Source organism: Garra rufa, chromosome 1 (assembly GCF_049309525.1).
Source record: "Garra rufa chromosome 1, GarRuf1.0, whole genome shotgun sequence".
NCBI lineage: Eukaryota > Metazoa > Chordata > Actinopteri > Cypriniformes > Cyprinidae > Garra > Garra rufa.
In genome coordinates, this window is record NC_133361.1 from 60,739,403 (window position 1) to 60,811,491 (window position 72,089).

At 38.3% G+C, this 72,089-nt stretch overlaps 1 protein-coding gene across 1 annotated transcript; it reads left to right on the forward strand.

Moving 5' to 3' along the window:
- Positions 1-7,134: 7,134 nt before the first annotated feature.
- LOC141337869 (uncharacterized) lies at positions 7,135-50,801 on the forward strand. Its single transcript, XM_073843451.1, has 8 exons — positions 7,135-7,721; positions 9,111-9,194; positions 9,405-11,339; positions 13,895-14,068; positions 18,435-18,608; positions 37,376-37,525; positions 49,589-49,635; positions 49,719-50,801. Exons 1-8 carry the CDS (start codon positions 7,174-7,176, stop codon positions 50,264-50,266), a joined length of 3,660 nt encoding a protein of 1,219 aa, XP_073699552.1. The 5' UTR covers positions 7,135-7,173; the 3' UTR covers positions 50,267-50,801.
- Positions 50,802-72,089: the final 21,288 nt, after the last annotated feature.

Sequence of the window (72,089 nt, forward strand, 5' to 3'; positions counted from 1 at the left end):
TCAAGAAGTACTCATACAAACACTGAAACAGATTTTAACCCTTAACTGTCACCCCATTTTTTTAAATAGGTATGAAAGTGCACTATCCAAACTTCAATAGTTGTAATTCATGAACACTTTGGAATACAGATCTAAGATTGGTCTCTTTTTAAAGAAGACAATCAGCAGATTATTGCAGAAGTGGAATCTAAAAAATAAATAAATAAAGTATCAACAAATTATTGAAGTTTAAGTTTACTGTAAATAAAATGCACTGTACACTTTTTATTGTATTTTATATAAAATACATATTTTACATAACATGTTTTATCCTAAATTTGATATCAAATTGAAGCCTCACATCTAAATAAGTTATGTTCGAAATTTGAAGTTGATATAAAAAATAAAATACGGTTGTGAAAGTTTGTTTAGGGCGTTATACCACAAACAGCCACCGGGTGCCATCCAAATGCCATTTTTTAAATGTACTTTTCTGTTACAAAAGTCTAAATTTTTCTGAAAATTTTCATTCTATCACAAAATAACCAGCAAATATACAATCCTGAGACTCAGACCTTTCCAATGATATGTTTTTGTCAAGATTGTAAAAAGTTGTGATTCTAAAAGACCATAATGCATTTTGTAATATGACACCGCTAAGGGGGAGGAGACCGCCAAACGATATTAAAGTACCATTTCCATGGTAAGGCAATGTCCGATTTCAAAATGGTTTTCACAGGATGAATCTTGAGCTTCTAAGCTTTCCAATGATATATAATTTATCCCACAGGTGGGATGGTCCCACAGGTGGGACGGTGACAGTTAAGGGGTTAAATGCATACCTTGGGTCTTTAGCGACACGGGACGTCATTTACTACCCTCTCCCTCCTTCAGTTTTGACATCAACTTTCTTAGTATTCCTCAATCGGTTCATTATAAACAATATAACTTTGTTTTGTACAAAGTGTATAGGGTCGCTAGAGACCCGAGGTGTGTAATAGTGTATTTTATTGTGCGCAAAAATATGTAAATATCTGATGACTAAATATGTGAAATTTACCTTTATTCCTCGAGGTGGCACTGGATAATTAAGATGCGATGTTTCACTCACAACTATGGCAGGCTTAAAACGAAAGAATATCATCAGTAAAAATTTAACTGGTTTGAATGGCTTTACTGCAGAGCAATTACTGTACGCAATAAAATATAAATAGCACTGTTATTTGATGGTGGATGTGGTGATTAAGCTGCCAGCAATCAGAATATTGACTTCTGACTTCCTGAAAGCATTGAAAACAATAGTTTTGAGAATATGGCTGAGATCGCAAATATGAGCCAGATGTTCATTGTACTATGGAAGTGCGCTTTGAGGATGATGGCGATTGTAAAATCATCTGCTCAAAAGTTTTAAAAGGTAACCAAATATGCTTTATTTTATTCTTCTGTAATTGTTCTTAAAATATCAAGAGAGCTATTGAAAGTTGAAGATCCATCTGTGCTGGATATATAGGGCATTTAAGGGTTAAACTAATAAAAAATATTGGTTGTGCGACATACAACACAGCATGTTATCTACTAATGTGTACAGGTTCAGAAAGAGTTTTATAAAAAAAAAAACTTTTATAAAATAATAAACCTCACATTTCAGACTGTAAATTATTTTTTAAGAAAAGGATGAGTCCATAAACAATTCTAGATAGGCTATACTTTATTACTGAATTGTTTTTTTTTTATTTTTTAGAATGAACATTTGTTTGTTTTTTGGAACAAAAATCTGGACAGTCTGACAGCAGGTGGTGCTTAGGAAACAGCAGAAATACAGCTGTTTCCACTGTAAAGGCTGCATGTCGACCAAAGCGTTTTTTGTTTTTTTTTCTCAATTGTTTTTAATTGAAACACCACTTTTTTTCAAAACACCAGTAGCGTGATGAGTGTCTTTTTCACACTGAGCACTTGGGTGTTTCTTCCCAGTGCCGAGAGTTGAAGAATGTTCAACTTTTGGTAAAACGCAGCGCTCATTACTGTCACTTTTTAGTCAGCTAACTAATCACAGTGAAGGAGGGACGGGGCAAATACCACTCCGACCCTCTGTTACATCCTCCTTGTACTATGACTAAATAACAATGGAGAAGTTAATATTGCTTGTCTCTGAGTTTTCATGTCTGTACCAGCTTCGATTCCCAGACTACTATGAATAATAAGGCTTGCAATATTTAATTCAAGATGCATCTGTCACATTACTTCTGTAGATACTATGTAGCACTTTGCTCATTACTGCATAGACTCTGGTCCTGAATCAGCACAAGATGTCAGCACCCTATTGTGACACTGAAATTAGTCTCGCGTAGCCAGACCTTCAGACTGACGGCTGAAGGTCTGGAATTCATGGCAGCTTTAATTGGCCAAGGCCCGCCCATAAGGCCTTTGACCGACATGTCAAACAACCAATCACAGTTCATTTGGTTCAGTGTCACGTTTCGGGGCGTGGAAATGCCCCCACAACAACAAACAAGCGTGCAACAAGTCAGTCATTGAAATAACCAGCATTGAAAGTTAAAGAAGAAGAGGGAGAACAAGCAGTAAGTTCGCGAACGTCGCAAGTGTGTATAACAAAAATGGCGTCTGCATGAGCACATTTTAGCAAAACGCCGAGTAAATCAGTCTGCGCTTTGTTTCCCGGCGGACCGAAAATAAACGCGACACTCGCTTCTACCGGACATCCGATCAAATTCAACGAATCAGATGACGACTTCGACATTCCTGAAGTGTTTCCAGTTAAGTGTACCATATGCATCAGACGTTTAGCCAACGTTCCGTGGGCGTGACATCTGAGGCTGAGACTACACTGAAATGCACATGGCTGGGCCAACAGACCCTTAGAAGAGACCAGTGAGTTGAGGAAGGTGACGTTAATTTTCAGCGTCCCTGATCTCAAATTCAGCCAAAAAGGTGCCGCTCCAGCACCACCAGACTGGCCATGGCCTTTCCAAATGCCTGCGCAGTCATCTTGTTGTTTATTATTATTATTATTAATTGATTGATTGATTTAGCCAGATATGCTTTTGAAAGTTTGAAAGAGTTGTAATGTTTTGGATTACAGAGCACAATGTCATCAGTGTCTTAACAGGAGATTTTACATACATCTTGCCTCCTTTCCAACCTGACACCTTGCAGTCGTATGCCAGGATGAACACAGTAGATTTCAGAGCTTACAAAAACAAAAGTAAACAGACAACTGAACGCATAAACAAATTAATGACTCAATCCATTTAGTAATCCAGTCCCAAGAGTGTTGAAATATTAAATGTGTCAGATATTTTATTCTAAACCTGTCAGTCATTTGGACTTGTTAACTGCCTCCTCAATTAAAAAGTATTGATTTGTCTAACCATCTCAGTGCCTAGTAATCGCTCTATTGATTAGCAACACCCCCACAGAAAATGATGTTGTTACTAGTGTTTTTATTTATTTATTTGAAAAGGCCTGCTCAGTGTAATTCATTAGGTGTTATTCAATATGTACATGTCAGACATCTTTACTATTGTGTAGTCTAATTAAGTGAAATCACTCTGCTGATAAATATCAAACTCATTATTTTCTCAAGATTATTGTTTTCCAAATCATGATCTTCCATCTTTTGAAAAGCGATGAGTAAAGTATGACTTTTTTTATATTTAAAAATCTAATTTCAGAGTTCAGATTCACATTTTATTGCATTAATACATCACAAACATGAGGTGTGTGTCCCACATAACATTCAGTTACGCCAATTTATCTGCCAGTAAAAAAGTGATTTATTTAGATTTTTTGCTTTGAACATGAATAAATAGGCTACTGTTTTCCTGATTTCAAGTGTTACAGTCCAGTTATTATTTAATAATCTATTATTACTTACTTATTTACGCCTGCTGTAACAAGTAGTCTGGATTCCAATGTCATCACGTTCAGAACTGTATGTTTATGCGGAACTCATCTGCTTTATAAAGTGAAACCGAAAGCAAACACGTCAGATAACTAGACGCCATTTCGGATGATTCGAAATCAACGATGTCTTCACTTGCTACGGTAAGTTCGTTAAAACGTTTTACAGCAGTGATATCGATAACATTTTGCGTCTATACAGACGGTATGTCGAACTCAAACACGTCAAAGATAAAGAGCAGCGCGGTTAAAACAGTTCCCAACTCTAGTACTGTACTTCCAAGTTCCAACTCAAGCATATTTTCTATGTCGGTTTTCCTAATCCTAATTAAACACACTTTAAATTCAACACTGCATTTAACTTGGTTTCATATTAGACATTCGTTTGACATTAGCGCAAATGATCGTATTTCTATCACATATGCCAAACCAACTTGGAAATCAGTCGTGGACGAAGTACACAAATCATGTAGGGCCTACTTGAGTAAAAGTACAGACATTCGTTTTTAGGGTATAGTCAAATAGTCAGGTAGCCAGCACTAGTCAAAAAGAAAGGTTTTTGGATGCAGATACATAGGCCTATCATATATTATTTAAAAAATGAGTAATGTCAATTTATGTATTCTAATTCCATTAAAATAAAAGACTGTTTGATCTAAAGACATGTAACCAACCGTAATAGGCCTAGTATTCTTTATATAGCTGAAAGCTTGTTTTAGGAGCACACCTTTAGTACCTTATATGTGACCCTGGACCACAAAACCAGTCTTAAGTCGCTGGGGTATATTTGTAGCAATAGCCAAAAATACATTGTATGGGTCAAAATTATTGATTTTTCTTTTATGTCAAAAATCATTAGGAAATTAAGTAAAGATCATGTTCCATGAAGATTTTTTGTAAAATTCCTACTTTAAACCTATCAAAATGTAATTTTTGATTAGTAATATGCATTGTTAAGAACTTAATTTGGACAACTTTAAAGGTGATTTTCTCAGTATTTAGATTTTTTTGCACCCTTATATTCCAGATTTTCAAATAGATGTATCTCGGCCAAATATTGTCCTATCCTAACAAACTATACATCAATAGGAAGCTTATTTATTGAGCTTTCATATGATGTATATATCTCAGTTTTGTAAAATTTAACCTTATGACCTGTTTTGTGGTCCAGGGTCACATATACAGGCTCAGTAGGGCCTAATTCCTTTCAGTTTATTTACCTTTTAAATAAGGTGTTTTTCAATCTGTACAAACAAACAAGTCATTAATTAAATATCATGATGTACTATACACAAAATTTGAAAACATAATCATGTTATTACAAACAATAGTTCTTTGTTCAAATAGTATGAACCAATTAGAACATATATATAAATATATTTTTTTAAATTAAAAGTTTATATATTATATTTATACCTGAGAGCGCTGTTTCCCTTCCTCCCGCACTTCCCTCCTGATCACTTACACCTGTCTCGTCACACACACCCCAGCTGATCCTCATCATCACAGACTTTATAATCCCCACTCTTCCCCCCACTCTGTGAGTCTGCATTTTTTCTTATTTCATGTATCCTGTCTTCGATGTTTATGTTCCTGCCTTGCTCTAGTCGTGTTTGTGCCGTGTTGGCCTTTTGTTGGTTTGTTCGTTTGTTTATTTGTGTTGATTTAATTAAAGTATGTCCTCTCCTGCATTTGGACCCAGACTCCATCTCTCAGCCTATCAAACGTGACAATTAGTGCCTTAATGTCATGTTACAAATAAAACTTAAAGATAGAGTATGGGCATTTATTGTCAAATGTACTGTTCATATCAAATTCAAAATAAAACCAAGTAAAACAGTGAAAACCAGTTAGACATTTAAACACTAAAATAGAACTAAAATAATGTCAATTTATGAACAGCTCATAATAATAATAATAATAATTGTACCAGAAACAAATAATCAATGTCAAATTTACAAGAAGGATTGACTAAATTGTTACGAAGTACACATTGATTACTGAAAAATCAACATTATTTTCTATAATCTAGAAAGTAGGGACATCTTAATGCTTTTAATGAAATCAACACAAAAGGAAAATATTGAAAGATATTTATTTAAAAGTACCAATATAAAAACATGAAATATAAAAAATATGAACATTATACAAAAAAAGCACAGTCTTCCTATAAAAGGTTGAGGTTATTGCAACAACAAAATGAGTTCTTTTGAAAAACAAAGAAACACATTACTGTACATGAAAGTGGCAGGAGTATTAGTTTGCTTATACACTCAAAAACTTATTCCACAGATCTATTTTGACATGCAGTACCAGAAATACAGTACCAGATTTTTTATTCCCATTTTTTAATCCCACATCTAATTGCTGTTGTCAGTCACAATAACGACTTAATCAACTTATTGACAATTTATGAGTGGATAAGAAAAATGCATGAATGAGAAAATAAAGGATGGGACACGCTGCTGTTAAAAATTAGTTATTGAGTGCAATAAACCTTAAAAAAGAACTTGCACACAGAAAGCTGCCTCTCTCACAGACAGGCCGGGATCACAAATTCAGTTCTCTTACATAGTTATTGTGCTTCAGCGGTCAAATACACACACAATCATGGTAAAATGCATTACTTGTCTCATAACTTCAGTGTACATAACCAGGTGAGAAAGAAAACATGTGTATTAATACATTTCGGACTGTTTTTTTTCTTTTTTTTCTTCTCTTTTTTAAAGGAGGTAAAATGATGGTCAAGTGAAAGTTTTCTTTCTTTTTTTTCTTATTAGATAAAATAATTATTCAGTTATTTTTCCTGTTCTATGTTTTTGCTGTAGTATCGATTCAGTATTAGTATAAAGATATTTTAGTCAGGTATTGTATCAAAGTCAAAATTCTGGTATCATGACAACACTAGCATTGAGTGGATGTGCCACTGACTTACATATACACATCTGATTGGCCATTGTGTTTGGTGTTTAACAGTCATGTCTGTGATTGGCTACAATGCTCAATGCTGTTAATTGTGCCATACGTGTGAGACAGGGGTGAAATTGTGGCTGCATCCAAAATCGCATACTTTCTTTGGTAGGTACTTGTTACATTTTAACATTATCAGACATCCACTTCAGTCACTGTGCCTTCTCACTTCTGATCATTGGCAAGAACTGAAAATTAATTGTATTGTATCAAATTTCAGTGTATGTTCTCTGTTTTCACATACAGGCCTGAAATACAGATCTCTCATCTAGGAAGAAGAGAAGCAGAAAAACAGCCTGTAAAATGAGTGTGTATGAGGAGAAAGAGCAGGAGGCTTCTGCTGAAACTCAGAGAGCAGCATCTCCAGGATTCAGCTGTGTGTCTATGAAGAGTAACAGATCCATGGGTCTGCCCCCTGCACTCAGTGATGTTGACCCCGGATTCAGCTGTGTGTCTATGAAGAGTAACAACTTAATGTTTTTGCCCCCTGGTCACAGTGATGTTGACACTCATAGAGCAGCATCTCCAGGATTCAGCTGTGTGACTATGAAGAGTAACAGATCCATGGGTCTGCCCCCTGGTCTCACTGATGTTGACCCCGGATTCAGCTGTGTGACTATGAAGAGTAACAGATCCATGGGTCTGCCCCCTGGACTCACTGATGTTGACCCCGGATTCAGCTGTGTGTCTGTGAAGAGTAACAACTTAATGTTTTTGCCCCCTGGTCACAGTGATGTTGACACTCAGAGAGCAGCATCTCCAGGATTCAGCTGTGTGACTATGAAGAGTAACAGATCCATGGGTCTGCCCCCTGGTCTCAGTGATGTTCCTGCTGTAACCTTTGACCCTGTGTGAGTATCATGGCATTGAATGTGATTTTTTTAAACATGATGCTGCACTGAGGTTCATCTATTTGAATAACTAGTTATTAGTAGATTGTATCATTTAATAATAACCCAATTTGAAGCAAAACCAGAATGTTCTGACTAGCTTTGTGAAATGATGTTAGTCCAGAACAGAGAACGGCTGAAAAAAAAAATTCCTCCCAAAATGTACAAAAAAGGGTGTGAAAACATGTTATAGGCTTTACGACATGTTATAGCCATGTATAGCAGTGCTAATGCAACATGCATCGCCGCAGATGAGTAGCTGAGTATCTCTTCAGTAAGACAATGGCAAACTTTCGCAAATGAAAATGGGAAGCCAGTCGCAGACACTCAACACAATCATTCTCATTAAAATTGTGAGACTAAATTATCTTATTATAGCTGAAACTGTTCTCTTTCCTGTTGCAATCTTTGATCTTGCGATTAGCTGATGATGAATAAAATGTAGCACATATCTGTTGCTTTCTTTGACATAAAAAAGGTACTTGTGTTAGGTGCAATTTGCTGTATCTGCCCTCCATCAAAATGTACCAAAATGAAACTTTTCAACAAAAAAAGTATATATAAACTTTCAAGAAATATATAATAATTATATATTAAAATAAAAAAATAAGCTGTAATATTATGTTAACAACAGAGCCCAAACCTGACTTTCAGATTAGGACTGTTTTGTATACAAACATTTAAATTTAACATTAGATTTAATATTTTTCCACATTGTAAGTCGGTGGCTACCGTCAACTGTTTGGTTACCAACATTCATCAAAATATTTTTTTTGTGCTTTCTCTGGTAAAGTAATGAGTTTATTGACACTGAGTGGCTTTCTTGAGTTGAATAGTGTTATGTGACATGTTGTTTCACAGGCTGTTTTATTATTAACTATTAACTTCATCTGGGTGGTGTTCCCTCAGTTTCTGTAACATTTTAGATGTGTTTGCTGCTTTAGCCATCACTTTTTATCTGCATGTTTTGCATATTGGATACCCATCTTCAATACCCCACTCATGAATCATTTTTAGCCAAAATGCTTTCAAATAGCTTAATTTGCATCTTCAGTGGAAATTTGGGAAACTGAGTTGTTCCACCATGTTTTCATATTAAGAGTTTCACATGTGCTTTTCCTAGACAATCACCAGTGAACTCAGCTAGTAACAGCCTAATCGAGTGTCCGGACTGCGGACACAGCACATGTGTGGAAAATATAGTTTATCCCAGTCTGAAAGACTTATTTACAAGTTTTTTTCTAGTTTTCAACCAAAACTTAAAAAAACCTGTTCACACTCATGTTTATGTTAATTTATTGAAGCAAACTGATAATTTACAGAAAAACAATATTTCTCTTTTTTTCCCAGTACCATCAGCAGGAAGAGAAAGAGAGCAGCTTCTCCACTGCAGCCTCCTGATCTCAATGATGGATCAGTGCTCTTTGATCCTGTGTAAGTATATTCATATAAAGTGAGATTTTAAACAAAAGAGCACAGGTTGTACACAGAAACAACAAGAGAGAAATTTAGATATTTGTTTTATTTCTGCATTAAAATTCTTCAGACAGAAAAAATAAACAGAAATTGTGTTCTCTTTTCTGTTTGTTTGTTTGTTTATTTGTTTGTTTGTTTGTTTTTCTGTTCTACGTAATATCTTTTTAGTAGTGGGAAAGCTAATCAGATCAGATATGTATCCAGTCAGAAATTCACATGCTCTTACAATCAGAACCACATCAGTCATCATGACACAGAAGCAGATCTGCAGCTTGATTCTCACCAACCAGTGCATGATGATCTGCAGAGAGTAAAAGACCAGCACAAAATCAGCATGAAGAACAAGTATGAGAGCTTATTTGAGGGATTTAAACTACAAGAAAATCAAACCCTCCTGAACAGGATTTACACACAGCTGTACATCATAGAGGGAGAGAGTGAAGGGGTGAATGAAGAACATGAGGTGCTACAGATGGAGAAAACTTACAGGACACTCCAAGACACTCCAATCAACTGCAATGACATCTTTAATCCTTTATTTGAGCCAGGATGTAAAGAAATGAACAGAGAGAAGAAAGACAAAATAAAAACTGTTCTTACTAAAGGCATCGCTGGAATTGGAAAAACTGTTTCTGTGCAGAAGTTTATTCTGGACTGGGCTGAAGGAAAAGCCAATCAGGATGTAGACTTCATGTTTGTGTTTCAGTTTCGAGAGCTGAACTTAATTAAAGATCATCAGTACAGTCTTCACAGACTTCTGCTTGACTTTCATCCTGAACTCCAATATTTGGACTCAAAGATTTATGATGAATGTAAAGTTGTGTTTATCTTTGATGGTCTGGATGAAAGCAGAATTACACTGTTTTCAAACAATCAGAAAGTTTCTGATGTGACTGAGATTTCTTCAGTGGGTGTGTTGATGTCAAGCCTCATGAAAGGAGATCTGCTTCCCTTTGCTCTCATCTGGATCACCACCAGACCAGCAGCAGCCAATCAGATCCCCTCTAACTACATCAACCGTGTGACAGAAATTCAGGGATTCAATGCCCCTCAGAAAGAGGAATATTTCAGGAAGAGAATCAGTGATGAGCATCAAGCCAGCAGAATCATCTCACACATCAGAAGAGCAAGAAGTCTCCACATCATGTGTCACATACCCGTCTTCTGCTGGATCTCAGCCACTGTGCTTCAAAACCTCCTGAAACAAGATCTCAGTGCAGAAATCCCTCAAACTTTGACTGAAATGTACATCTACTTCCTTCTTATTCAAACAAAAATGAGAAACCAGAAGTATGAAGAGAGATATCCAGAGAAACCCCTGCAGTCCAACAGAGAAGTGATTGTGAAACTTGCTGAACTGGCCTTCAATCAGCTGATGAAGGGTAATGTGATGTTCTATGAGGAGGACTTGAGAGAAAGCGGCATAGACGTCTCTGATGCCTCAGTGTATTCTGGGATTTGCACTGAGATCTTTAGGGAGGAATCTGTGATTTATCACAGAAAGGTTTACAGTTTTGTACATCTGAGCTTTCAGGAGTTTTTTGCAGCACTGCATGTGTTTTACTGCTATTTACACAAGAACAGTGAGGTTCTGAATATGTTCCTAACAGGAAAGTCCAGAACTCAATGTGAGAATATTACTCTGGATGTGTTTCTGAAGGGAGCAATGAATAAAGCATTGAACAGTGAAAATGGACACCTGGATCTTTTCCTTCGATTTCTTCATGGTGTCTCACTGGAGTGCAATCAGAGACTCTTACAGGATGTACTGATACACACAGAGGACAACCCAGAGAGCATCAAGAACATAATTCACAACCTCAAGCGGGGTCAAAAAAACAATGTTAGTCCTGAAAGATGGATGAATCTGACACACTGCCTAATGGAAATGAAGGACCACTCTATTGTTAAAGAAATGCAGGCATTTTTAAACTCTAATACTAAAAGAAAAATTCTTACTCTTGCACAATGTTCAACTTTGGCAAACATGATCCTGATGTCAGAGGAGGTGCTGGATGAGTTAGACTTCAATAAGTACAACATCAAATCAAAAGAGGGCAGAAGGAGACTGGTACCTGCTGTGAGGAACTGCAGAAAAGCTGTGTGAGTGCAATAATATTGCAATATGAACATATTTTTTAAGTTGTGATAGAGGTTTCATAAGTATTTTCTGGGTTTAGTGTCCACAAGCATAAAAAATAATTGTCTTCAGTTAGGGGTGTGCTAGTCAGAATCACAATTGCCCCACTGCAGTGGTTTGTCAAAGCACAGGTTTGTGCAATTTTGGGCCCTATGACGAAATATGAAGTTGGGCCCCCCCTACCACACTAAAGCAGATCTCTGTGGGCCCCTAAAGTGTGTGGGCCCTTAGAATTGTCCTAACTTACCCCCCTTAGCGGCGCACTCTAAATGTAGATATACAAGTACAAATGTTTGTTTATAAAAGCAATAATTTATTAGCAGCCACACATTACATCACAAACATTGAAAAATTTGAAATCAAGCAGAGTAAGAGAGGTGTGTGGGCCCATACATTGAAATTAAGTCATACACGGCTTTGTGTTCTGTTTTGAGAGCTTGTGACTTAAATTTCTACAAATTTAACAATATTCCATGAGTTATTCCACTGGAACCTCTTATCTCTCACTGTCTCACCCTGTTCTTTCACAGGGGATGATAAATGTTTATTTTAAATTAATTCCTTCATTTTATTTCAATTGTGACCATGCTGTACTAATGCATTTCTTCAGTTTAATTTAATTAAATTTTGACCACATCAAATGTAAATGTTTTGCTCATGTGGTCGATATTTTGCTGCTTGCTATAATTTGCAAACAGTGACAATCGTTTTGAAATACTTGAAGAAAACATGAAGAAATGAGACAAGAGATTGGCTTTGTCTTGCTTGTGACCCACAGCCCTTTTTAAAGTAGAGCATATATGATATAAAACATAATCTTTGTGAGGAAATTTAATTTGTTCAAAACAACTGGTTAATGTAATAAAGAATCTCTTCAATTAAAATTCCCAAAGGATAAAACCAAGTCCCTCCCTCTCCTTTCAGATACTGTTTCACTCGGATTAGGGCAGCACAACTAATCAAATTTCTAAGCGCGATTACGGATGCCACGATTACATAATCGTCCAAAGCCACGAATACAAAAAATAAAAAATAATTATTATTCTGTGTGCTTAAGAGGTGGGTTTAGAGCATGTCATGTTGTGAGAGGCGAATCGATATTGTTGGTGGACACATCAAAATAGAGAGAATAATTAATTATAACAAATTATTCAGAATTTTAAATGCATTTTAAGATAAATTTTCCCATCAACTGATCACAATGCACAACACCTCTGTATGCTGCATCAAAGACGCTTGTGCCCTTTGATTTAAACACACACACCTTCATTCTCTGACAGCAGATGGCACTAACATAATGCAGCCGTTACTCCAAAAACCCAGAAAACAAAACAGCTTTCAGTTTCTGAAGTGTTTAAATGATTTAACACAATTACATTTGTGTATTTGCTATGGTCATCATCACAGTGACAAATACCTAAATATTTAGACTTAATAGGCTATTTGTTTTCAAACTTTTTTACATTTTAATCTGGACTACAACATGCCCCTAGATATTGTTTTAAAAGTGTTTTGATTCTTTATTGTTTGGTCAAACTTTACATTAGGGCTTCATTAGTTAATATTAGTTAATTAATTAGTTAACATAAACTGCCATTGAAAAATTCTTCTAAACATTCAATAATTAATTCCAATATTTTATAACAAATTGTTAAAATCAAAAGTTGTATGTCAGCACCGATAGCCTTGTGGGCCGTGCATCAACACGCAGCACCGTTGTGCTTTGGGCGTCCTGTGTTCGAGTCCCAGCTCGTGGTCCTTTCCCAATCCCGTCCCCCCTCTCTCCCCCACTTTGTTTCCTGTCTCACTACTGTCTTACCAATTAAAAAAAGGCAAAAACGCCCAAAAAATTAATTTAAACTGTAATTTAAATGTAGCAAATGTAGCTATTGCTCATTGTGAATATGAATGCTTTAACTAAGGTTAATAAATATTGCATATTGCATATTTTTACTTTTTTTATTTAAAGAAACCAAACCAATGTATCATTGACATTTTTGACAACAAGAAAAGCAATATATATATATATATATATATATATATATAAATTATGGCATGCAGTTGCTTCAAACAATGGTATAACGCTATTTAAAACATCAATCAATATAAATTTTGATAATTATAATTAATAATCACAATTACAATTTCAAGGGAATAATCGACAATTATGCTTTTTGCTATAATCGTACAGCCCTAACTTGGATAGATGTCACAGTAGATAAATGAAGACAATCACAACCTCTGTTTTGTTCCAACTTTAAAAATATTTGTAGTGGCACGAAACTAATTAAAGTTTCCACAATAAAGTTCTGTAAGAATAAGAAGAAACTAAATTGTTGAAGCATCACCCATAATGCTCATAAAATATGACTCATACATGACTAAACAAGTCATGTCTTTATTTCCTGATATAGAGCCCAGAGAGTGAATGATCAACCAGCATGATCTTTCCTGGTGAAGTTTTTAATCAAGCATGACGTCAGCACTTCAGCATTTTAACCATTTCTCCCTTTTTTAGATTACCATCCTGTAATCTCACTGATCAGCAGTGTGAAATCGTGGGTTCAGCTCTACAATCATCAAACTCCCCGCTGAGAGAGCTGGACCTGAGTGACAATCACCTGCAGGATTCAGGAGTGAAGCTCCTCTGTGCTGGACTGAAGAGTCCAAACTGTCAACTCAACAAACTGAGGTTTGGCTTTCACATTTACTTGTCCAGTATGTTAATCCTCTGAGTTTGGTGAACTCTCCGGAGCATTCCGTTGCAACAGAAAAACTTAAAATGCGTTGTTTTTGGTTGTACAGATAATAGTAAGATATCGTTCAAAAAATTATGCATACTCTCCTGTGTATGGGCTGCATAGCCACAGATCAATCAAAGTGCCTATAATGACTGCTGTACACCATTGAAAGCGCTCTCTTAATTCTGCAATGCAAAGAGTGCAACTAAATTGACATTAGTTAAAAGTCCTATCTAAAGTTTTTAAACAAGAAGCTTAAATGGCAATTTTCCATCAGTCACTGATAATTAATTTACGTAAAATTCTTGTCTGCTTCTGACAGGTTACTTCTGACTAGAGATAATCGTAGTGTAGAATTTTAACCCTCTGGGGTTCGGGGATTTTTTGGGGTCCTGAAGATGTTTTTACATGCCCTGACATTTGTGCTTTTTTCAGTATCCTAAAAACATATTAATGGTTAAAATCTGATTACACTGTAATTAGCACAAATTGGGCTACAATAATATGTAAGCAACATGAATGTACATGTTTTTTGTTTTTGAGAAAACAACGTTTATGCGTGGTTAGTCTAAAGACAAACTAAAACATACCTTGACCACAATTATTGCGGCATTTTTTTTTTTTTCTTGACCATTAAAACATCAACATCTAAACCTCTGTTAATTCTCAATAAGAGATTCTGCAGACATAAAATAAAGTCTGGTTAGTAGTAATGGGTGATGTTGGAGATGTTTAAATCAGATCTTGGGATTTTTTTTTTCAGTTGATTTTATCCAAGGCTGTGGCTGAAGTCAGCTGTTTTACTTGTGTTTTTCTTTTCTTTGGTGATTCTGCTTGTTAGCTGCAGGTTTTCATCACTAATGCATAATCATCTTTTAATTAGTCACTTAATTATCTCATTCATTTTAACTCTTTGAGGACTTGTGACTTAGAATGACTAAGTTCCGTCTATGACATCCTGGCTGAAAAACTGTGTTAATTAGCAAATCCAGGTGATTGAAACAAAATAATGGGGAGGCCTTTTACTTTCTGAACCTGTGCCCAGTTGCATAAAGCCCCTTGAGTGTAATTTTCCCTCAAGTTCTCCCTTAAATTTCCCTTACACTTAAGGGTGTTGCATAAAATATCTCTTAAATGTTATTTAAGGGTTTCTTTAAGTGAAATGTCATAAACCCTTAGAATTTCTCTTAAGTATCCATTAAAACCCATTAAGTGTTGCATAAAGCCCCTTATCTGTCATTTCCCTAAGTATAACATAAGGTATGGAAAATGTCCCCTGAAGTGTTATACAGCAAGCAGATTTATTGCAAAAGTATTGTACCAGACATGATCAGCAACTTTAAATAATAAACAGATAGCGTACAAATCAAAATGTTTAGCGCTTCATAATAAAATGTAATGTCATGCATTAAAGTATCTTGTCTCTTTGCATTTAAATATAGATTTATTAACACTAGTCCCTTAATAAAAACTCTACATGGACAGAAATGGCGAGATCTTTATTTATTTTCCAAAGATGAATGAAAGTGTAATGGGTTTGGAAGGAAATGAGGGTGAGTAAAGATGACAAAATTTTCTGTTTTGAGTAAATTATAGATTTAAGTTTCCGTCTCACCTGATCCTTCTCTTTCATAGTTTGCTTTCTTTTTAGTTTTACTTATCCAAGTTCTTGTTTTCTGTAAAAACTTACACCACTATCTACATTAACAAATAACGTGTCCATTAGGGCTGCAACTAACGATTATTTTAATAATCGATTAATCTGTCGATTATTTTTTCGATTAATCGATGAATCGGATAAAAAAAAAACAAGGGATTTACAACCCTTTATTCAAAAACAGAACTAAAATCTTTAGAAAGTGCACGAACATGTTGCTCCTTGAACTGTTATAATAATAATAATAAAATAAAAATGGACTAACACAAAAAACATACACATGTATGCTTTACATCTGCCAAATATATAGACTAAATAAACTAAAATTACTATCCGTCAAGACAGCGGCTTGCTGTGGTGTACATGCTGCATGGTTGGCATTTCCCATCAAGAAGCCTCTCAAATTAAATTCCTCAGTGCGCATTAAAAGAGTCATGTGACTTTGCACGCTGGAACGGGATAACTTGACTAACTTTCTGCTACATTCATTCTGCCATGGCGGTGTTTAGTGTCCTGCCATCAGCAGCGACCAGCTGGAAGAGTTCCGCATTCAAATGCACGCAAAACTGGCCTCAAAGCCCCAGCAAAAGTAATTACCATGAATGAGTCAAGGCAAAAATTAAGAAAATATTCAAATTACTTATTAATAAACTAGTATTTTCTGATTCAGTGTTGCAAAGATGAAATTGACGATCCTGCCATCTGCTCATTAATGCCCAATGCATCTTTATGGATTAGCTAATGAAAGAGTTTTGTTTTCGATTTTAATTATTTCGTTTTATAGTAAAATAATAATTTAAAGCTTTCTATAGATATTGTGTTTGTGAGGCAATTACCTGGGTTTCAGTTAATTATTGTGAAGCGCTCCTGTTTAAACCAAAGATATCAAGCGTATTCTGTTTGTTTTCTTTAAGAGCACATTTTGTTGATACTGTTAGTACACACAAACTAAGGTAGACCCTTTACAGTTCCGGCCCGGGTGGTAAATTACTCTTACCTTTATGAGCAAAAAAAGAAATTCCACATTGCACTGGCGTCTCCATGTCCTGCAAAGCGCGCTTCTCTCCGCACAAACTTTGGAATTATCTTGATTGAATGATTAAACTAATATTGTGATATGTTTTAAGTTTTTTATATCAATGGATTTTAATTTAAATCGCGATGAATTAAGCAGGCTTTAGATCTGTCTGCCGCTGTTTGCTAGGTATAACTTTAAAAAACAAAAACTTGAATTTAACAAACAAAAAGTGTTCCAAATATATCTCTAAATTAACTTTATAAACTAAAGGAACGAAAATAAATGTAATCACTTTGCTATTAAAAACAGCAGCTGTGTAATGAGGAAGAGAAAGAGAAAAAAAGACAGTCGGACTGGAAATTCAGTCGGCCAAAAATTGATGAGCTGTCGGACATTTTTACAAGGAATGTTTGTTTAATAGCCTATTTAATACTCTTAGGCTACTTTCTTAATTAAATATATTATTTCTTTGATTTATTTTAGCGTTTTTAGGCTGCTTGTTTGCTGACTGAAGTGTAGGCTTAGGCTATATATAAAAAAACAACGTGCCACCGTCACAGCCCTATTCAAAACTGAGACGATTTCACCTCAGCAGAGCTCCTCTTTCTCCTTACGGTTGTGGTATGTTTTCGACACATTATACAGACAGACAGTGTTACAAAAACTATAGAAGTAGTTTTCTCCATCTCCACTATCCAACGACCCGTACAGCAGCTGTTTTGCGATCGAGCATTGGCTGCTGTGAAAGTACGCTAGCCAAAGTAGGCTTATCAAACATGTTTGATATAAATCGGGGCAGCATAGGCCTATATATATAATGTAGAAACGGTGCTTTATGCTCAAATGTTCCAGTTTTGCGCATAAGTTAAATTCGCATTTTTGGATGGAAACACAGCTTATGAGGTGCCGAACTCTGCTGGCATCAGAGCGGGAGAGAGACCGAATGTGTCCACTCCGCTCTGCGCTCAATTTTTTTTTAATATATATAATAACAACTAAATGTCTCTGCGTCGCGCGACACAACGAATCGATTATGAAATTCGTTGCCAACGCTTTTAGTAATCGATTTTTATCGATTTTATCGATTCGTTGTTGCAGCCCTAGTGTCCATGGCAACAGTAGATTTTTTTTAAATGGAAAACCTGGGTCGCTGTTGTAAAACACTTAAAAACAGTTAAAAAACAGTTTTCCTTAACTAAGGGCAGTGTTTAAGGGATTATATGCAGCGCCCTTAAGTCATTCCCTTAGCAAAGGGGAAATCATGTCCTAAGTGTCATACTTAAGGGAAAAACTTAAGGTGCTTTATGCAACCGGGCCCTGGATTTTACACCTCTGCCAATAATCCCCCGCAGTCCGAACCATTCTCTGGGTGACTGCTGAGTAGAACTATATACTATATAGAACTATAAATCTGTTCAGGACAACCAGGAGTGAAACTGCTCTTTGATGCACTCAAATATCTGAACAAACTCAAGTTGAACAGAATGTAAGTTAAAAAAAAAATCTGTCTAATGTTTATATTTATGCCTTTGTTTTAAACTGCACTTGATTTTTCATGGTCAAGCTAGTTAACCAAGGATGTCTAGCAATCTGATGTGACACCAGTACACCAGCATGCCTTTTAACCAGTCACATTTTTCAGTTTGGCAGGCTGCTATCTCACTGATCAGCACTGTGAAGTTGTGGCTTCAGCTCTACAATCATCAAATTCCCCCCTGAGAGAGCTGGACCTGAGTCGCAATGACCTGCAAGATTCAGGAGTGAAGCTGCTTTGTGCTGGACTGAAGAGTCCAAACTGTCAACTCAACATACTGAGGTATTAAATGGTGTATTTCATGCACAATGCAGATAATCCTGAGAAACATATAGTACCCTTGTGGATATTTTAAAGTACAGTGTTACGTACAACAGGCTGATATCAGTTATCTAGATGCATAATGTATTTGATGCAGACCAATGTATGCTGATTGGGTGATGATCCAGTCTGCTTGATCAAATCACAGTGATAACATGTTAACACAAGTGTTAAATGGATCATAGTATTCTTTTTCACTTTTTGAATTTTAGTCAGTGTATGGTGCATATTTTTAGGCATAAAAAACATCTACAAAGTTACAAATCTCAAAGTCCACTCTAAAAGGAGATATTTACCTTTTAAAAAATCACTTTTCAAGAACAACGGACAACTCATTTGGACTACAGCGTTTGTTTTCCGGATGCTTTGATGTCACCATGCGGTCCATTAGAATATTATTCAAATAAATCCTCCCTATGGAAATTTGAATCGTTGGTGGTTGGGGAGGGACAAGTTGAGGGATTCACCTAAATTTATGTTGACTAAAAATGACTAAAGTGGCCTCGGACTGCTCCGGTCGCTATATTGGACGTTTAACATGTGCGGTATAGAGGATTAAAACACATGTGGAGCCATGGCTAATGTAAATACAAGCATTGACTAGAGTGACGATCATCGATTGCCACATCGGAGCTGTGCCGTAGACGTGTGTGGTGTGTGGTAAGAGATTTATTCATCATACAGTGTAGAAAAGCTTCACTAGCCTTATGCTGGAGCTGGTTTCAGGCATGTAAATAATTAAATAAATTAGCAAAATAATGATAATATCATGTATCAGTGATCTTGCAGGCTGACAATAGGACCAACACTTCTGTAGCATATTATTTACTCACCCTCCATGCATTCTAGGTGTATATGACCGCCTTCTTTCAGACGAATGCAATCGGAGTTATATTAAAAATGATCCTGGGCACTCCCAAGCTTTAGAACGCCATAGACTGGGGTTTTCTGTCAGTCCAAAACAAGTCCAAGTGCATCAATCCAAAATAAAAAATGCCTCACATGGTTCCGGAGGGCTCAATAAAAGCCTCTTGTAGTGAGCCGATGTGTTTTTGTTTCACTTTAATCTAGCTTGTGCTAACAGTTGTATACTGAACTTGCTGCTTTGGGAAGGGGCGTGGCAGGACTGAAATGCCATCTAAGCTGTTTGCCAATCGCAATGCAGTGGGACTGCTAACCAATCACAACACATTTAGATTTTTAGAAGGCGGGCCTTCGTCGAACCCGGAACTAATCGAGCCACTTATGCTAGGCTGGGGAAAAAACTGTTGTAATAATGTAAATTACAAGAAAAAAAAAACACCAAGCATGAGAGCATTTTCTAGTGCACCCCCAAAACAAAAAAAAAGTGCATAATAGGACCTCTTTAACAGAGCCACAGACATGTAGACAAGCATCACAGAAGGCTGCAAAAAGTCATTGTTGCTCAGGGAGGAAACTCATGCTTACAGCCTTTTGTCACTTTTAGCAAACATATGACTCTTTCTTAGAGTCTCATGATGCTTTTCTAAAGGTGTGCTTTCACTTAAGAACATGCACAGAAAAAAATATATGTTGTTATAGTTTCAAATTAAATCACCAAATTAATGTTTAAATTCCAGAAGTTCTAAGTGGCCATGTATTATGCTTTAATTTTCTATCTTGTTTTCTTGTGATCACGACTTAATTTTCTTGTGAATTATTTATTTATTTTTTATTTTTTTTACGGTGATTGATTTTTAAAACACCGTGCATCTTGAGTCTACTGTTGCTATAGTAACGAATGCAACTTTGGGGTGCTGGAGACGGTGCGGGTGCACCAGGCACAATCATCAAACATATTTCACAACAAGCTGGCGCCTTGATCTTGACCGCATCATCACTGTCTGTACTGAGTGTTTTTATCAAATATTTACATTTATTCAGATATGACTGGATGTGGTGGACTGTCATGATTTGGATTAATGCAGGACACTACCGAGTGATGCGTATGAATGGGGAAATGGTATACGCAAAGCTGCCTGATAAAGAAGTAGTATACCTCCACTATACCACTATTCAGTGGTATATTCATATATTCAGTAATTTAGATTTTTTTTTTTTTTTTTACAGAGTATTCATTTTGTTTGTGTAATTAACATGATTCAATGGTCTAACATCAGAGCATTCAACACCAAAAGCACAGGTGGAGCACCTTCAGAAGAATGTAGAGAACTATATCTTCTACACGTTTACATAGCCTATATAAATCACGTTTCTTATCTATTTAAATATAATATTATAATATATTTATTAACAATAAAGATTAAAAATAAGGACAAAGATGCATATTACAAATATGTGGTTACAGCGCATTCTACATAAGCACAACACAATTAACCATTGTGTACTCTAAAGATGCACAAGTAAGATACAGGAATGCTACTGCAGTAGTAAAACGAGTCGTGCTGCAGCAAAAACGTAACGATAACACATACACTTTCACGCAAAAATAATCATTTTTATTCAAGCATTTAACATTTATAAATTACTTACATGTCAGTAATGAACTGCACTAATTATAGCAATCATAGAGAGGTCCTTACTCTGTCCCAAACATGAACAGTAGAGTGGATATACAGTATACGTGTGCAATCAGTTATCATCATAATCAGAGATCACAAGAAAATTAACTTGTGATCACGAGAAAACAAGAAGAAAAAATAACAATACATGGCCACTTATTATTATTACAATTAATATTTTAAATATTATATTGTATGTTTTAAAATGTTTTTTAATGGAATCTCTTTACTAAGTACTATGAAGGCAACACAGCAAAAGCCCAGTGTTAAATGAACTCTGCCGGGAGTTTATTTGAGTCCATACTCAAGAGCAGGGGTGCTCAATCCTGTTCCTGGAGATCTACCATCCTGCAAAGTTCTGCTCCAACCCTCATTGAACAGACCTGAACCAGCTAATTAATCTCATAGGCATGTGTACATGTGTAGTTTTGTGCATGTTCATTTTGTAGTTATCCCCGCTTCACAAGCACTTCTAATTAAAAATAATATTAGTCAATTTAACAATATTCTTAATTTACTTTGATCATATATGCCTACATAAACCATGAAAAGTTTATTTACAGATTAATTCATTGATACCTTGTTTATGTAAAATGACATTTTATTTTATTTTTTATTTTTTATTTCTAATGGTTTTCGTAGCACAAATTGATTAATTTTAATCTTAATTTTAATCTCTCAATGAATCACTTAATTACCTCATTAACTTTAACACTGCTTCACTGTTAATTTTAACACTCTTTAGTATGGACTCAAATAAATTCCCAGAAGAGTTATTTAACACTGAGCTTTTTACTGTGTAGTATCACCAATACCGGCACTGCCACTGATGCCTCTATTAAAGGGGTCAAGACATGTTTTTTTCTTATTTTAATGTTAATTAAGGCCTCCTTGATATTGCATGTCTATGTTTTGAAAACATTATCCATATCAGTTGTAATTTACAGACAAAGCATTAAAATAATTTACTTGCTCTAATGCTGTATCTATATACAATTTTCCTTAAATTAGAAATAACATCTACAATAAATAAAATAAAAATAGGCTAATCAATCAGTCATTTTTTTCCAGAGATAATACGTTAAACATTTTCTGTAATTAACATGTTTAAATGCTCTAACAACAAAGCATTCAACACTGCAAACTCCCATCTTGTTTATTCTCTTACGTAGAAACATAAATGATGTAATTATTTTTTTTTTCCGAATACGGTACACAGCAAAATCCCCGGTGTTAATTTAACACTCCCAGTGTTAATTGTGGACTCATATATACACTGGCTTCGGTGTTAAAGTTAACGAGTAAAGTTAATGAGATAATTAGGTGATTAACAAAGTGATGATTGATCATTATTGAAGACACCTGATGTTAATAAGCAGAATCCCCAAAGGAGAAAACCAACATTTTTAAGCAACAATTATAGTGGTCAATGTTTGCATTAGTTAGGCTCTTGACCTGTAAATCTTCAATATTAGGTCTTATTTGGCTGCCATAACTAAATTATAACAGCCAGACAAGCCAAGAAAAAAAGTCTTCAGGTGGCATTGACTGTGCTTGACATAATCATAATATAGTGACTTAAGTATTTGATAAAGAATTTCCTTACAGACTACAAGAAACGGTGAACAAAAGAGCAATTTGTTTTGGCATAATCAGATAGATGATGAAAAAGAAGTTAATTTTAAATTAGACACACAGACATGAAGAATCAGCGTGAGAATCACAACAACGGTGACCATCAAAAAGCGTGTTGTAGCCAATCAGAACTCATCCATGAGTCCCATCATGCATTGCGGCATGAATACATTATGAGAGTTCAGAGTTGATCTGTTTATCTGAATATGCCGTCACCATTGTTGAGATTCATGGGCTGGTTCTTCATGTCTATGTGTGCCTTTGTGAAGCTCTTTTTAAAACAGGTTGTAAAAAAATATTTCCAAAAAGTATAGAAAGTGCTGGATCTTCTGTGGATTGTCAAGGTTATTACAATAAGCAAAAAAACTAACAGATTCAGTGTTGCCAACTTGGCGACTTTGTTGCTAGATTTAGGGACTTTTCCGACCCCCTTAGCAACTTTTTTTTTTTTTTTTTCAAACAAGCGCCAAACGATAAATCTAAGCAACTTCTTGGACAAACCTTATTTAGTTTATGAGACTCTCTGGTACTGCCGCGCGAAGTCGTGCTTTCCCAGCACACGCGCTCTCCCTCTCTCTCTATCTGCGTCTTTCTGTTCAGTGAGCGGCAGAGGAGCAGCATTTTCAGATAAAAAAAAAAGATTTTCTGATGCTTCTAACTCTATTTTACATGCAAGTATAGCCGAAATCACAGCACAGCCATTGTTTTAATCGTATGTGTATTTGATTTCATTAGACAATGTCGTTATTATGAATCAAGATTATTATCTTCGAGAGCTGGTTATGTAGTTCTAATGGGCCGCGTTTCAGTCACTATTTTATATTTACCCCATTGTCTGACAAAAGTAAGAGTAAAATATATTAAAGTCCCCCTGAAATCAAAATTAAAGTTTTTTGGCTTTTAGTATGAATATATTATCCTTAAGATTATCTATAAGCTAGTGTGCTTCAAAACAACGACAAAATTCGCGTTTACAAGATATGGGTATTCAAAACTTACAGTCTTGTCACTTCCGCCAATATGAATCAACAATTTGGATGATATCACCGTGCACTTCAGTTTCTCATCAAACGTTCTGTCCTATCAAATGCTCTCTAGAGTCCGTATTGTCCCGCCCCCTACACAGAGACGCAATACACGGAGCAGATCATATGCGCTCATATGTGCAATCCACATGTATTAAACTACACAGCCTCAACATGATTATGAGTTTCATAATGAATCTGTGGGGTAATTTATTAGTCTGTGGCTGTCATAAGCTACAAATGCGGCTTTACCGAGCTTAACGGCTCTGGCCCGAAGAGATATAAATGAAACGCTTTTGGCTATTCAAAATAAGTGGCCGGGGCTGGGCAATATGTTTTTATTTCACTTAAAAGCACGTCACCACATAGAATAACGCTGCGTGTTTCAAGGCACTTCAGTGGACCTTTAATATATCTATGAAATATAGGAATTAATTTTATTGAATTTGGCTGCATTAAATAGCAGTACGTGAGCACAGAGACGCAAGACAATACGACGACATCATGAATATGCTAATGAGCGTATGACGTCATTTAGCTGCTTTACACTGAAGCCAGTGTATATATGAGTCCACAATTAACACTGGGAGTGTTAAATTAACACCGGGGATTTTGCTGTGTATCCACTTGTTAAGTTTGATGTCACACATCACTGCTTCAAACTCACTCTTGTACCACTAGAAAACAACAAACAGTGCTAATTTACATGCATTTACATGAAGTAATACTACCAAAAAATATATATTGATAACCTTTATCTCCATACCAAAATCCTAGATGGCAGATAACCAGATTACAAATATGTCATAATAGCGTGGTCTTCATAAACACAATATAATCCCTGCTTATTAACTAACAATGTACTTCAGATGCACAAATAAAGATATAGGTGCAAACAGAATACTATACAGTGACGTGAACACTGCTTTTTAAATGTTTAGTAGATCACAACAAACGCTATTGCAGTAGTGAAACTGTGATGAGTCGTGCAACAGTAAGAACATAACAATAACAGATACACTTTGAAGCAAAAATAATCATATTTATTCAAGCATGTGTAAGTTTATTAAATGTTAATTCAATTATAGCGATCATGAAGAAGGTCCTTACTCTGTCCCAAACATGTACAGTAAGGTGGATACCCAGATCATACAACATAGTGTCAGCCCAGATCCGGCCCACATCTGGCACGTGCAATGATGATCTGGCCCACATGTTGCGTACAATGTTTGCACTTGAATGGACTGCTCCTGTTTGCTATATCTGGTCCAAAAGCAGACCATAGCAATGCCATATGCCAGGCAAGATCAAATAAATAAATCACAACTAGACCTTATCAGAAACACAAAATCTGTGTATTAAATATGTGTCACGATGTAGGCAGGAACACACGAACAACAACGTAGTAAAAGAAGAATATTTAATAAATCCAACGGAATACAAGCAGACACAGGAACAGCAGGGTAAGACATCCATATAACATTAAAGACTGACAAGAATACAGGGGAAAGCACACACCTTATATACACAGACTGATTAAACATCCAGGTGGAGACAATGAAGGAGGAACCAAACACACACTGAACTGCGGGGGAGAATGGGAGAAACCAACATGAAAGTCCGGGGATGTGACATTACCTCCCCCTCCCGGAAGGCGTGTCCTCACGCCGACAAACAGGAAACAACAAACAGTCTTAGGAGGGGGTCTCGGCGGAGGACGGACTCCCGGGAGGAGGGCAAAAGATGGAGTCCAGACTGGTGACAGAAATGTCCAAGGAGGTGATGACGGAGGGAGGAGCCAAGGAGGTGACAGGAGGGGGCTGGAGCAGGAGGAGCCAGGTGGGACCCAGAACGCAGCCATGATGGAATGCCACCGTGGAGCCGATGGAGGGAGGAGCCATGGTGGAGGAAGGGCTGACGACTCCATGGGGCCGACCGACGGAGGCGGAGCAGGTGGTGGGAGAGCCCGAGGCGGAGACGGAAAGCCGATGATCTTGGGCGACACCGCGGATCCGGAGGGCCAAGGCGGAACCCAAGGCTCTGGCGACCAAGGCGGAGATGGAGATCCGGAGATCCGCGGCGGAGCCGGAGCGACAGAGGGCCGAGGCTGTGCCCGCGGGAGGGAGGAGGTCCAATGAGCCGGTGGGACGGAGCGACGAGGCGCAGCCGGAGGAGTATAGTCCAGAGGCGAAGGTGGGGCGACGACTGACCAGGGCGTAGCTGGAGGGGCGATGGAGCCCGGTGGAGCTGGTGGATCGACGGGCGACGGCGAAGACGAGGGAGCAGAGAGCCGGGGTGGAGCCGCAGGGTCGGAGGGCCGAGGCGGAGTCCAGGACTCTGAGGCTGGAGGCGATGGTGAGGGATCCTCCAGCCATGACACCGATGGAGACTGGCAGACCCGCGGCGAACCCACCGCACAGATGGTGGGCTGAGGGTGAGCAAGGGGACAGACAGTCGACAACGGGGATTCAGGTAGGCTGGGCGGAACCAGCGGAGATTCAGGACTAGGCAGATGAGGGAGGGTGGGTGGGAAATCCAGGCAGATAGGCATTTCCATGACACAGTCAATAACATCCCCATAATCTTGTTTCAGCTCACCCTCAGTGATAGTGCAGTGGGCGGGGCTCTCTACCGCCCTCTCTTGATCCACAAAGCACTCCACCGTCGCAGATGTAATAGTCGGCTCACGCACCTGATCAGCAGTTTTGCCCCCGTCGGCACTCCATACTGCTGTCGCTCCGGGCTCGGGCTTCCCGTCTCTGATGGGCTCATAATCCGCGGGTCGGGGTGGCTGGCTGGGCTCTGGGTCTGGAGTGGCACTGCACTCCACAAACGCGGCAAAATCGGCTCGAGGGCCGTCCTCGGACGACGGCGCTCTGCATGATGCGTTTAGACTCGCGTCATAAAACGCACAGAGCGCGTCGTCCGGGTAGCTGGTGGTGTTAGCTACTAGCTGGAACATTATTGTGTAGCCCTCGAGCGGTAATTCCCCCTGCTTCAGCCGTAGGAGGAGGAGTTCTGGGCGGAGTAGGGGATCCATAACAACACACGACGGAAACAAAAAGACTGGAAAAAACAAACGGGAAACAAAACGGAGGTGAACACGCAAAATAACTGTTTCGGTCGGTCTTTCTGTCACGATGTAGGCAGGAACACACGAACAACAACGTAGTAAAAGAAGAATATTTAATAAATCCAACGGAATACAAGCAGACACAGGAACAGCAGGGTAAGACATCCATATAACATTAAAGACCAACAAGAATACAGGGGAAAGCACACACCTTATATACACAGACTGATTAAACATCCAGGTGGAGACAATGAAGGAGGAACCAAACACACACTGAACTGCGGGGGAGAATGGGAGAAACCAACATGAAAGTCCGGGGATGTGACAATATGGAGTCACCTCAGCTTTAATAAGCACATTAACGAGCAGAATCACTGAAGGAAAGAAGAGAGAAAAAAAAGACAAACAGAAACACAACAACAACTGACTTTCAACCTTAGATGAAATCAACTGAAGATAAAAGACATTAAATCTCTGAAGATCCCAACAGAGGAGTATTAAACAACTCCGCAAACAGCATTACCAGCGTCATGCATTAATGACCAGATTGACTTTATTAAGGTTAGAGGTCTAAGAAGTTCTTTATTGAGAATTAACGGGCTTAAATGTTTCATTTGAAGTCACCATAATAGTGGTTAACCATTTCCATTAATTGGGCTCTTAACTCTTACTGGTAGTCAGTTGAGTTATTAGTTTGCTGTGATAGTGTGTTTAACAAGCACATTTGCAGTACAAGATAATTTCTTGTTGATTGTTTCACAATTGTTATGTAATGGCCTTATTCACTGAAGACATTTGAATTTAGCAGGTGTGTAATTTAATACTTTCACATTATAAACCCTGTGTTAGTTCATCATGAGTTGCGACATCAGTTTGACAAAATTAAAAAAAAAAAAAAAAAAGTTGAACAGCATTGACACAAATGGATATCAGCAATCAGCAAATGAGTCTCAACAATAGTGACAACATATTCAGCTAATCGGATCAATTCTGGACATGACAAAAGGCTACTAAGGCTACTTGTGATGCATGCTGGGATTTTGTACTGTGGTATCCAGCCTACACTGCGATGTTACACTTTTTATTGTCACCATTGTTGAGGTTCATGTGTTGATTCATGATGACTTTCTGTGTTTAATTTCCCCCCTCTTCAATCGTTGAATTGATCTTGCATACGGTTGGTTATTCACTGCAGTTTAACATAGCAAATCTTTATTAAAACATCACAATCGTTAGCAGAATCCTCAATTAGCTAACGTTCATCATTCGATCTCATTTTGTTCTTATTTGTGACTTTAAATACTTTTTTTGCAGACACACCATCACAGCAGCTCTCAAGGACAGGTTTAACCCGTTGTTAATTTTCAATAAAGAACTTCGGTAACACTTTCTATGAAGCCTGTATTTATAGTACATTATAAAGGTATTTTTAAGGCATTCAAATGAATGCTTAATGCCAGGGGCGGACTGGCCATAGGGAGCACCGGGAGAATTCCCGGTGGCCTGGCAGGCAATTTGGCCCGCTGCCCTACAATTTATTATTAATTTTTTATATTGTTGTTGTTGTTGTTATTGTTGCCTACCGAATGTACTAAAATTATTATTTTCGAATTCGCCATTCAGTCACGAAACTAATAAATCATGTGTCGCTTAATCTTGACTGGCAACGCAATTCGCCTCACGCACGCTCCGTGCGTCCGCCAAAAGTGTGCGACACTCGAGAATGGAGTGCCAAGCCAAGGTGAAACAGAGAGGCAACTCTCCTGTTCAGGAATTAAAGTGCAGGTCAGTTACAGTATCTATTATAATATAATCTAAATAAATAGCATAAAATAATCTAGACTATTGTAGTTTTGTCTTATTTACTTAGTTAAGCATTAAACTGTTAGCAAATGTTAGCAGTAGCATTCAATTACTGCACAATTAACAAAATGACATAATTAATATTGTAAAGAGTAGGAATTTAGCAGACAAATATTCACATTCTTTTAAAACAGGTTTAGAGGGGGCTTTAAGGCAGACAACAACACAACCCTTATGAAAATTAAACATGGTTTTACTAAAAATAAAACCAAATTGTTGGTACCATGGTTGCTATATTTAAACCATGGTAATCACAAATTAGAAATGCAAATTTTTTGCTAATAGTGTAGTTTTGCTACACTATGTAGTTTCACCATAGTATCTGTAGTAACTCTGGTTCCCCTTCAGTCGAATCACTTCGACGTTACATGGGATCTCGCCTGAGAGACCGATCATCTCTGAGCCTTATATAAAAAGGCCAATTGCAAATTGGCGAGTGGACGTGCGCGTCGGCCACTCCCCCGTACATACGGGTATATAAGATGGCGGCGCGCATCACTCAAACAGACTTTCGCTTTCAGAGCCTTCATGCTCAAGCCTTCCCTTCTCCAGAAGAAGAATCTTCAAAGAGAAAGACTTCACGTTCCTGCTGCTGCTGTTCTTCTCTGCTGGCGTGCGCCGATCAAATAAGAAACAAAGCTTTACTGAAAGAGTGAATTTCTTGGCGCCGCCAGCGGGGTCCCGCGGGCGGCCGTTTTCACGGCCATAAAAGCCTCCTGCTTTCCAGCGAGCAAGCCCCATTGAGTGCACAGTGGTGCCGCGGTTTCCTCCCTGGGCAGACCGGGACTAAAAGAGCAATTTCTCACGGCTGTGTAAAGACGTTCTTTTCAGAATGGCTTTCCGGCCGTGCGCTTCTGGGTGTGGCAGTTTCCTCACCTCACTGGACGGACATGAAAGCTGCTTCACATGTCTGGGCATCGAACATGCTGAGGCAGCTTTCACGGATGGTTCATGCATTCATTGCGAAAGCATGACCATGGGAATGCTGAGGACTCGCCGCTCGCTCGCTGGCAGGCCCCCCTTCGCGCCCCACGGCCTGCGGAATTTTTCCGCCGCTGTGGCGAGGCACGAGGGGGAATTTCGAGTCACGGTGCCGAACGTTCCGCCGGCTCCAAAAGCCCTGCGGTCTTCCGCCCGCCAGCATACCCCCGTCGAGATGCCAAAGCAGTACGCCTCCCCGCCAGCCGGGCTGGGCGTCTCCTTTGGCGCTCCACAGGAGGAAGAGATGTCTGACGCTGCGTCAGAGGGAGAGTCAGGGAGTGAGGACGCTCTTCCGGCGGCGCGGCGCCCCTCCGCGGTTGCTGCCCCGTCGGAGGCAGACTCCGAGCTCTCGGCTATGCTCCTCCGAGCCGCCAGGGGGATCGGCCTGGAGGTTACTCCATCGGCCTCGGCCGATCCTTCTCGGCTGGGCGACTAGTTCCTGGGGACGGCTCCGGCGGCATCACCTCGCCCTCCCCCGGTGCCATTCTTCCCGGAGGTGCACGAGGAGCTGGTTAAGACCTTGCGGGCGCCCTTTTCATCTCGCCCGCTGCCCAGCTCCTCTCCCCTCGCCACCCTTGATGGCGGGGCGGCCAGGGGGTATGCGTCGGTTCCCCAGGTCGAGCGCGCTATGGCGGTGCAACTTTGCCCGCGTGGCGCTGCCACCTGGCGGGGCCGGCCGCGTCTCCCGTCCAAGGCGTGTGAGCGCTCGTCCGCCCTTGCGGGCCGCGCTTTTCATGCTGCGGGCCAGGCCGCCTCGGCCCTGCATGCGATGGCGACCCTGCAGGTCTACCAGGCCAAGGGGTTGAAACAGCTGCACGAGGGTGGTCCTGACCAAGGTACGATGCAGGAACTCCGCGCTGCCACCGACTTCGCCCTTCGTGCGACGAAGGTCGCGGCGCGGGCCCTTGGTCAGGTGATGTCCACGGCTGTGGTCCAGGAGCGACACCTGTGGCTCTCTCTGGCCCAGATGGCAGATGCCGACAAAGCACGCTTTCTCGACGCTCCCATCTCCCAGAGGGGCCTATTCGGCGACTCTGTCAAGGACTTTGCCCAACAGTTCGCGGCAGCCCAGAGACAGACGGAGGCGTTTCACATCCTGCCCCGCCGCGATGCTTCCATCCCGCCGCCGGAGGCACCGCCTCCGCCTGCACGTCGCCGAGGGCGCCCCCCTGCGGCCGCAACATCTACGGCTCGCCCCCCTGCGGAGGCCCACGACGCCAGGTCGGCGAGAAGGGCCCGCAAGCGCAGAGCCAGCCGCAGGAGTGTGGCGCCGCCCGCGGCACAGGGACCGGCCCGAAACACTCGCAAGAAAACTGCGAAACGTCCCTGACGCGGGCCTCCAGAGGTGATTGAGACTGCTCCTTAGGGGATGCTAACATCTACGCTCCCCGCTCCCGGTGGAGGGCCGGGAGCCACTGTGTGCTTCAATGCTGCCGTCAGCCAACGGTCGACGGTACCCACATTTTCTCAAAAAGAGCAAATTTCTCACCTCTGGCTTCGGCCTCGAGTTTCCTTCCTGAGCAGCACTTACACTCCTCGGAACCAGACTCGCGGCTGGTCTTCGCCAGCGCGGGATCCAGGGAAGAGGGTAAGCACTGCTTAGTGCAGTTAGACACTTCCCCAGGACGCTCATCCTTCTGGGTTCTGTCCCCTTCCCTGTCTCCCCCTAGGCTGCCCCACCACGGTCACGTCGGTCAACATTCCCTTGATACCACTACGCTGGTTGATACGGACGGTACGGCCCGGCCCAGGCGTCCGCCCAGACTCAGAGGTACCCCTTACATTCTTATTCGGGCAGGCGTGCCTCTGTTCTGCCTGCGGAGGTCGCATTCCTACTGGCGAAGGACGCGATCCAGCCTGTCCCTCCCCCGGACGAGGTCGGGATCTCTCAGTCCCGACTTCACGTGTCCAGTTAAGTGTGGTGGGTTAATATCAGCCCTGGATGGAGCTCTGTTCCGATCCCTTTCAGGCTGTCGGCACACTCGCTCACGACGAAGCACATACAGGTATGTTTCCGTCTCCAGGGCTGGGTTGCAGCCATCTGCCTGAAGAGCATCCGCTGTCACGTCTCGATTTCCCCCCGACGCACACCCCCTCGGCGGTCTGCTCCGGGGGTCGAGCTCTTCAGCGTGAGGTGCTTCCATTTGGCAAGTCCCCCTCCTTCCTGCCTTTTTTCAGGCCATGGGAGCTCCCCTGTCCCCTCTTCGGCAGACAGGAGTTCGCATCATCAACCGTCTCTTCGGCTGGTGCTTTGTATAGCCCACTCCTGAGTTCCGTTGTGCGAGCATAGGGACCTGGTGCTTCGGCACCCCCGCCATCTGGTCCTTCAGGCCAGCCGAGGGGATTCGTTTCCTCGGTCAGGGAGCCGACTCGGTCCGACAAGACAGCCCGCCTTACTACAAATAGAGCGCGCAGTCAGTGCTGTAGTCCCTGAGTTAATCAGACACAATACAGCGGTCCCTCTCAAAATCAGAGGCTCCTGGGGCACATGACAGCTCTAGCCGCTAAGAGCCGCTAAGCTTGTTTTATGTGAGACCGCTTCAGCACGATCGAGTCCCACGATGGGCATGGCATCTCGGCTCACTCCGGACTGGCGTTTTCCCGCAGTATGGCCAACAAGCCAGCTCGTGGCTTACCACGGGTTGGGTTGCCATGTACGATGGAGGCTTACAACCTCCCCATCTGCTCCCATGGAGTCCAATGTGGCAGATTTTGCTACTTGCCATTCTCTTGAAGCAGGAAAACTCAACCGTGCAGTCTATCGGCTCTCACGGCAGTCCACCCACCTGCAGGATGGCGACTCCACCCCGTGACGCAGCTAGTTGGAGTATATCGGTAGGCCAGCCACATCCGCTCGTCTTCCGATTCCTCTCATTGCCAGCTGCCTCTTTCAGAGTAACGCCGGCACACAGCTGACCTCCGGGGCCCAAGTACGCCCTTCCCCAGCGAGCCTCCTTGCTCAGACGCTGTGCAAGTCCAGGGAGGACGAGGAGTAGTCTGTTGGTTGCGCTACAAGGATGGCCCACCCGGACTCAGGTCTTAGTAACCTCTCCCTTGCGGCAGTCCCTCCCTGTAGGGCACGAAAAGGTTGACACCCCAGACCTCTCCGGCCTTCACAGGCCGTGATACAACTATCACTCGGTACCGAGCTCCCTTGACCAGGCAGGCTTACGCACTGAGATGAGGTCTATTTGCTGGCATTCCTCTCGCTAAAAAGAGAGGACCCACAGAGATACACGATTGCAGTAATGCTTCCCTTCCTGCAGGAGAGTTTGAGCGCAGGCTGTCCCCTCGTCACTCCAAGTATATGCCGCGGCTTCGCCGCATATCACATGCAGTAGATGGAGCAAAGTAGGTAAGCAGTTTCTGGTCGTGAGGTTTCACAGAGGTGCCCAGAACGCACCCCATACCCTCTTGGGACCTTCCCGTCGCCTTCAGAGCCGTGGGACGCTCCTATTGAGCCATTGGCCTCAGTCGAGCTAACATTCCTGTCATCAAGACAGCGCTCCTGACCGCCCTGGCTCCCGTTAAGAGGGCAGGAGACCTACAAGTTTTCTCTGTCAAGTAACACCTCATACCCTCTGGGACCCCCCCGTCGCCTTTTCAGGGCCACGGGTTGCTCCTTAAGAGCCATGGGCCTCAGTCGAGTTAGAATTCCTGTCATTAAGACAGCACTCCTGACTGCCCTGGCTTCCTTTAAGAGGGTGGGGTACCGACAAGCTCAGGTTCCTCGGAGGTGCTTAGCAAAAATAACACCTCTTACCTCTTGGACCTCCCCGTCGCCTTTCAGGGCCACGGGTCGGTCCATCGGAGCCACTGGCCTCAGTCGAGCTAAAATTCCTGTCATTAAGACAGCGCTCCTGACTGCCCTGGCTCCCATTAAGAGGGCCTACATGCGTCTCTGCCAGCAAAGTCTGTCGAGAAATTCGGGCCCGGCGTCTTCCACGTTACCGTCGAGACCCCGGCCCGGTGCCCAAGGTTCCCACCACGCCTTTCCGCGATCAGGTGGTGAACCTGCAAGCTCTGCCCCGGAGGAGGCAGACCCAGCCTTGCGATGTTGTGTCGTTAAATATGTGAAACTTGAATCACTCGGCACTTCAGCCGCTTCATCTGCCTCGGGATTCAGCAGAAAGGGAATGCTCCCCGAACTGAGGTTGGCTAACTGGGTGGTAGATGCCTTCTCCCTGTTATACTCAGGGACAGCCGTGATCCTTGGTTCATGGCACCTCACCAGCAGATGTAAAAACCGGAAGCTGCGGGCTGGGCGACACCCCACCTTCGCTTGGTTCTACAACCTTGCGTAGAGGCCGTTCTCCCGTGTCCTAATATAAGGACTCACAGGTGAGCGGGAAGACCGGCTGGTGTCGGCTTGCGGCGCCATTCCCACATGGATCCGTGCGCTATTTCCCAGAATGTTCCCTCCGGCGAACCCTGGGTCCTCCTGCCCCGCAGTCAGGGCTAGGCGCGGAGTAGCCCTGCACTGTGATCCTGCCTGGGTCTCCTTCGCCCCGCAGGTTGTGGCTTAGTTTTTTATTATTCCAGCGGAGGAGACCGCTGTTTCCCTCGTGTATCCCTAAAAACCTTTATGGATATATTGAATTATTCTCATTTCCACATGTAAAGATTTCATGTGCTCCGCCCCCCCCAACCCATGCTTCAGTACAACTGGCATCCCTGGAAGGGCCCCCTTATTGGGCCTCAGGGCGTTGGGAAGGTTACGTTACACTTCGCCTGTCGGCACGTATACTTGTCAGCACGTGAAGTTGTTGCGTAACGCAGCGTCAGGGTCGTGGCCTTTTCCATAGGGCTAGTTCCCATGTAACGTCGAAGTGATTCGACTGAAGGGGAACGTCTAGGTTACGAAGGTAACCCACGTTCCCTGAAGGAGGGAACGGAGACGTTACATTCCCCTGCCACGCCCCTGGCGTCGTGCTGACGCCGGCTTGACGGCTCTTCAGCGAAAACCTGTTTGAGTGATGCGCGCCGCCATCTTATGAATGTGTAATATGACACATTTGGATTGATTATTGATGGTACCTTTTAGACAGCTTTTTATGACTCTGCAACTGTCAGCTAGCAGTAATTATTATTATTAGTATGCTAAATATATGCTAACACTGTATTTTGATGGTTCCCCAAAAGACAAACTAATAAGTAAATTTGCAAGTACCTAGCCTAACCTTAACCTAAGTCTACTAATACTCTAAGGAGTGTTAGTTGTCATGTAGTTGGAAAGTTGCTTATAGTCAATAGACTAAGGGGACCATCAAAATAAAATAAAATAATATAAAAAATAAATGTAATATAATATAGTCCATTATACACCGCGTTCCAAATTATTATGCAAATTGTATGTAAGTGTCATAAACACACAGTTTTTTGTTTTTCAATTAAACTCATGGATGGTATTGTGTCTCATGGCTCTTTGGATCACTGAAATGAATCTCAGACACCTGTGATAAATATTTTGCCAAATGAGCCAAATTAAAGGAAAAGTACTTAAGAAGGATGTTCCACATTATTAAGCAGGCCACAGGTTTCAAGCAATTATGGGAAAGAAAAAGGTCTCTCTACTGCCGAAAAGCGTCAAATAGTGAAATGCTTTGGACAAGGTATGAAAACATTAGATATTTCACGAAAACGTAAGCGTGATCATTGTACTGTGAAGAGATTTGAGGCTGATTCAGAGCACAGACAGGTTCGTGCAGGTAAAGGCAGAATGAGGAAGGTTTCTGCCAGACAAATTCATCAGATTAAGAGAGCAGCTACTAAAATGCCATTACAAAGTAGCAAACAGGTTTTTGAAGCTGCTGGTGCCTCTTGAGTCCCGCGAACATCAAGGTGTAGGATCCTCCAGAGGCTTGCAGTTGTGCATAAACCTACTATTCGGCCACTCCTAACTAATGCTCACAAGCAGAAACGGTTGCAGTGGGCCCAGACATACATGAAGACTCATTTTCAAACAGTCTTGTTTACTGATGAGTGTTGTGCATCTTTGGATGGTCCAGATGGATGGAGTAGTGGATGGAACATGTCCCAACAAGGCTGTGACCACAACAAGGAGGTGGCGTTTTTGGCCGGAATCATAGGGAGAGAGCTGGTTGGCCCCTTTAGGATCCCTAAAGGTATTAAAATGACCTCGGCAAAGTATGTCGAGTTTTTGACTGACCACTTTCTTTCATGGTACAAAAAGAAGAACTGTGCCTTCCGTAGCAAAAACATCTTCGTGCATGACAATGCACCATCTCATGCTGCAAATAATACCTCTGTGTCATTGGCTGCTATCTGCATAAAAGATGAGAAACTCATGGTGTGGCCACCATCCTCCCCTGACCTCAACCAGATTGAGAACCTTTGGAGCATCCTCAAGCAAAAGATCTATGAGGGTGGGAGGCAGTTCACATCAAAACAGCAGCTCTGGGAGGCTATTCTGGCATCCTGCAAACAAATTCAATCAGAAACTATCCAAAAACTCACAAGTTCAATGGATGCAAGAATTGTGATAGCGATATCAAAGAAGGGGTCCTATGGTAAGATGTAACTTGCCCAGTTAGGATGCTTTTGATTGAAATAGATTTTGATTTCAGTAAATATGACCACCTAATGCTGCAAATTCAGCAAATGCCCATTTTCAGTTCTTTACAACCTATACAATGTTTTAACTCTGTTGTGCATAATAATGTGGAACAGTGCATTTTAATTTTTTTTATTTTTGAAATAAATACTGTTATCATTAGGAGGTTTGTTCAATAAAATTCGAATTATACCCTAATGGTTGATGACTTAAAAATTATACTGACTGTCATTTGCATTGACTAATTATGAAAACCAGAGAAAGATATCATTTGCATAATAATTTGGAATGCGGTGTAAATGAAATTATTTAATAAAAGATTTAATATGGTTTCTATTGTGTGTTATAAATAACCATAATCTTAAAAGTTATAACCTCAAATCCTCAAGTATTATAATGTGTTATAGTTATTGTTATGATTAATCATGAGATGATATAACATATTATTATTTTTTTTAATAATGCATTACACATTCATTATAATGCATTAGAAATACCCTTATAATGTATTATAAATAGGGGCTTCATAGAAAGTGTTACCAGAACTTCAGTAGACCTCTAACAGAAATAAAGTCAATCTGGTTAGTGTGAAGCTGGTAATGCTGTTTGTGGAGTTGTGTGGAGTAATAAACACATATTTTGTCTCTCTGATAAATAACCTCACTAACCCTCTTTACAAAAAAATCTCGTATTTAGCTATACCTCTAATATAACTGGGCTCAAAACTACCCATTTTTTCTATTGGCACTGTCGGGGCGATTCAGAATTTTTACTTGCCCTGCCAAAATCCCCACTGGCCCAGTAACCTTGTAAACAATCCTTTAAATTTTTCAGATAGGTCAAATATAAATTCAGGTAGGGAATATACACAGAAATTGAATAAAGTAAGCAAACAAGACTGCACCATCCTCACTGTATAAATAAAATATAGATTAATTGAGTGATTATCTAATTTTCTTTTGTTGTTTGATTAACATGACACAGACAGCAACTAGAATATTCGGCTGATGTTACTCTAAATCTTGTTGTTGTAGATTATCTCATTGTTTGGTGACAGCAGAAGGTTGTGCTGCTTTGGCATCAGCTCTGAGTTCAAACCCCTCACACCTGAGAGAGCTGGATCTGAGCTACAATCACCCAGGAGAATCTGGAGCGAAGCTGCTCAACCATCTGGACAAACTCAAGTAAGTTGAGCATTAACAGTCGTCCTGGCTCTGTGACTGTGAGAGAATCTGTAATTGTTTTTATCGTTGTCATGAGATGACAATAAGATTTGTAAGACCTAGGGTTGCATGGTATACCGGTACTACGGTAGTATCGCGATACTAAAGCTTAAAAATACCTGCGGTGCCATTGCATTTTTGAAACGGTAGTATCGTCTTTAAGGTAGTACCGTAGTAGTACACTGGTAGTACACTGTTTAAAACGTTAATTTGAACATGCACGCGAGCAAAAGTTTTTTTGAAATTAATGTTTTAAATACAAAACTCTGAATATAGAAATATATTTATTACGGGTAGAAGGTTGGAAAACATGGGTAACGGGTTGCCTGGAACGCAGCATTAGTCTCAGCCTCAGACGTCACACCCACAGAACGTTGGCTGAACGTCTGATGCATATGGTACACTTAACTGGAAACACGAATGTCAAAGTCCTTATGAGATGAGACACGAGACTGGGTTCACGAGAACGGGACGAGATTTTGAAACTTTTTACCAAAATCCTCAATTATGAAATATATAGGGAAAAATAGTTTTTTATTCAACTGAAAAAAAAAAAAATTGTTTTTAGTTTATTGCTTAAGTCTTTTAAAAATAAAATAAATAAATAAAATTTTTAAATGAAGGAGTCCGTGTCTCAATTAATAAATGATTCAAAGTACTTTTTAAAAACGTGCAGATTTCGCCACCTCCTGGCGGAAAGGATAAGTGTTACAATACATACAAGTGTTACTAGATACTTTCGTTTTGATCGCGTTTATACGCAAACTATAAACTTTTATCCCAGTACTTTTGTTGTTTAAATGCAGGCCTGATAGTGGAAAAAATTCCTGAGCCTGAACTTTTTTTCCTTGCCCCCGAGGTGAGTGGGGTGGGGGTACTATGTATGCGACGCACTTTTAACACATAACATGTTGGCCCCTGGGCCCAAATATATAAACAGCGTATGTATAACCCTGATCATCATTATTGTCAAGTGGCTCTTTTTAGATATTTTCATATTTGCATTATGTCCCCAGTATTATTCAAGAAAACACAGCATTTTCTTCTCAATATGTTCAGTGCCTAGATTGACATTATTAGCCCATCTTAGTACAATCACTGGAAGTAAATGCTACAGATGCTACAGCCATACCAAGACAGGTCAGTAAGTGGCAATAATAGTACTCCAAAGTACACAGGAATTGATTAACTAAAGAACATAAAAAGGACACACATTAATTTTTTCAAATTTAATTGCAAAATATGCACCATTCAACTGAAAAAGCATAATAAATAAATGTACTGTAAAAGACAGTATGGGATTAACAAAAAACATTTCTCCTTCCCTTTATTTCTTCCTTTCTGAACATAGTTTTTGGTCCAAAACATGCAAATGGTGCAAAATATGCGAGATGCCGTGTGTAAGAAGATAGCTTGCATGCTGCCTGGAGACAGACAGATGCGCCAGGGCGGGTCTATCCTCCGCTTATTTCTTACATAAAGTAACGAGTGGGTGGGCGATAGTAAATGACAGGTCAACAAGGTTCGCAAAATTTCTAAATGTCTGGTAGCCCTTCAGGCAGGTACTCTTCAGATTTTGGTAGCCCGAAAATCATTTTAACTAGCTCAAATAATTTTTTTTTTTTTTTTAAATTTAGAAAATTAGATAGGAGTCTAAATGTCAATCAAAAATATTTTCAATACATAAATATCAACAAATATCAAAGAATGAATTTTATTTCACTATTTACAGTGTATCTGCAGAATTTTTAAATATCAATGTAAGGCAATTTATGAACCTTTTTAAGAGCTGCACAAGTAAAATGAACAGTAGGGTTGAGTAGGGTTGGACGATATACAGTATTAAGCCATACAATTAAATTATTTACAGTTCAGATACAGGTTTTTCACAAAAAAAATCTTATACATTGGCATTTCAGCCTTTGTCCCATTAAAATGAATAAATCAAGTATATAATGCATTACATTTATTTAAAACAAAATGTCCTAATTGTTTAGATTTTTAGAAAGCACATTAACTTATTTCACATTTACAACACTGTGTTTGCTGCATAAAAAACATTGGTCGAGATTTGCAATAATCTGACCAAAAACAGCTGAAAATTTGGACGTGCAAATTAATTCTGTCACGAGGGGGCGCTTTAGGAGCGCTGAAATATTACGGTTTCCCTAGGAACGGCTGAAAGCAAAGCAGCATTAACGCTGTTTTATCAGGCATGAAATGAAAATGCCAACGACACGTTTCTGAGGACAGTCGGTTCCCTTCAGATGCATTCATATAAAGACAACAGTGCCGCGTTTTGACTTTGAAACGTGCAGTGAGCATATTTATTCAGTGACATCATTGCCTCTTAAAGTTTAATCCAGCTCTATCGCGATTCTCGTCTTTCCATCGTTGTGCCGAATTCTGACCCCCGCCAGATTACTACCCCCCTAGTATTGGTAGGTTTAGGGTTAGGTGTGGGGGAGGGGTTAGGATTAGGCAATCAGGTAGCGGTTTCAACGAGAGGGGGTGATAATTTGGCAGGGGTCGAAAAAAGGCACAACACCGTCCCCAACTGTAAGACATCTTAAAATAATTAATCCTCTTCTTTTACTATTTAAAATATTTACAAATTTTATGGCCTTAAATTTGATACAACTAAACTGAGGAGTTTTAAGGACCTGCAGGAGCCTTCTACTTCAGGATAGCCCGTCGGGCAGCTGGTCAAACATGTCGGTAGCCCGACTGGAAAACACAATAGCTCCGGGACGTCGGGCTAGCGATTTTGCGAGCCCTGTATATGCCTTTATCGATATCTTTAATGGCTTCCCATGGCTTCATAAGCATAGCCATGACTTACGGTTTGAGTTGCCAGTATGAGACAATTGTATGGGAGCTAAAAACACCTTCGCGCAAGGAACATTGCCTTAACCTGTATCAATCTATTTGACAAAGACACAAGGCCCGCCCTTTCCCTACTTCTGATTGGCTCATCGGCTAGTATGTATATTGTTTGAGTCGTTGAGCTTTAAAGCTGCTCTCTGACCTGCGCATCTCAGATTTAGAGAAATGACAGATCAATATCCGCGAATCTGATTTTTTTTTCCGCAGCCACAGTACGCCGGAAATCCGGCGTGGTGCCGGAACGCTATCACCCCTGTAAATGTCTGTAACACAGAAATAAAGATCATTATGTGGTTAAAAAGACTGTTTGTGTTTCTCGTTCTGGATTAGCAGCAGCATGAAAGATTTGACCCATACGATAAAAAAATATATTTTTTGAAATATATTTTAAAATATACAAAAAATGACAAAAAAATATATTTGCAAAAATATATTTCAAAATATATTTACATAAATATATTTTCTACAAATACATTTTTTTGTATATTTTTGAAAATATATTTTAAAATCATTTAAAAATATATTTTGCCCTCCATATATTTCAGTCCAAGAAAATACATTTACATGTAACATTTTTTTTAAAGAAAATCTTTATTTGATGAATATGTTATACATATATTATACATATTATATATATGAGCAATATCACACTCGTAGACTTGAGATATGGCTGTATATCGGCACGGTTGTGATTCGCCGTAGGTAATCACAGAGTGCCGATATACAGCCATATCTCAAGTCTACGAGTGTGATATTGCTCATATATATAATATGTATAATATATGTATAACATATTCATCAAATAAAGATTTTCTTTATGATATGACATTAGTTTGAATGTTTACTGAAGAAAGCGTTAATATCCGTTCATCTGTTAAGGGTGATTTTGCTGCGCAGTGCATTTATTCGCTGTGTCAAGCTGTTGTTGAAGCTAAAAATAACTTCCTCTTAACTTTTCATTTTAAAAGTCCCAAAGTCACTATTAACTGCTCACTCATAAAACGGTCTCTTGTCGCCATCTAAAGGCGGAACAATGTAACGTTAACTAAACTCATCACGAATACACGCATGTTTCTCAATACTAAATACTATTATTAAATTCATTATTTAAAATATAGTTTATATACATTTTTATTTACTGAGTAGTAATATTTAATAAACAACAACAACAAAAACAGGCATCAAAAAGTTGCTAGGCAATTCAGTCAAGAGTAAAGGCAGCATTCAGCATTGAATTTACATAAACATACTACATGAACTATCTTCTTCTCTGGAACAAATAATAAATTATTGAGATCAAAGACTGCCCGTGAGATTTACCCATAACGAATCACATGTCAGGTGTAACCACTACAGAGACATCAGAACCAGCGGTAAATTCCAGAAGATCTGGCCGTGGTGAGAGCGCTCTCGAGCGGATTGATGAGTGCAGAACGCCCCCTGACGATATGGGTCTTGTACGTCCGAAAACGACGAAGCAAATTTTCAAACAGACGTTATCTTTATTAACAAACTGCATATTTGAACTATAAACAAGTACATTCTCGCCTGAAAACTTCTTAAAACTATATTCCGTGACACAAAAAGAGTATTATTTATAAAATGATACAGGATTTGGACGTCCGCCATGACACTCTGAAAAAACAAGGTCCCAGCTAGAACACGCGGAGTGATAAAAAATTGTGAAAGGGCGTTCCTGTAGCGATACCAGTAGAATATCTCACGGTTCTCAACCAATCAGATTTGAGAACCAGAACGAACTGTTGTATAAAAACATATATTAATATATATTAACAGCTTTTTTCCTTTCAAGCAGTTTCAGTTCCCCCAGCTTAGAATTCACTGCAATCCCCAAAGCCTCCTTGGACACATTGGGAAACCTCTTCTTCACTGCCACTGTAACAGAAAAAAAAAATCACAGCTATATTTTAAAGGGGTGGTTCACCACATATCCACATAGAAACAAATTAATGCACACATCAGTAATGGCAAATAGAAGCTCAAGCAAGCTTGCTTGATGTATGAGAACCAATGGGGTTCATTCTTTGCTATAACACATCATGTTTGAGCTTCTATAAAAACCAATAAAGTTTGTTGTTGCACATCAAACAAGTATGGTTGAGCTTCTGTTTATGTTTGCTGATCAAAGTGGATGTTATAGATAAAGCCCTAAATTAAATCTGCTCATAATATAAAGTGATTGAGTCACTTCTGAAAATTGGGTCTAAACTGCTTGATGAATATGAATTTGCTTTATTATCTCTTTATGAACTTTCTGCAGCATCAGTGTGGTAGCTGTGTAGACTTTCTGTGGAGAGATAGAAATCTCTCAGATTTCAGTAAAATATCTTCTTTGTTTCTAAAACAAACAAGTCTTGCGGTATTTTTGTAGTAAATTTTACGTTCTATAACACTGTGTCCAAGACCAAATACTTATCTCATATGTAGGGATGCACCAAGACTACTTTTTGTAGAAAAGATATTGATACATTAATTTAAATGTTTAATATTAAATTAGTTACATAATATTAACATATATGTACGTGTAATCTCTAAATCCTCCATTAATCACATCAATCAAGCATTCATCATGGACTCTGTTGGTGTTTCTTTGTCTGTGTGGTATTGGTGCATCCCTACACATATGTGTGCATGTAGGTGAAAAACAGTATGTCCACAGAATAGCATGCCCGAATGCACAAAATTAGCAAAATAAAGATTATGAATGGTAATGAAGTGGCACCAATGATGCTGTTAAGTGACAGTAACAACGTGGCTAAGTCCACATTTTTATTCATAGAACATACGTTTTTTTTAATGGTTGCAAAATAAGTTCAAATTCAAATGTAGTACCTACTCGCACAGTAAGCGATTCCAGATGAACAGCAAGTCTTCACTTACCATACATGGCTGTCATGGTTTCCTTGTCAAGGGCAGTCCTTCGCTTGGCACCACTGTCAGTTTTGCTCTGTCCTCCTACAAAAGACAAAACACAAAACACATTACATGAACATTTGAATAGGGTACAGAGGATATGCAACAGTCTTCTGACTAGTTTTAGATTTCCAAAAGGTTTTGTTCATCTTAACATTAGGAATGAAAATGATAAAGGAAAGAAAAGAGATATTTTTATTGGTATCTTTTAGACAGTAAAAGAACCAATGAAAGAGAAGTAGAATCAGCCATTTTAAAATACTTTATCTGACATATCTAACAATTTGACCGGTTCTTCAAAACTGTTTACCTTTCAAATCGCCGTGAATCAGAACCTCCAGTAGAAAAGGCGGACATTAAAAGAACACTCGCCGTTGAAGGGGCTGTTTGGGCCTGCAGAAGTCCACTGATGATTTTTTTTTATTCCTGTGCCATTTGCTAACTCCACCTGCAGTTGTGATTACATAAAAAGACATTTTCAATATAAATTGTAAAAAAAACAAAACACATTTGAGTATGTATGTATAGACCTAAATTCTCAGCAAACAGTACTTACAGTGCCTTGCGAAATTATTCATACCCCTTCATTTTTTTCACATTTTGTTATGTTGCTGCCTTATGTTAAACTACTTTAAATTACTTTTTCCCCCACATCAATCTACACTCCCTACTCCATAATGGCAAAGCAAAAAATAGGTTTTAACATTTGTGCAAATTTATTAAAAATAAAAAAAAAACTGAAAAGATCCCGTTGCATAAGTATTCATACCCTTTTCTGGGACACTCGAAATTTAGCTCAGGAGCATTCATATTGCTTCTAGATGTTACTGCACTTCGAGTGGAGTTAAACTGTGGCAAATTCATTTGAATGAGTATGATTTAGAAAGACATACACTTCTCAGAAAAGGTCTAACAGCTGAAAATGCATATCAGAGCAAAAACCAAGTCCTGAGGTCAAGATAACTGCCTGTAGAGCTCAGTGACAGACTTGACTATGAATACTTATGCAATGTACTTATTTCAGTTTTTTTAATAAATTTGTAAAATTTACACTCCATACATCATAATAATGACAAAGCAAAAACCAGATTTGCAAATTTTACAAATTTATTAAAAATAAAACACTGAAATAAGTACATTGCATAAGTATTCATACCCTTAACTCAGTTGAAGCACCTTTACAGCCTCAAGTCTTTTTGGGTATGATGTCAACAAGCTTTGCAAATCTGCATTTGACAATTATCTGCCATTGCCTCATCTTTTCACCTCTCAAGCTCTGTCAGCTTGGATGGGGGCTGGCAGACATTTTCTAAAGTCCTAGTTGTTCCAGTCGTCTTCCATTATGGATAATGCTTCTGTGAACCTTCAATGCAGCAGATTTTTTTCTGAACTCTTCCCTAGATCATTGCCTTAACACAAGTCTGTCACTGAGCTCTACAGGCAGTTACCTTGACCTCAGGACTTGTTGTTTTTTTTTTGTTTTTTTTGCTCTGATATGCATTTTCAGCTGTTAGACCTTTTCTGAGAGGTGTATGTCTTTCTAAATCATACTCATTCAAATGAATTTGCCACAGTTTAACTCCACTCGAAGTGTAGTAACATCCAGAAGCAATATGAATGCTCCTGAGCTAAATTTCGAGTGTCCCAGAAAAGGGTATGAGTACTTATGCAACAGGATCTTTTCAGTTTTTTATTTTTAATAAATTTGCACAAATGTTAAAAACCTATTTTTTTGCTTTGCCATTATGGAGTAGGGAGTGTAGATTGATGTGGGAAAAAAAGTAATTTAAAGTAGTTTAACATAAGGCAGCAACATAACAAAATGTGAAGTGAAAGGGGTATGAATAATTTCGCAAAGGCACTGTATATATTCAGCATCACTGGAACCCTAAAAATAAAGAAACAAATAAATAAACACATACATACAATTAAAGTCAACAGTGTTGTTACAGACACACTACTAGGCCTACTGGTAAATTAATCAAAAGAAGGAAGAGCTTAACTACAAACGTATTTACTTGGTTAAGAATAAACAAAGAATGAAAATTAAGAATGTACAAAGGAATGACACTAATGCAGTGGCACCATGTACTTTGCAAAGTGGAAGCAAAATACTTACTTTAGCAGCACCAGACAGTGAAGCCTTGGATAGAGCCTTTGGAACCTGTAAAGGAGAATATTTACAGATTAAAAACAAAGCACATAACACTGACCACCATAAAATCTTTGAATAAATATCAGACTATCACAATGTTATATAAATACACAATGTTATGTATAAATACTGACATGAGCAATCATCATGATTAATTAATTCTTAATTAACGCTCTGTGCACATGTCAAGCATTAGGACTGTATATTTATGCATATAGTCACCATGTCTCCATCAGAAAATTTATTCTTATTACGCTGAAAAATGTCCTACAGACTAACTGTGGTCATTGTGTATTAGAGAAAAATACCCCCATTTTAAATTCTTTTTTTCTTGAGAGGATAAACAATGAAGATTAATTATTATTTATTTATTAATGTGTATCAAGGGTATGAATAATTTTGAGGACATATTTATACATAGATGACTGGCAAAACACTTACTTTCTGCTGCTGGTTCGTCTCTCATCTGTGGCCTCGAGGAAAAGGTTTACTTTTTGTCTTAAGAATGTCTGGCTTGGGTAGCTGTTCTTCAATTTCCTTGCTTTTATTTGTAAAGTTCTTTCCCTTTCTGAAGAAGCAGAATAGTAAGATAAAGGCTAAGCACATCACATATTGTCAAGATGTATAATTATCTAAAACATAGATATTTTACTAACCTCTTCAAGTCTACAATATAGCACAAAGGTTATACGGCATAATAAACGAGAATAATATATTGGAGATAAGGCAGAACTGAGAATTTTCCATCCTCCACCCACTTAATTAACGCAAACATTAATCAACGTCTTTCTTCCCGTCTCCTATCTTCAGCTTCCTGACACGGCTCTCGGAAATCGCGCCTCAGCCTGATTTTTTTTTTTTTTTTTTTGCAGTTACATTACTTTTTGTTAAAGAGTTAAATATGTAAGGGATAATCAACGGTTTGCCGTGCATTAAAGGATTTTAAATGCACGACGTGGAGGCTAATATCCGCCCGACGCGAAGTGCATTTTAAATCCTTTAATGCACGGCAAGCCGTTGATTATCCCGCTTATTCCATGGTCATTTGCTAAATTATAGACAAGTTAAAACTAGTACTGCTCTTTGCAGCGCAATATTTGATCTGAATGAATAGGTAAAAAAGACGGTTATTTTCGTCAGTTATGACACGCGCTCTAGCATTCTGCCTGCTTCAAATCAAACACAGACATGAAATAGTGCGGTAAGATCACATTTATTTGAATGAATTCTAGCATTTGCTTCAGTAAATTATCCATCGACCGAGAGAGAGGTAGAGATGACAGTTGTGTGTGTGTGTGTGTGTGCGTACCTGTCTGCATTGCTGTGCGTCTGCGCGTCTCTCTCTACAAACAACGAATTGATTCAAAAAACGCAGTTTTACCACCTTGTTGCTGAGGAATATAATGTAGCGATCTAGTATCTAGGATATTTTAACAATAAGAATCACGGGGAAGTGCTGACAAGAAGTTTATGTATGTGCGCAGCACAATGTGATCTCCGATATCTCTCTCTCTGCGTTTGCGTGCATCAATTAAAGCAGCGCATTAATATAGAACGGTGATTAAACTGACTTGGAACTACCTGTGCATTAAACGGTTTTACTGCACACCTGCCAGCCAATCAGAATCCAGTATCCAGACATTCCATGGAATATATATATATATATATATATATATATATATATATATATATATGCGTTTTTATTTTTAAAATCTAATTTTAAAGTCCCTAACGTCACTAAGGCATTGCGCATGCGTACACTACGCTGCCCGCAGGATAGCCTTAAAGGGACTTTGACCGTATCCAAATAGTTTTTGATGTTGTACATAACATGCATATCTGTTACGGTCATTTTATTATTATTTTTTAATTACATTAAATACATTTTTAATTATTACACGGCTCTTTGGAATGCTTGATTCTGATTGGTCAGTTGAGACATTTGCAGGTTCGTTCTTTTCAAAAAATCACCGCTCCAAAGTAATAACGCATAGCCGGTACTACTTGTATGTTTAAAATCCCTCCGTGCCAACAAAGATTATCGTTTGGCGCCATCTTGTGACAAACACTGGACAACCACAATTAACAATGGAAAATTTCGACATTAATCTATTTAAATTGTCTTACTAACGTACATAGTTTGAATGTTAGTCACGTGGTACTATATCGTTTCGCGGAAGGATAAAAATGTTAATTTAAAACAAATATGCCAATAAAAGGTTTCAAATTCATATTCATGTCCAGTTTTTTTTCCTTATGTGGCAAGTAGCCGTGTAATTAGCGGGATAATGTACAGGCAGCCGGTAGTTATCGCAGAAATAAGCTCCTTCAGTGTGAAACAAGTCCTGATCACACTGTCGGGGCTTATTTCTACGATAACTACCGGCTGCCTGTACATTATCCCTTACATAATGGATACTTTGATCTCCATGCACATTCTACTGTAAGGTTGGAAATGTATTTTTGAAATCTGAATATTTTTAAATATATTTTGGTTTTAAAGCAAATATATTTTTGACTTCAAAAATATATTTAATTGAGCATCACAGATACAACATATATTTGACATTTATTTTAAATATATTTTAGCCAGGAATTTTTTTTATTTTTTTATTTTATTTTTTATCGTATAGGGAATGTCTTTATTACCCGTTTCACATTGTGAAATGCGTCAGTGGAGTTTCGATGTGAATTATTGTCATTCAGGGATTGCTTGGCTGTTTGAATAGAGATCGTGATCTTTTAACTATTTACAAAGACTAAAGAATACACTTAAAGGGACTTCGCTATTAATCATACAGCTCTAATTAAACACTGCAAAATGTTTTGCTATATCGTCACGTTCTCGCGAGACCAGTCTGATCTCGTCACACCCCTAATATATATACCTAATATATATTACCACTCAAAAGTTTGGGATCAGTAAGCTTTTTAATGCTTTTTAAAGAAGTTTCTTCTACTCATCAAGGCTGTATCAATGTGATCAAAAAAATGTTCTTTTGTGAAATATTATTGCAATTTAACATAACAGTTTTCTATTTTAATGTCCAAGTAATAAAATATAAAAATATAATTTCTTTCTCTTCAGCGTCACATGATCCTTCAGAAATCATGCTAATATTCCCATTTATTATAAATGTTGAAAACCGCTGTGCTGCTTCATATTTTGATATTTTTTTAATATCAAATAGTTATTACTTTTATTCAGGAGATATGTGTTAAATTAATAAAAAGTCATAATAAAGATTTCTATTTTGAACTTTGAACTCTATTTTGCTCTTTTTAACTTTGTATTCATCAAAAAAAAAAATCACATGTTGCAAAAAAAAATAAAAAAATAAAGCAGCACAACAGTTTCAACATCGATAGTAAATCATAATTTTAGACTGATTTCTAGAGCATCATGTGACGCTGAAGACTGGAGAAATGCTGAAAATCACTGCTGCGTCACAGAAATAAATGATATTTTAAAATATAATAAAATAGGAAACAAATATTAGAAATTGCAATAAGATTTCATAATATTACAAATAAATACAGCCTTGATGAGCAGAAAAGACTTAATATCAACAATAATAATCTTACTGATCCCAAACTTTTGAGCAGCGGTGTATTTATTACATTCACTTCCTGTAGCTGTATCCCTTTTAGCCACAACCATGTTAACGTGAATCGCATGTTTTCAGAAGATGTTTATGCGAACACTTTTAACGTCACTAGCAAGTTTTTAGGAAATAATTTAAGTTTGAAGAGGGTTGCTAGATGGTTGCTAGGGTGTTTAGGCGGTTGCTAGGTTGCTTGAGACAGATAAGAGTTTGTGGGAAACAAAGGAAGAAAGAGATGAGAGAGTTTGTGTTTGTTCACAATATGAGAAGCTTTTGTGTGATTGAATGACAAACTAACAGACTATTTCTTATTATTGAAACACTCATTCATGCAGATGTGTGTGTTTATAATAATAATAATAATATTATTATTATTATTATTATTATTATTATTATTATTATTATTATTATTATGAGATGAATGTCTCTGTGTGTGTTTTCTAGTGTGGATCATGGAGGAGAGTTCATGCTCACATCAGGACTCCACAAATGTAAGTCCACAAACAGACTCACAGTTTTCTTGTTTGTTGTTTAGTTGTAAATGTGTCTCTTGTAATGTGTGTCTTGTGTTCAGATGCCTGTGATCTCACACTGGATACAAACACAGCAAACGTACACCTCTCTCTGTCTGACGACAACAGAAAGGTGACAAATGTGGGTCAGACACAGTCATATCCTGATCATCCAGACAGATTTGATGATTGGTCTCAGGTTCTGTGTGTTGAGAGTCTGACTGGACGCTGTTACTGGGAGACTGAATGGAGTGGAGATTATGTTCATATATCAGTGACATATAAAGAAATCAAGAGGAAAGGATGGGGTAATGACAGTGTGTTTGGACGTAATGTGAACTCCTGGAGTCTTGAATGCTCTAATCACAGATTCACTGTCTGGCACAATAATAACTCCACTGATATATCTGCTGGTTCAGGCTCCTGTAAGAGAGTAGGAGTGTATCTGAACGAGTCGAACGGCACTCTGTCCTTCTACAGCGTCTCTGACAAACACAGACTCACACACTTACACACATTCACACACACATTCACTCACACACTACACGCTGGATTTAAACTTTATTCTTCAAACTCTTCAGTGTCTCTGTGTGACATTAAACACAACTGAATAACACACATCTCTGTAACACACACACATTACACAAATCACACACTAATACACACTAATACTAGTGTTTGTGGAAATTACTTCATTATTATTATTATTATGATATGTTTGAAAGCAACATTCAAAATCACTTCTAGAAACAGTGTCTTTGCAACTGGACATTAAAAACATTCATTTCCTGTGAACCTCTTCATTTTTAAAGAAAAACTTATAGAAGTCTTGAAATGAAAAGAGCTATTTTTTTCATTAAAATTAATTTAACTGACTCTCTTTATTTTCTTGAAATAAGAAAATAATTTCTTTATTTTTCAGGTCACACTTGGTGCTTGAAATCTAACTTTTTTTAATTTTAGGAAAATTAATGTAATATGTTTTTGTTCATTAATATATTTTGATTATTATTTAGCATTTTGAAGAGTTTTCATGATAGTATTTAATTTTTATGGAAGATTAAAGAGCTATTTTTCCATTAAAATTAATTAAACTGAGCCTCTTTATTTTCGGGTCACACTTGCTGCTTGAAATGTAATTTCTTTTTTTTTCAGGAAAATCAATGTTATATTTATTTTTTTGTTCAATAATATATTTTGATTATTATTTAGCATTTTGGAGAGTTTTTATGATAGTATTACATTTTTATACACAATGAATGAGCTATTTTTATTTTTTTTTTCAATTAAAAGTAATTAAACTGAGCCTCTTTATTTTCGGGTCACACTTGCTGCTTGAAATTGAACTTTCTTTCTTTTTCTTTTTTTTAGGGAAATTAATGTAATATATTTTTGTTTAATAATATATTTTGATTTTTATTTAGCATTTTGAGGATATTTTATGATAGTAAAATGGAAAATTAGTTAAACTGAGCCTCTTTATTTTTCGGGTCACACTTGGGGCTTAAAATCTAACTTTTTTTTTTTTTTTAAGGAAAATCAATGTAATATATTTTTGATTAATAATATATTTTGATTATTATTTAGCATTTTGAGGATATTTTATGAGAGTATTTAATTTTTATGACAAATGTAAAAGCTATTTTTCCATTATAGTTAAATTAAATCGAGCCTCTTCTTTTTCGGGTCACACTTGGTGCTTGAAATTTAACTTAGTTTTTTTTTTTGTTTGTTTTAGGAAAATCAGTGTTATATATTTTGTTTCAAAAAAATATTTTGATTATTATTTAGCATTTTGATGATATTTTATGATACTATTTAATTTTTTTAAAAAATTAAAAAGCTATTTTTCCATTTAAATTATTAAATTGAGCCCCTTCATTTTCGGGTCACACTTTTGTTTTGTTTTTAATTTTAGGAAAATTAACAAGATATATTTTTGTATAATAATATATTTTGATTATTATTTAGCATTTTGGAGAGTTTTTATGATAGTATTACATTTTTATACACAATGAATGAGCTATTTTTTTTTTTTTTTTTCAATTAAAAGTAATTAAACTGAGCCTCTTTATTTTCGGGTCACACTTGCTGCTTGAAATTGAACTTTCTTTCTTTTTCTTTTTTTTAGGGAAATTAATGTATATTAATGTATAATGATATTTTATGATAGTATTACATTTGTATTAAAAATTAAAGAGCTATTTTTCCATTAAAATTAATTAAACTGAGCCTCTTTTTCGGGTCACACTTGCTGCATTAATAATATATTTTGATTATTATTTATCATTTTTTAGCTATTTTTCCATTAAAATTACTTAAATTGAGCCCCTTCATTTTCGGAAAATTTATATATTTACATTTATATATATATATATATACATTATATATTTTTGTATAATAATATATTTTTATTATTATTTAGCATTATGGAGAGTTTTTATGATAGTATTACATTTTTATACACAATGAATAAGCTATTTTTTTCAAATAAAAGTAATTAAACTGAGTCTCTTTATTTTTTGGGTCACACTTCATGCATTATTTTTTTATTTTTTTTTTTAGGGAAATTAATGTAATATATGTTTGTTCAATAATATATTTTGATTATTATTTAGCATTTTGAGGATATTTTATGATAGTATTTAATTTTTATGACAAATGTAAAAGCTATTTTTCCATTATAGTTAATTGAATCGAGCCTCTTCTTTTTCGGGTCACACTTGGTGCTTGAAATTTAACTTAGTTTTTTTTTTTTTTTTTAGGAAAATCAGTGTTATATATTCTGTTTCAAAAAAAAATTTTGATTATTATTTAGCATTTTGAGGATATTTCATGGTAGTATTTAATTTTTTTTAATAAAAATTTAAAAGCTATTTTTCCATTAAAATTATTTAAACTGGGCCTATTTATTTCCGGGTCACAGTTGGTGCTAGAAATTAATTTTTTTTTTTTTCTTTTTTCTTTTTTAGGAAAATGAAGAGATTTTATGATAGTATTTAATTTTTCTGAAAAATTTAAGAGCTATTTTTCCATTAAAATTAAATAAACTGAGCCTCTTTATTTTCGGGTCACACTTGCTGCTTGAAACTGAACTTTTGTTGTTGTTGTTTTTTAGGAAAGCAATGTAATATATGTTTGTTTAATAATATATTTTGTTTATTATTTAGCATTTTGAGGATATTTTATGATAGTATTACATTTGTATTAAAAATTAAAGAGCTATTTTTCCATTAAAATTAATTAAACTGAGCCTCTTTTTCGGGTCACACTTGCTGCTTGAAATCTTACTTTTTTTTTAGGAAAATCAATGTAATATATTTTTCATTAATAATATATTTTGATTATTATTTATCATTTTTTAGCTATTTTTCCATTAAAATTACTTAAATTGAGCCCCTTCATTTTCTGAAAATTTATATATTTACATTTATATATATATATATATATATACATTATATATTTTTGTATAATAATATATTTTGATTATTATTTAGCATTATGGAGAGTTTTTATGATAGTATTACATTTTTATACACAATGAATGAGCTTTTTTTTTCAAATAAAAGTAATTAAACTGAGTCTCTTTATTTTTTGGGTCACACTTCATGCATTATTTTTTGTATTTTTTTTTTATGGAAATTAATGTAATATATGTTTGTTCAATGATATATTTTGATTATTATTTAGCATTTTGAGGATATTTTATGATAATATTACATTTTTATGAAAAATGTAAAAGCTATTTTTCCATTATAGTTAAATTAAATCGAGCCTCTTCTTTTTCGGGTCACACTTGGTGCTTGAAATTTAACTTAGTTTTTTTTTTTTTTTTTTAGGAAAATCAGTGTTATATATTCTGTTTCAAAAAAATATTTTGATTATTATTTAGCATTTTGAGGATATTTCATGGTAGTATTTAATTTTTTTTTAATAAAAATTTAAAAGCTATTTTTCCATTAAAATTATTTAAACTGGGCCTATTTATTTCCGGGTCACAGTTGGTGCTAGAAATTAATTTTTTTTTCTTTTTTCTTTTTTAGGAAAATGAAGAGATTTTATGATAGTATTTAATTTTTCTGAAAAATTTAAGAGCTATTTTTCCATTAAAATTAAATAAACTGAGCCTCTTTATTTTCGGGTCACACTTGGTGCTATAAATTGAACTTTATTTTTTTTTTTTTTATTTTTTTTTTTTTTAGGAAAATTAATGTAATACATTTTTGTTTAATAATATATTTTGATTATTATTTAGCATTTTGAGGATATTTTATGATAGTATTACATTTGTATTAAAAATTAAAGAGCTATTTTTCCATTAAAATTAATTAAACTGAGCCTCTTTATTTTCGGGTCACACTTGGGGCTTAAAATCTAACTTTTTTTTTTTTTAAGGAAAATCAATGTAATATAGTTTTGATTAATAATATATTTTGATTATTATTTAGCATTTTGAGGATATTTTATGATAGTATTTAATTTTTATGACAAATGTAAAAGCTATTTTTCCATTATAGTTAATTAAATCGAGCCTCTTCTTTTTCGGGTCACACTTGGTGCTTGAAATTTAACTTAGTTTTTTTTTTTTTTTTTTTTTTTTTTTTAGGAAAATCAGTGTTATATATTTTGTTTCAAAAAAATATTTTGATTATTATTTAGCATTTTGATGATATTTTATGATAGTATTTAATTTTTAAAAAAAATTAAAAAGCTATTTTTCCATTTAAATTAATTAAATTGAGCCCCTTCATTTTCGGGTCACACTTTTGTTTTGTTTTTAATTTTAGGAAAATTAACATGATATATTTTTGTATAATAAAATATTTTGATTATTATTTAGCATTTTGGAGAGTTTTTATGATAGTATTACATTTTTAAACACAATGAATGAGCTTTTTTTTTCAATTAAAAGTAATTAAACTGAGCCTCTTTATTTTCGGGTCACACTTGCTGCTATAAATTGAACTTTATTTTTTTTTTATTTTTTTTTTTTAGGAAAATTAATGTAATACATTTTTGTTTAATAATATATTTTGATTATTATTTAGCATTTTGAGGATATTTTATGATAGTATTACATTTGTATTAAAAATTAAAGAGCTATTTTTCCATTAAAATTAATTAAACTGAGCCTCTTTATTTTCGGGTCACACTTGTTGCTTGAAATGTAACTTTTTTGTTTTAGGAAAATTAATGTTATATATTTTTGTTCAAAAAATATTTTGATTATTATTTAGCATTTTGAGGATATTTTATGATACTATTTAATTGTTTTTTTTGTTTTTTGTTTTTAATTTAAAAGCTATTTTTCCATTAAAATTATTTCAACTGGGCCACTTTATTTTCGGGTCACACTTGGTACTTGAAATTTAACCTTGTTTTTTTCCCCCCAAAAAAATCAATTAAATATATTTTTGTTCAATAAAATATTTGGATTATTATTTAGCATTTTGAGGATATTTTATGATAGTATTTAATTTTATGACAAATTTAAAAGCTATTTTTCCATTAAAATTAATTAAACTGAGTCCCTTCTTTTTCAGGTCACACTTGGTACTTGAAATTTAACTTTGTTTTTTTTTGTTTTGTTTTGGGGTTTTTTCCCCAGGAAAATCAATTAAATATATTTTTGTTCAATAATATATTTTGATTATTATTTAGCATTTTAAGGATATTTTATGATAGTATTTAATTTTTATGAAAAATTTAAGAGCTATTTTTTCATTAAAGTTAATTAAACCGAGCCTCTTTATTTTCGGGTCACACTTGAGGCTTGAAATGTAACTTTGTTTTTTTGTTTTAGGAAAATTAATGTTATATATTTTTGTTCAATAATATATTTTGATTATTATTTAGCATTTTGAGGAGATTTTATAACAGTATTTCAGTTTTATGAATAATTTAAGATCTATTTTTCCATTAAACTTAATTAAACCAAACATATTTATTTCCGGGTCACACTTGGTGCTAGAAATTTAATTAATTTATTTTTTTTTTTTAGGAAAATGAATGTAATATATGTTTGTTTAATAATATATTTTGATTATTATTTAGCATTTTGAGGACATTTTATGTTAGTATTTAATTTTTATGAAAAAAAAAAACACTATTTTTCCATAAAAATTAATGAAACTGAGCCTCTTTATTTTCGGGTCACACTTGCTGCTAGAAATTGAACCTTTTTATTTTTATTTTTTAGGAAAATCAATGTAATATATTTTTCATTAATAATATATTTTGATTACTATTTACCATTTTGAAGAGATTTTATGATAGTATTTAATTTTTCTGAAAAATTTAAGAGCTATTTTTCGATTAAAATTAATTAAACTGAGCTTCTTTATTTTCGGGTCACACTTGGGGCTTGAAACTAAACTTTTGTTGTTGTTTTTTTTTTTTTTTAGGAAAGCAATGTAATATATGTTTGTTTAATAATATATTTTGATTATTATTTAGCATTTTGAGGATATTTTATGATACTATTTAATTTTTTTAAAAAATTAAAAAGCTATTTTTCCATTTAAATTAATTAAACTGAGCTTCTTTCTTTCTTTCTTTCTTTAGATATAAAAATAAATAAATAAATAAAGATTCCTGCACTGTAATAAATAAATGTGAATAAAAAAAAGTGTAATATACAGTAAAATACTGGCAGCTGTGGTTGCCAGAAGTTCACCGTAAAAAATATGGTCACAATGTGAAATGCTTTACAGAATACTTTTATGATAAACATGTTTACAGTAATTTACTTCAAAAAAAAAAGTTGTAAATGTAGATTTTCTTATTGTTGAATGTTGTAGTATTTTATTGTAATGTTCAGTTTTACAGATAATTTTACTATAATTCTGTGGTTGCCAGAAATTCACTGCAAAAAATACGGTAAAATACAAAAGGCATTACAATTGTTTGCCACAGATTTTACAAAAATCAGTCAGGTTATTGGAATTGCTAAATGAACGAATAAATATTGTTTATAGTAAATCAAGGCACAAACCATAATTATTAGATTGTAGAGAACCAGATTCTGCACAGAGGCACTGGGTTAAAACAGTCTGAGCTGATCCAATAACCGACATATGCTCTGCTATAGAATGAAAGATTGTGAACACATTTATGTTGTTAAGTTGGAAGCACTTAAATTTCCAGCTGTGCAAGTTAAAGAAAGGGTTAAATAATTAAATAGTACTTCAAAAGCTTTTGGTAAGAAAGTAAAGGAATTTATGTATAATGAACAGCAAAACTTACTGCTATTTCTTCTTAAAAAGTGTCCAAATCCAAATGGATACTGTCAGGGAAAAGAGATTGAAGAGGTCCTTGTTGCGTACAACACCTGGCATAACATAACAAAAACAGGTCAAGGGAAAATATTGTCCTAAATAAGACAACATATTATCAAGCATATCTTTCACTCTTTTAAATGCTGTTTGCAAATGACATGTAATAAATAAATGGCCAAATTTAGTGAAAAGCCAACAGTTGTGCCTCACAAGTGGCTAATGAGGTTCAACACAACACATACCATTATTGTAGCAAACAAAGTTCACTTCCACAGGTCCTGGTGCTGCAATCCTGATCTCTTTCCATTGTGTCTCTTGTTCATCTCTACTGCTGCTGTTCAATAAAGTGGATACAGCAAAAACATGGCATTAAAAGTTAAAACCAGTAAATAAAAAATACTATTGATAAAAGAGTACAATTTCACTACTTTCTTTTGGTCCAGAAAGTTGTTTTCTCAAAGTCATCATCTACTGAAGTTTGAATGCAGTGCCTGAATGTGTCAGAATTGAAAGACTTCAAATTTACAAGTTATGAAAATAGCTTATACAATGTGTGTGTGTGTCTGTAAAAGCAATTTTACTTTTAGCAGAAAAATGTGTAGTAGATTCCTAGATCTTAGCAATGCCACCAGCCATTAACTTAATTTGAAAGGTTACAACAATCACTGAAAAAAGGTGTCTGGAAAGTTTTCCAAAAGGTTTATTAACATCAGTATGTAAACAGCCAAACACTCTAAACTCCCTGTTGTATCAGACTATTTTGAAAAACTTCTAAAATCCAAAACTATCACACTATATGCAGGGAGTATAATCTTAGAAATTGTAGAAAATTTTTTAGAAAAATTTGTTTAGTTTACTAAACTAAACAAATACAGCCTTTAAAGGGGTCATCCAATGCCCATTTTCAAGTTAATATGATGCTTTAGGGTCCAAATGAAAAGTTTGTAATATACTTTGATTAAAAATTCTCTATGGTAGTGTAAAAAAACACTAATTTTACCTGGTAAAAATGCCTCTGTTCTCAGCAAGCGATATCAGTACCTCGCCCTTTAAATGAAATGAACCTCTGCTCACCCCGCCCCTCAGTTCTGTGGGGGGGTGTCATTACATAGCACACGGGGCGTTGCCTAGACAACAGTTAAGGGTTTAGTTGTATAGTTTGGGGGAAAATGACACTTGGGGGGCTTTGAAGACACTGTACAACCCCATTCATTTAAAATTTAATTTAAAAACCGGAGTTGGAACCGAAACAAGATGACACCCGCAAAGAAGTTCGGCAATTACGGCTTATACTGGACGTGTCTGAATGGTTACTAAACTTAATGTCACTTTGATTTATCTTTATATGTAACGTACTGGCACCGCGGTCAAGTGAGCCGCCACCTGGATTCTGCTGCACGTCTATTTGTGGTATTACGGTACAGATACTCGAAGCGGCCAAAAAGCTGACGAACATCTATATTTCAGCGGTTAATAATCAAATGTGTCCGAAAACAGAGGGAAAATATTTAAAAACATATCAATATTGTACATTATAAAATATATAATTATATTACATTTGAATATGTTGAAGTGTGTAGTTTTCTTGAGAAATAAAGTCTGTTAAAAAGCATATTCTACATGCAATATTAAAATTCCTTCAAATAACATGATTGCTTCAATAAATGATTTTTTTCTGAACGACCATGTCTCTGTCTGTGTCAGCGTTCATGAGATTTTAATGAAGAATTCAGCAGAAAATGAATGGCTAATTCAGTCACTATGCATTACAGCACTTATGAGTTCTTCGCATTTATGATTCAAATTCATTCATAGTTAACAGGAAAATTTCTATTCATACTTCTTCAGAATACTCAAGACTGTGTCTGTGTCAACTTTCAAGAGATTTCACAGAAGAATTCAGCAGAAAATGGATGGCTAATTCAGTCACTATTCTTTACAGCACTTATGAGTTCTTCACATTTATGATTCAAATTCTTTTATAGTTACCATACTGGCATTGTACTACAAGTTTCCGACAATTTTTTTTTTTCTATTGTTTAAATGTGAAAAATAAGGTAAACTGTAAATTGGTCATGTACATGAGAGGCCCTAATGACCTAAGAAGAGTAAATGTAAATGTTTTAACATGTTGAGTGCTTTACTCCAACCAAGGACAGATCAAATTCCAGACATGTAATTGTATGCTATTCAACGTTCACATGAGGAACTCCTTTAAATAATTTCAGATTACACAGAATAATATTATTGAACAACTTCATAAACCACTTGAAAGATAGAAGTAGCAGTGTATTTCAGAAACCACCCCTTCAAAATCATAGTAACAAGATAAATGAAAATACCAAATAATGTCTGGATTAAGATTTGCACAAACAGCAATCTCAGGGTGCATTTTGTGGATCTTCAAGCTGTAGTGTGTCTATCTGCACTGATCATGGAACCACCGGTTACAGCTGTCACACTGAATCTATAAAAACAACAAATACAACACCTTTACTAAAATAAAACTATATGCATAAAATATCTAATTTTTAACATGATGTCCAAACTTTAACATTTACCAAAAGTGCATATTGTCCTTTCTTATTTCAAGAAGTTGGAATAGTTCTTCTCATAGGAACTTGACAGCTACCAAAGGCCAAGTGCAAGGAAAAGAGCTGTATCCTTGGTAAGTAAATACTAATGAAAAACAAAATTTTACATTTTATATTTTAAGAGTTTATGACAATCCAAATAGAAATGTAAAAAAACAAACAAAAAAAAAACAACAACCTTGAAGTATTTCCAGTGCCAAAGCAATTGGACAAAATCCATTTTAGGCAATTTAGGAAATGCTTCCATGACTGCCTTTGCCTGCTAAATAAATAAAAGCAAGCAAACAAGTAAGACAAAATAAAGAGAAGATCATGGTAACACACTAGTAACAACTTAAGTGTTACTAAATCCATCGGAAGCATTGTTATCTAGAACCTTACAAAAACCTCAATAGTTTTTACTGACTTTAGTCATTACTAGGGAGTTATCATGATCTTCAATTTAGGATTTTGCAATATTTTTACATTTGACATTATTCACATTAATTATGAACATGTTTATAGTATAGGGCTGTGACGGTGGCAGATTTTTACAGTTCCGGAGGATATACCTCTTACCTTTATGAGCAAAAATGTCCTGCAAAAAGCATTTCAGCTTTCACTCTCCAAACGATTGGATATGCGCGTAATAGCACCCATTTATCTGGGTTAAAAGATTAAACTAATATTTAATGTATATATATATATATATATATATATATATATATATATATATGAATTAACAAAAAAATATATATTTCTAAATTAACTTCCTAAACTAAAAAAAAAAAAAGAAAATAAATGTAATCACTTTACTATTAAAAACAGAAGCTGTGTAATGGGGAAGAGAAAGAGAAAAAAGGCAGGTTCTAGTCGGACTTGTGTCAGTAATTCTGATGAGCTGTCTGTTTGTTTAATATGTTTTGTCTGAATGTTTGTTTAATAGCCTATTTAATATTTTTATTTAGGCTACTTTCTTAATTAAATGTATTATTTCTTTTGAATTATTTTAGCGTTTTGTAGGCTGCTTGTTCACATCATTTTTGAGCCTCATTTATTTTGTGTTTAAAAATTATTTTGGTATTCGAAAGTGAAAATCATGATAACTCCCTAGTAAGTTACCATTTAATAAAGTTATTAAAAATTATTGAGGTTGTTGTAAGGTTATGGATAACAATACTTCTGATGGATTTAGTAACACTTAAGTCGTTACTAGTGGGTTACCATGATCTTCACTTTAGAATACGGATCCAATTAATCCCTTCTGAAGTATTTGCTAATTCTTGACTCATTACTAGTGGGTTACTATGGTTTTTAATTTGTTAATTATACATTTTGCATCATTCACATTAATTATGATCCTGTATATAGTAATTCTTAGTAGTTCTTTGGGAGATATGAAAAAAATTGTAGTTACTGATTAGCTAATTGTGAACTACCACTTTAAACTGAGCGCTATTACTTACTGATTTGTTAATCAGAATTTCTTGTTAGTTAACAGTAGTTACTATAATATTAGTGAGGCATTAGTTGTTTGTTCCTGTGTAGTTATTCATTAATGACTGAATTCTAAAGTGTTACCCTATAATGCATAGTGACAGAATTTGCCATTAATTTTCTGCTGAATTCTTCAGTGAAATCTCATGAAAGTTGACACAGACAGATTCTTGAGTACACACAGAAAAAAATGGTGCTTCAGCGGTTCTTTGGTGATTGTGGTGATATACAGTATAGCACCATTAGTGTATAAAGAACCGGTCAAGCCCCTGTCTGGTTCTTCAGCGGTTCTTCAGTGGTTCTTTGGGATCGTTAAGGTGCTATATAGCACCGCTGCCAGGTACAAAGAACCTGTTAAGCCTCTTGATAAGGATCTCTAACTCTCTCTTACACTGTTCAGTTGGGGAAAGGATTAAAAACAACATTAACATAAAGTGCATTTCCTGAAGATCTTTTTGCCCCTAAAGCCCCCATAAGGAAATATTTCCCACAAGTGAGAAGGCTCACCAGCGCCTGTTCTTCTTGAGAACACTTAAGAAGAACCAGCTGTCCTCAGCTATCCTGGTGAACTTCTATCGCTGCACCATAGAAAGCATCCTTATGAACTGTGTCACAGTCTGGTACGGAAGCTGCTCTGTTGCGGAGTGTAAGGCACTGCAGCGGGTGGTGAAAACTGCCCAACGCATTATAGAGACTCCACTTCCATCCATTGAGGACATTCAGAAGAAGCACTGTCTGCGTCGAGCACGCAGTATTCTTAAGGATTCCTCTCATCCCGCCCACAAACTGTTTTCTCTCTTGCCCTCCGGCAGGCGTTTCAGATGCACCAGTACAAGAACCAGCAGACTGAGGAACAGATTCTTTCCCAGAGCTGTCTCCTTATTGAACTCTGCCCCCCACTGACACCTCTGCCCCCCCTCACACACCCTACACTCTCCCCACTACCATTGCACTACTTAATATTCTGTCATGATCTGGGCTGTGGGGCCCCCCTCAGCCACCTGGGGTCGCTGTTTTCCCTTCCCTGCACTGCACTTCCCTGAGTGTTCACTTGTCCTGATTATGTCACCTGTCTTCCCCAGCTGTTCACAATCACCAGTGTCTTTATAATCTCCACACTTCCACTACCCTGGTGAGTCTGCATTGTTTTCTGTTTCATGTTTCCCTGATCAAGTCCTGCTCCTGGCTGTTGTGTGTGCCGTGTTGGCTCTTGTATTGTTTATTTGTGTTTATTTAATTAAATATTCTTTACCCGCATTTGGACCCTGACCCCTTTGTGTACCGTGACAGAATGCAGACTCCACAAATGGGTCCAGCAGGGAGGAATATTTTTTTTGAGGAGGCAGCGTTCCCCCACCTGGGGGCAGCGACCACCCTCTATGTTCCAGACACTGCGGGGATGTCGTTCGAGGCGGCGTCGGCCAAGAGGTTCGAGTTCCTCTACACCTGTTTGGCGCAGATGGACGCCTGTAGGGCCGAGGCTGCGCAGGTGCGCCCCTACTTTGCTGGGGGGGCGGAGACGCTCTTCCGCGGGAAAGCGGCGGCATCCGCTGCCTCGATCCCCGAAGCAGCAGCGACTATCTCATTGCCTGACGTGGCGACGTCCGCTATCTCCGTGCCTGATGCGGCGACGTCCGCTATCTCCGTGCCTGACGCGGCGACGTCCGCTATCTCTGTGTCTGACACTGCGGAATCCGCTATCTCCATGCCTGACGCGGCGGAATCCGCTATCTCTGTGACTGACGCGGCGACGTCCGTGCCTGACGCGGCGACGTCCGCTATCTCCGTGCCTGACGTGGCGGCGTCCGCTATCTCCGTGCCTGACGCGGCGACGTCCGCTATCTCCGTGCCTGACGCGGCGGCGACTGCGCTCTCTGTTCCTGACGCGGAAGCAACCGTCATCTCTGTCCCTGACGCGGAAGCGACCGCGCTCTTTGATCCTGACGCGGAGGCGGCTGCGCGCTCTGTTCCTGACACGCAGGCGGCTGCGCTCTCTGTTCCTGACACTGAGGCGGCCGCGCCTTCTGTTTCTGACGCGGCGGTGACTGCGCTGCACGGGCCTGGCCCGCCATCCCTCCCCCTGAGTTGCCTTCCTCCGTACCTCCTCCCTCCAGACTTTGGGAACGTCTGGAAGCCGTTCCGTAGGGAGGGGGTACTGTCATGATCTGGGCTGTGGGGCCCCCCTCAGCCACCTGGGGTCGCTGTTTTCCCTTCCCTGCACTGCACTTCCTGGAGTGTTCACTTGTCCTGATTATGTCACCTGTCTTCCCCAGCTGTTCACAATCACCAGTGTCTTTATAATCTCCACACTTCCACTACCCTGGTGAGTCTGCATTGTTTTCTGTTTCATGTTTCCCTGATCAAGTCCTGCTCCTGGCTGTCGTGTGTGCCGTGTTGGCTTGTTGTATTGTTTATTTGTGTTTATTTAATTAAATATTCTTTACCCGCATTTGGACCCTGACCCCTTTGTGTACCGTGACATATTCATTGCACTACACTGTACATACCCATTTGTAAATGCACATTTCCTTTGCACATATACATATTGTAAGTCTGTGATAAATCTATATCTATGCATGTCTATTTGTAAATTCTGCTTTAGTAAACAGCAACCTGTATATTATGTTCAAATCTACCTCCAATTTACATTATAGTTAAGCAACCTGTATATTGTGTTCATCTATTTATACATTCTAATTGTAGTTAAGTATCATCTGTAAATTATGTTCACAGTACTTCATCTGTAAATATTATCCATAGCTTCCCCCTGTACATATCTCCTATAAGTGCACTTATAACTTATAAATTATACCTTTATCCTGCACTTGCTGCTTATTGCACTCCTGGTTAGCCTCGTTGCCTTGTACTTGTACATGTGTAATGACAATAAAGTTGAATCTAATCTAATCTAATCTAAGTCCTTTTGACCTTAGAAAAGCATAAAAGTGATTCAAGACATTTTGCCATTATAGTAAATATATTAATTAACATGCAAGTGAAGTAACATTTAAAATATTAGGAGGATAATGGGGTGGTGGTGGGAAGCAACAAGACAGTAAGAGCTGTCAGTTGCAACTTAAATTGTGTGTGATAGGAGGATGAGAGAAATCTAAAACATGGTGATCGGCTGTAGTCTTTAAATTAATGTAAACTGATAAGAGACTTTACAGTAGGTGTGTGCGAAGTCAGTTAGCCTATACCGACATTATATCACAAACTTAAAAAGGAAACACTTTAGATTACAACCAGCACGAAGTAAACTGAATTTACGGTGTATGTTTCTGTAATTATAGTGTACCTATATAGAACGAACATGTATATAAGGGAACAATATGTTAAATTTGGGCAATTATGGGGTAACAAACCAGATATGCAACCTGCAAATAACTATGTAAGCAAAACTGAATTTACGGTGTGCGTTTCTGTAATTATAGTGTACCTATTAAAGCATGTATGTGTAGGGAGAAACTACGTTTTGGTAATTGGGCATAACAACCAGCAAAATCTCCAGTGTTAAAATCCTGGTGTTAAGGATTTATAGAGTAAAGTGTTAAGGTGCGTTCACACCGGACGCGAATGAAGCGGCAAGCACGAGTGATTAACATGTTAAGTCAATGCAAAGACGCGAATAGCCATCCTGCGGTGCGAAACGCGCGAATGAGGCGGCACAAAACTCGCGAATAGCGCGAATGAAGCGGCGCGTTAACCAATCAGGAGCTTGCTCTAGTAGTGACGGAGGCAGAAATCCGAAACAACAATGGAGGACAAAATCACCGTTGCTGTCTGTGGTTACTCGGAGCTGTACGATACATCTTTGTACTTTTATAGAAACAGGAATAAAAAGGATCTTGCTTGGAAGAAAGTGAGTGAAGGGGTCGGACAATTTGGTAAGTCCTTTACTCAATTTGACCTAAATGTATATACATATTGAGACTACAAGCAAGCTTAAGCTGGCAAATTGAGCTCATTCACCTATTTTACAACTACTTTCCCGCTGACGAGTGGCAGAAGCCCCTCCCATGACGCGAATTCGCGTCTGTTGTGAAGGAAATGTCAAGCGCGAATGACGCGAACTTCACACGCGAATGAAGCGAGTAAACTTAAATGTTCAAGCGTCCAACTACGTGCGAATAGCGCGATTTATTCGCGCAAGTCGCGTCCGGTGTGAACGCACCATTAAACTTGTGGTGTTGAATTTTAGAAGATTAACACTAGTTAGTGTAAACAGTGCCCTCTGGCCGGTGTTATCAGACAAATCCGGGATATTTACTCTTGTGCGCGCCTCGCCCATCTGAAATATTTTTTTACGGATGCCATTTTTTTGCTCGCGATGTCGAGCATATGAGGACGGGAAACAGTGAAATACATCGTTTAATCTTACTCACAAATGTGTTTTGCAATATCATATCGTTTAATAACGACATGTGTGTGCTGTATGCGGCTAAACTTTTTCAACAACATTTTTTTCACTCGCGAGACCAGAGTGCTGTATACATCCCTACTAACTTTTTCTCAGAGATATTTTCTTTGACTCACGATGCAAAGGAGACACATGTCATAACACATCGGAAACACCGAAAGTAAGTGTTTTATCTTAGTTGCGATACGTATTTTATAAGATAATAATACTTCATGATATGCATAAGTTATGCTGTTCGCGCCTAAACAAGCCCTAACGTTTCTCACAGATTTGAATTGCGATGCGGTGCTGACGCAGAGGTCGCTTTTAACAGGGAACCGTAAGTGGTTTACTTAATTTAAAATATGTATTTTATAATGTCATATTTATTTATATTAATATTTTTGTGTTGTGCACTTATAAACTTTTTCTCAGAGCTATATTTTCTTTCACTCCCAATGCAGAGCAGACGGGGAAGCTGGTTTTATCAAGGAAACCACAGGAAGTAAGTGTTTTACCTCACTTACATTATGTAAAGTATAATATTACTTTATGACAATATTAATATGCTCTGTGCATCTAAACATTTCTCACAGATTTTAAATACTATGCGGTGCTGATGCAGAGGTCGCTTTTAAAAGGGAAATGTAAGTAGAAAGTGTTTTACCTCATTTAAAATACATATTTTATAACACAACATCAGATATTTTCTTTCACTCATGATGTGGAGCAGACGGTGAAGTTGTTTTGATCAAGAAAAACACAGAAAGTAAGTGTTTTGTCTCATTTACATTATGTATTATATAGGATATTACTACTTTTTTCTATTACTAAGTGTTTTACCTGATTTAAAATATATTTGTGAACGTCATATTGATTTATAGTTATATTTATTTGTTGTGCACTTATAAACTTTTTTCTCAGGGAGAATGACTCGGACAATTATGTGCTTGAAGAGTATACTCTAAGTGGGATGAGAAGAGCTTTGTTAGGACACATGCCAGATACATGGGTATGCCACAACTGCATATTTTAAGATTATTGATCGTCATGCCAAATGTTTTGATTATTAAACAATAATAATAAAGAGTCTGATCTCCTTCCAAAAATGTATCAAATGTAAGTTTTTGGTATGTTTGCACTGTCATTTATTTATGTGCTGTCCCATTTATGTACATTCATTTTCATAGGAGTCCATCCTCAATGCAAAGAGAGATCAGTATGCAATTATGACTTTGTTGCATCGTAAGAAAGAATGGCATCTACACTAATACTACTCTGTTTTGTTCTCATTCCGAGGCCACCGTAGACACCCAGATCCAGACTGTATCCAGATCAGATGGTCATTGCAGTCCACTGGATCCAGTCTGGATCCAGTCCAGATGGTGGATCAGCACCTAGAGACGACCTCTACAGCCCTGAATGTCAGCGGAGACCAGGACAACAAAATGAGCCCTAGAGACAGGTTTCACCCTAGTGAACACCTCGTCAACTACACACCCATTGGCACAAGACCACAGGAACCAGACAAGTCCTCAATTCAATCTGACTTTATTGCAGCCTAGTTTTAAACTGCTGGTTTCGTCAGGCCAGAGGAGAATGGAACACTATTTCAGACACTATTTACCTTTTTAACACTGTAAACCTGCTTTGACACAATCTGCATTGTAAAATGCGCTATAATGCGCCATCTGCGGGTTGTAAATTAAAGTGGCGATTGCATATGGTACATCTGATGGTTCTACATAGAACCATTTGACAAAGGTGCCATATAGCACCTTTTAAAATAGGTGCTATATAGCACTAAAAGTGGTTCCCCTATGATTACAAGCCAAAGAACCACTTTTAGTGCTATATAGCACCATTTGTTTTAGAGTGTATTCTGAAGAAGTATGAATTGAGATTTTCTTGACAAATATGAAGGAATTTGAATCATAAATGTGAAGAGTTGATCAGTGCTATAATGCATAGTGACTGAATTAGCCATTCATTTTCTGCTGAATTCTTCACTAAAATCTCATGAAAGTTGACACAGACACAGTCTTGAGTATTCTGAAGAAGTATGGATAGAAATTTTCCTGTTAACTATGAAGGAATTTGAATCATAAATGTGAAGAGTTGATCAGTGCTATAATGCATAGTGACTGAATTAGCCATTCATTTTCTGCTGAATTCTTCACTAAAATCTCATGAAAGTTGACACAGACACAGTCTTGAGTATTCTGAAGAAGTATGGATAGAAATTTTCCTGTTAACTATGAAGGAATTTGAATCATAAATGTGAAGAGTTGATCAGTGCTTGTTACGGAAGCAGACCAAACAAGAGAGGTAAGTGGTAATAATAACAATGTTTATTTTCAGCAGAGCGTTGTGGATAAGATGACGTGCAGAACCGGGTATGTATAAACAGTCCAGGTATGATATACGATGACTTAAGATGAATACTAATGACAGATCCTTTCCTTTCCAGGAACGACGGGAGGAGGACTCCGACCCACACACACACACACACACCGTTGGTGATAGACAGACAGGCTTATGGCTGACCACCGCTGACTGGAACAGAGAACAGACTTCGTACTGGAACAAAATGAGAAAGCAGGTAAGTTTCAACAGGTAAGTAGCGAGGTAAGTATATCCTTGAAGTTTGTGAACTCGACAGAGAAACACAATGAGTCCGCTTCGTGCAAACGAGCCCGGACACTGAGTGAGGTGTGTGGTGTGCTTATATGTGGTGCTGGTGATGGGTTTCAGGTGCGTCTGATTAGTAATCAGGTGACTGTGATCGTTGAGTGAGTGAGGGAGTAGAACCTGGCCAATCCGTGACATTACCCCCCTCCCCAGGGCCCGCTCCTGAGGGCCGAGGCCTCCGACGTCGTGGTGGTCTACCTCGTCCTCGAGGGGCTGGACATTCAGGATGGTTACGATGGAATTCCTCCATGAGGGCTGGATCTATAATGTCAACTCTGGGTACCCACGACCTCTCCTCTGGTCCGTAGCCTTCCCAGTCGACGAGATACTCCAGATTACCACCACGACGTCGGGACAGAAGGATTTCTCGGACCGAGTAGATGGATCCCTCTTCCAGGACCAAGGGGGGAGGGGGTTCCTCTTCCTGACCAGGTTCTGTGGAGGGAATCACAGGTGGGTGAAAGGGTTTGAGTAACGAGACGTGAAATGTGGGGTGGATACGGTACTGTGGTGGTAATTGGAGTCTGTAGGTGACGGGGTTGACCTGTTCCACGATGGTGAAGGGGCCAACAAACCTGGGACTCAATTTCTTCGAGGGCAGGCGCAGACGGATGTCTCTTGTGGAGAGCCAGACTTTCTGCCCAGGAGTGTTTGTGGGACCAGGAATCCTCTTCTGATCGGCAGTGGATTTGGTTCTGCGCACTGCCCTTTGAAGATGATGGTGAGCCTCGTCCCAGACTCTCTCGCTCTCCCGGAACCAGTAATCCACTGCGGGCACCTGTGATGGTTCGCCATTCCAGGGGAAGAGAGGTGGTTGGAAGCCGAGCACACACTGGAATGGCGTGAGTCCTGTGGTGGGTTGCCGCAGTGAATTTTGGGCGTATTCTGCCCAACCCAGGAACTGGTTCCAGGAGTCCTGGTGACCATGACAGAATGTCCGGAGGAACCGCCCCACCTCCTGGATTTTCCTCTCCGTCTGCCCGTTGGTCTCAGGGTGGTATCCAGAGGAGAGGCTAACGGTCACACCTAGGAGTTTGAGAAAAGACTTCCACACCCGTGAAATAAACTGTGGACCCCTGTCTGAGACGATGTCTTCCGGAATGCCATAGTACCTAAAGACTTTGTTGAAGAGCAGTTCGGCAGACTCTAGGGCTGTGGGAAGACCTTTCAGAGGTATCAGTCGGCAGAATTTTGAAAATCGATCAACTATAACAAAGATGCAGGTGTTACCGTCAGATGAGGGGAGATCTGTCATGAAGTCAACTCCCAGGTGTGACCAGGGGCGGTTCGGCACAGGCAAGGGATGGAGTTTCCCAGCAGGCAGATGACGTGGACTCTTGGACATTGCACACTCCTTACATCCCTGGACATACCTCCTCACATCCCTTGCCATGTGCGGCCACCAGAAGCGGTCCGTCAGCAGCGAGAGAGTGTTGTTAGCCCCTGGATGTCCAGTGCCCAGAGAGGTATGTGTTGAATGGATTAGATCTACCCGCTGGGTCCTAGGGATGAATCTGCGACCAGGTGGACAGCCCGGTGGAGATCTGGGTTCCGGAGTGGCGACAGCTGGCGGGTTGGTCCATTCAATGGGTTGAACGATGATGTTTTCGGGGATTATGGTCGTGGGTGTGTCAGGCAAGTCGTGAGAATCATGGATGCGAGAGTTGGATCCCTCTAACCAATGTCGCCACTCCTCCAGAGCGAGCTTGATGGCAAGGAGCTTGCGGTTGCCGATGTCATAGTTCCTCTCCGCAGGGCTGAGCTTCCGGGAATAGTAGGCACAGGGATGAAGCAATGGAGGAGTACCATGATGTTGTGACAGAATACCTCCCACGCCGGTAGTAGATGCGTCCACCTCTACCACGAAAGGGAGATCAGGGTCAGGATGGGTTAGAAGAGGTGCCTGTGTAAATGCTTCCTTGAGGTTATGGAAGGCTGCGGCCGAGTCAGGGTTCCAGAGTAGAGTTCGTGGTTTTCCTTTGAGTAGCCTGGTAAGTGGAGCAGTGATGATGCTGTAGTTCTTGATAAACAGGCGGTAGAAATTGGCGAAACCTAAGAATCGTTGAAGCTCTTTGATAGTGGTGGGTTCTGGCCAGGATACAACTGCAGATACCTTCCTCTCGTCCATACGGACCCCCTTCTGGTCGATGACGTATCCAAGGAAGTGTACTGCTGATAGGTGAAATGAACATTTTGAACAAGTGAACAAGGGGATACCGGAACTTGATGGTGCCTTGATTGAGTATGCGGTAATCGATGCATGGCCGCAGCCCTCCATCCTTCTTTGCCACGAAGAAAAAACTGGATGCTGCGGGTGATGTTGATGGTCGGATGTAACCCTGATCGAGAGCCTCCTGTATGTACTCCTCCATTGCCTTGGTCTCCGGAAGCGACAGCGGGTAGATTTTACCTCTGGGCATTGGAGCATCCGGAACTAGGTCAATGGCGCAGTCCCATGGCCGATGTGGAGGTAGCTGGGAAGCTCTCTTGGGGCAGAAGACGTCTTGGAACGACGAGTAAATGGCAGGAATCTGGACTGACTGCTTCTCAACAGGACTTTCGACGGAGGTGACGTTGACAGGTAGTGTCTTGTGTCTAGGACGTGGAAGATCTGGGAAACATTGGTTGGTACATTCTTTTCCCCATTTTATCACCTCTCCTGTGCCCCAAGAGAGGATGGGATCATGCTTCACCAGCCACGGGCGCCCCAAGATGATGTCCATAGTGGCTCCCTCCAGAACCAGAAACTGAATCTCCTCACGGTGTAAAACTCCGATCTGTAGGATGATGGGTTCACATTTCCGGTGTATACGGGTCCGTGAGCTGATCCGGTTAGTTATAGGTTGTATCTGGTAGATAGTGGTTGAGGCTTGGGTGCGTAGCTGGAGCTGGCGACAGAGGGTGTTCGAGATGAAGTTTCCCGCTGACCCGGAGTCGACGAGGGCTGCGACTGTAACACAGGAAGTGTGGGTGGTTAACTGAACATTGGTAGTCAGAGGATGCATGTTATCCAATTCAGATCGTATTACACTCACCAAAGATCGTATAGGACGTAGAGGACAGTTGAGTCGGACGTGCCCCGCAGCCCCACAGTACATGCAAAGACCCCGGGTCAGCCTTCTCTGTCGCTCAGCTGCAGAGAGTTTTCCTGACTCCAGGATCATTGGTTCTGGTTCTGGAGGGCTGGCGGATGTAACTGGTCGGAGGAGTGCAGTAGTGACGGACTGATCTTGGTAGGATTTTAGACGATCTGAACAACGAAGTGACTGCTGAATGAACTTCTCCAATCCCATGGAATCGTCCAAAGCAGCTAACTGCATCCGGAGATTGGGTTCTAGGCCGAGCCGGTACGTGGTCAGTAACGATCGCTCATTCCATCCGCTGGCAGCGGCCAAAGTGCGGAAACGCAGGGAGTAATCTTGTGTCGTCATACTTCCCTGCTTTAGATGATACAATTGCTCTCCTGCGGATACTTCTGCATCAGAACGTCCGAAAACCTCTTTAAAATGAGCGACGAAAGCCTGGATCGAATGGGTTGCCGGCCCGGTCTGTTGATATAACGTGTCCACCCATTTGAGAGCTGGTCCGGTAAGCAGAGATGTGATGAAGGCTATTTTCGAAGAATCTGTGGGATAGAGAGCAGGTTGCATTGTGAATATTAATGAACATTGTAACAGGAATCCGCTGCACTCCTCCGCCCCGCCAGAGTAGGGCGCTGGTCGGGCCATGGGACTGGAAGGAACGTTGACGGGAGCCGAAGAAGTGCTGGGTGCCGGTGGTGCGGTGGAATGAACTGAAGTTGGAGTGGTGGCATGACTAGCCAACAAAACCTTCCTGAGTGAGTCCACCAGCTCTTGAAATGGGTCCCGATTGCTCATGCTGATACTGTGTTGGTCCGGGCTAACTGTTACGGAAGCAGACCAAACAAGAGAGGTAAGTGGTAATAATAACAATGTTTATTTTCAGCAGAGCGTTGTGGATAAGATGACGTGCAGA

Bases quoted from the DNA above. Each gene is read 5' to 3' on its own strand.
- LOC141337869 (XM_073843451.1), top strand. From the start codon at position 7,174: ATGAGTGTGTATGAGGAGAAAGAGCAGGAGGCTTCTGCTGAAACTCAG. The intron at 18,609-37,375 runs GTATTAAATGGT...TTGTTGTTGTAG, and splicing joins TGTCAACTCAACATACTGAG to ATTATCTCATTGTTTGGTGA. The intron at 37,526-49,588 runs GTAAGTTGAGCA...TGTGTTTTCTAG, and splicing joins AACCATCTGGACAAACTCAA to TGTGGATCATGGAGGAGAGT.